The sequence below is a fragment of the Pseudophryne corroboree genome, unplaced genomic scaffold, assembly GCF_028390025.1.
Source record: "Pseudophryne corroboree isolate aPseCor3 unplaced genomic scaffold, aPseCor3.hap2 scaffold_1445, whole genome shotgun sequence".
Classification (NCBI taxonomy): Eukaryota; Metazoa; Chordata; class Amphibia; order Anura; family Myobatrachidae; genus Pseudophryne; species Pseudophryne corroboree.
In genome coordinates this window covers 9,006-77,722 of record NW_026968074.1, presented here as the reverse complement: position 1 = coordinate 77,722, position 68,717 = coordinate 9,006, and the positions used below count along the sequence as shown (strand labels likewise).

At 45.3% G+C, this 68,717-nt stretch overlaps 29 non-coding genes and 3 pseudogenes across 29 annotated transcripts; 16 read left to right on the top strand and 16 right to left on the bottom strand.

Annotated features, from left to right (window-relative positions):
* Positions 1-1,536: 1,536 nt before the first annotated feature.
* On the bottom strand, positions 1,537-1,678 carry LOC134997580 (U1 spliceosomal RNA; annotated as a pseudogene).
* A 152-nt stretch (positions 1,679-1,830) lies between these two features.
* Positions 1,831-1,994, bottom strand: LOC134997584 (U1 spliceosomal RNA). The gene has a single exon (XR_010200055.1). It is a non-coding gene; the product is annotated as a U1 spliceosomal RNA (small nuclear RNA).
* A 662-nt stretch (positions 1,995-2,656) lies between these two features.
* Positions 2,657-2,819, bottom strand: LOC134997573 (U1 spliceosomal RNA). The gene has a single exon (XR_010200047.1). It is a non-coding gene; the product is annotated as a U1 spliceosomal RNA (small nuclear RNA).
* Positions 2,820-2,971: 152 nt separating this feature from the next.
* Positions 2,972-3,135, bottom strand: LOC134997559 (U1 spliceosomal RNA). The gene has a single exon (XR_010200033.1). It is a non-coding gene; the product is annotated as a U1 spliceosomal RNA (small nuclear RNA).
* Positions 3,136-3,806: 671 nt separating this feature from the next.
* On the bottom strand, positions 3,807-3,969 carry LOC134997571 (U1 spliceosomal RNA). Its single transcript, XR_010200045.1, has one exon. It is a non-coding gene; the product is annotated as a U1 spliceosomal RNA (small nuclear RNA).
* Positions 3,970-4,121: 152 nt separating this feature from the next.
* On the bottom strand, positions 4,122-4,285 carry LOC134997565 (U1 spliceosomal RNA). Its single transcript, XR_010200039.1, has one exon. It is a non-coding gene; the product is annotated as a U1 spliceosomal RNA (small nuclear RNA).
* A 671-nt stretch (positions 4,286-4,956) lies between these two features.
* Positions 4,957-5,119, bottom strand: LOC134997577 (U1 spliceosomal RNA). Its single transcript, XR_010200051.1, has one exon. It is a non-coding gene; the product is annotated as a U1 spliceosomal RNA (small nuclear RNA).
* A 152-nt stretch (positions 5,120-5,271) lies between these two features.
* Positions 5,272-5,435, bottom strand: LOC134997557 (U1 spliceosomal RNA). The gene has a single exon (XR_010200031.1). It is a non-coding gene; the product is annotated as a U1 spliceosomal RNA (small nuclear RNA).
* A 671-nt stretch (positions 5,436-6,106) lies between these two features.
* Positions 6,107-6,269, bottom strand: LOC134997569 (U1 spliceosomal RNA). The gene has a single exon (XR_010200043.1). It is a non-coding gene; the product is annotated as a U1 spliceosomal RNA (small nuclear RNA).
* A 152-nt stretch (positions 6,270-6,421) lies between these two features.
* LOC134997561 (U1 spliceosomal RNA) lies at positions 6,422-6,585 on the bottom strand. The gene has a single exon (XR_010200035.1). It is a non-coding gene; the product is annotated as a U1 spliceosomal RNA (small nuclear RNA).
* A 671-nt stretch (positions 6,586-7,256) lies between these two features.
* LOC134997583 (U1 spliceosomal RNA) lies at positions 7,257-7,419 on the bottom strand. Its single transcript, XR_010200054.1, has one exon. It is a non-coding gene; the product is annotated as a U1 spliceosomal RNA (small nuclear RNA).
* A 152-nt stretch (positions 7,420-7,571) lies between these two features.
* On the bottom strand, positions 7,572-7,735 carry LOC134997563 (U1 spliceosomal RNA). The gene has a single exon (XR_010200037.1). It is a non-coding gene; the product is annotated as a U1 spliceosomal RNA (small nuclear RNA).
* Positions 7,736-8,407: 672 nt separating this feature from the next.
* On the bottom strand, positions 8,408-8,570 carry LOC134997575 (U1 spliceosomal RNA). The gene has a single exon (XR_010200049.1). It is a non-coding gene; the product is annotated as a U1 spliceosomal RNA (small nuclear RNA).
* Positions 8,571-8,722: 152 nt separating this feature from the next.
* Positions 8,723-8,886, bottom strand: LOC134997567 (U1 spliceosomal RNA). Its single transcript, XR_010200041.1, has one exon. It is a non-coding gene; the product is annotated as a U1 spliceosomal RNA (small nuclear RNA).
* Positions 8,887-38,586: 29,700 nt separating this feature from the next.
* LOC134997556 (U1 spliceosomal RNA) lies at positions 38,587-38,750 on the top strand. Its single transcript, XR_010200030.1, has one exon. It is a non-coding gene; the product is annotated as a U1 spliceosomal RNA (small nuclear RNA).
* Positions 38,751-38,902: 152 nt separating this feature from the next.
* Positions 38,903-39,065, top strand: LOC134997574 (U1 spliceosomal RNA). Its single transcript, XR_010200048.1, has one exon. It is a non-coding gene; the product is annotated as a U1 spliceosomal RNA (small nuclear RNA).
* Positions 39,066-39,737: 672 nt separating this feature from the next.
* Positions 39,738-39,901, top strand: LOC134997562 (U1 spliceosomal RNA). The gene has a single exon (XR_010200036.1). It is a non-coding gene; the product is annotated as a U1 spliceosomal RNA (small nuclear RNA).
* A 152-nt stretch (positions 39,902-40,053) lies between these two features.
* LOC134997582 (U1 spliceosomal RNA) lies at positions 40,054-40,216 on the top strand. The gene has a single exon (XR_010200053.1). It is a non-coding gene; the product is annotated as a U1 spliceosomal RNA (small nuclear RNA).
* Positions 40,217-40,887: 671 nt separating this feature from the next.
* LOC134997560 (U1 spliceosomal RNA) lies at positions 40,888-41,051 on the top strand. Its single transcript, XR_010200034.1, has one exon. It is a non-coding gene; the product is annotated as a U1 spliceosomal RNA (small nuclear RNA).
* A 152-nt stretch (positions 41,052-41,203) lies between these two features.
* On the top strand, positions 41,204-41,366 carry LOC134997568 (U1 spliceosomal RNA). The gene has a single exon (XR_010200042.1). It is a non-coding gene; the product is annotated as a U1 spliceosomal RNA (small nuclear RNA).
* Positions 41,367-42,037: 671 nt separating this feature from the next.
* On the top strand, positions 42,038-42,201 carry LOC134997585 (U1 spliceosomal RNA). Its single transcript, XR_010200056.1, has one exon. It is a non-coding gene; the product is annotated as a U1 spliceosomal RNA (small nuclear RNA).
* A 152-nt stretch (positions 42,202-42,353) lies between these two features.
* On the top strand, positions 42,354-42,516 carry LOC134997576 (U1 spliceosomal RNA). Its single transcript, XR_010200050.1, has one exon. It is a non-coding gene; the product is annotated as a U1 spliceosomal RNA (small nuclear RNA).
* Positions 42,517-43,187: 671 nt separating this feature from the next.
* On the top strand, positions 43,188-43,351 carry LOC134997564 (U1 spliceosomal RNA). The gene has a single exon (XR_010200038.1). It is a non-coding gene; the product is annotated as a U1 spliceosomal RNA (small nuclear RNA).
* A 152-nt stretch (positions 43,352-43,503) lies between these two features.
* Positions 43,504-43,666, top strand: LOC134997570 (U1 spliceosomal RNA). Its single transcript, XR_010200044.1, has one exon. It is a non-coding gene; the product is annotated as a U1 spliceosomal RNA (small nuclear RNA).
* A 671-nt stretch (positions 43,667-44,337) lies between these two features.
* Positions 44,338-44,501, top strand: LOC134997558 (U1 spliceosomal RNA). The gene has a single exon (XR_010200032.1). It is a non-coding gene; the product is annotated as a U1 spliceosomal RNA (small nuclear RNA).
* Positions 44,502-44,653: 152 nt separating this feature from the next.
* LOC134997572 (U1 spliceosomal RNA) lies at positions 44,654-44,816 on the top strand. Its single transcript, XR_010200046.1, has one exon. It is a non-coding gene; the product is annotated as a U1 spliceosomal RNA (small nuclear RNA).
* Positions 44,817-45,478: 662 nt separating this feature from the next.
* LOC134997578 (U1 spliceosomal RNA) lies at positions 45,479-45,642 on the top strand. Its single transcript, XR_010200052.1, has one exon. It is a non-coding gene; the product is annotated as a U1 spliceosomal RNA (small nuclear RNA).
* A 152-nt stretch (positions 45,643-45,794) lies between these two features.
* Positions 45,795-45,936, top strand: LOC134997579 (U1 spliceosomal RNA; annotated as a pseudogene).
* A 2,612-nt stretch (positions 45,937-48,548) lies between these two features.
* Positions 48,549-48,690, bottom strand: LOC134997581 (U1 spliceosomal RNA; annotated as a pseudogene).
* A 152-nt stretch (positions 48,691-48,842) lies between these two features.
* On the bottom strand, positions 48,843-49,006 carry LOC134997566 (U1 spliceosomal RNA). Its single transcript, XR_010200040.1, has one exon. It is a non-coding gene; the product is annotated as a U1 spliceosomal RNA (small nuclear RNA).
* A 5,259-nt stretch (positions 49,007-54,265) lies between these two features.
* Positions 54,266-54,339, top strand: TRNAN-AUU (transfer RNA asparagine (anticodon AUU)). The gene has a single exon. It is a non-coding gene; the product is annotated as a tRNA-Asn (tRNA).
* A 3,413-nt stretch (positions 54,340-57,752) lies between these two features.
* Positions 57,753-57,826, top strand: TRNAN-AUU (transfer RNA asparagine (anticodon AUU)). The gene has a single exon. It is a non-coding gene; the product is annotated as a tRNA-Asn (tRNA).
* Positions 57,827-68,717: the final 10,891 nt, after the last annotated feature.

Genomic DNA, 68,717 nt, shown 5'->3' with positions numbered 1-68,717 from the left:
AGGTATTTGTCCATGCCGCTACAGCACTACACACCCAGTCCGACGCAATTGCCGGTCTGAGTAAGGTACCTGAAAGTGTATAAATGGACTTCAGGGTAACATAATTCAGAGACCCAGCACTAAGGATCCCCATTTACTTATATAAAACCTTTTAGGGTAACATAAATCCAACACACTACTAAAGCAGCTCTTGTGGCGCAGGGGAAACATCACCTGCACTCTATGCAGCGAGTCCCATGTTCGAATCCAACCCGCTCAGCTTAACATCCATATTATTTATTTACTTTTAATGGGATCATTCTATCAATTCATTTTTACCTTTAATTTTTGTTAATATTATTTCTATATTTCATTATTTTAACCCCTGGAATAATTACATTGCTGCTTAAACAACAAAAAGAATTGAAGAAAGAATAATTATTAAACAGACAATTTAAGGATTCGAAGATTTAAAGATTTAAAGATGTAAAAATTTAAAACAGGGAGGGGGGGGGGGGGAGGGAGGGGGGCCTTTTGGGAGAAGGAGGGAAAAAAAATAAAAAAATAAAAAATATATATATATATAGAACCAAGAGAAAGTGTAAAAAGAGGATGGAGGAAGAAATCTGATGTTCATCATTACTAGTGGATTTTACTAAAGAACTTTAAAGGAACACACACAACAGGATTATACAGTTTCATACTAAGAGGAATGCTGTTCCCAAAATAGCTACTTCTAATAATTTTGTTTATTTATTAAACATACAATAAATGGATATTCAATAAATAATATATTAGGTAAATCAATAGATAAAATCTTCAGAGACTGCCAATGTTGTTCAGTTCGATGCTCTCAATCAGACCATCAGGTGTAGGGGTACCCAAAGAAAAAATCCAAAATGCCTCCCTTGTCAAGTAAAGGAGATTCAACTGAGGCAGCACAAGGGAACTCTCATCTGGGGACAACAACTGCAGGGAGAACACATATTTTCAGATGAACATGGGAGGGCAGAAGGCTGCCTAATACTGAAGCACCCCCAAACAACAAACCAAATGCAACAACTAGTACAAGCATTCCTTGGGGAAGGTCTGCAGAAGATGGAATTGCATACGGTGATGTCATCCAAGCAGTGGGCCAAAGTTGGCTGGAACCCTTATCTGCATATGAAAAGAGAAAAGGGGTATGCAGGGCATGGCGGCCTTTTGCTGCGCTTGGATGACCCCTAGTTCGCATTAAACACCCCCACCCTCCTTCGGTGTGGGGCTCATGTTGGCCATGCCCCAGCCCCTGAAGCATTCAAGCTGATTTCTTGCAGCAGCTGGGCACTGTAACAGCTCCAGAGCTGCTCTGTAAGGCAACTAAAAGGGTGTGGGCCCTGCAGCACTACCTGTAGTTCGCATTGTGCGTTGGAAGGCACAAAGTAAGCAGACGGGAGAAGTCAGGGTAGTGCGCAAGGGCATAGAAGGGAGCGGCTCAAGAAAAGAGAAGTGGAAACAGTCAGCAAACTAGGCAGGAGAGAGACCTGAGACAAAGAGATCTGAATTATATGAGAGCCGACCAGGGGAAACACAAATTATGCAGTCAAGTTTCCCACATTTGGGGAATTCAAAGGGGCAGCACACCCAGAGTGCAATGGGTGAGCCTTGCCCTGGGAGAAGCACCTACATGATCATAGTATCTCACCTGGCAGGTAAGTAGGAGTTGGGCTAGAGCTGGGGAGGGTCGCTGCTCGGGCACCCCCCTGTCAAGTGAAGGAGATCCAACTGAGGCAGCACAAGGGAACTCTCGAAAGAAGAACAAGGCTAGAGGAAGATCTGAGACAAAGAAATCTGACTTTTACCAGAGCTGACCAGAGGAAAGCACAAACACAGTCCCCCACTACCACAAATAATGCAGTCGAGTTTCCCACATTTGGGGAAATCACAGGGGTCAGCATACCCAGAATGCAATGAATGAACCTCACCCTGGGAGAACAATCTTCATGACCATGGTATCTCCTATGCAAAATAAGTATGATTTGGGATAGGGCTGGGGAGGGCCGCTGCTCAGGCATATCTCTGTCAAGTAAAGGAGATTCAACTGAGGCAGCACAAGGGAACTCTCATCTGGGGACAACAACTGCAGGGAGAATACATATTTTCAAATGAACATGGGAGGGCAGAAGGCTGCCTAATACTGAAGCACCCCCAAACAACAAACCAAATGCAACAACTAGTACAAGCATTCCTGGGGGAAGGTCTGCAGAAGACGGATTTGCATACAGTGATGTCATCCAAGCAGTGGGCCAAAGTTGGCTGGAACCCTCATCTGCATATGAAAAGAGAAAAGGGGTATGCAGGGCATGGCGGCCTTTTGCGGCGCTTGGATGACCCTTAGTTCGCATTAAACACCCCCACCCTCCTTCGGTGTGGGGCTCATGTTGGCAATGCCCCAGCATTCAAGCTGATTTCTTGCAGCAGCTTGGCACTGTAACAGCTCCAGAGCTGCTCTGTAAGGCAAGTAACAGGTTGTGGGCCATGCAGCACTACCTGTAGTTTGCATTGTGCATTGGAAGGCACAAAGTAAGCAGACAGGAGAAGTCAGGATAGTGCACAAGGGTATAGAAGGGAGGGGCTCAAAAAAAAAGAAGTGGAAACAGACAGCAAACTAGGCTGGAGAGAGACCTTAGACAAAGAGATCTGAATTATATGAAAGCCGACCAGTGGAAACACAAATTATGCAGTCAAGTTTCCCACATTTGGGGAAATCACAGGGGCAGCACACCCAGAGTGCAATGGGTGAGCCTTGCCCTGGGAGAAGCACCTTCATGATCATAGTATCTCACCTGGCAGGTAAGTAGGAGTTGGGCTAGAGCTGGGGAGGGTCGCTGCTCGGGCACCCCCCTGTCAAGTGAAGGAGATCCAACTGAGGCAGCACAAGGGAACTCTCGAAAGAAGAACAAGGCTAGAGGAAGATCTGAGACAAAGAAATCTGACTTTTACCAGAGCTGACCAGAGGAAAGCACAAACACAGTCCCCCACTACCACAAATAATGCAGTCGAGTTTCCCACATTTGGGGAAATCACAGGGGTCAGCATACCCAGAATGCAATGAATGAACCTCACCCTGGGAGAACAATTTTCATGACCATGGTATCTCCTATGCAAAATAAGTATGATTTGGGATAGGGCTGGGGAGGGCCGCTGCTCAGGCACATCTCTGTCAAGTAAAGGAGATTCAACTGAGGCAACACAAGGGAACTCTCATCTGGGGACAACAACTGCAGGGAGAACACATATTTTCAAATGAACATGGGAGGGCAGAAGGCTGCCTAATACTGAAGCACCCCCAAACAACAAACCAAATGCAACAACTAGTACAAGCATTCCTGGGGGAAGGTCTGCAGAAGACGGATTTGCATACAGTGATGTCATCCAAGCAGTGGGCCAAAGTTGGCTGGAACCCTCATCTGCATATGAAAAGAGAAAAGGGGTATGCAGGGCATGGCGGCCTTTTGCGGCGCTTGGATGACCCTTAGTTCGCATTAAACACCCCCACCCTCCTTCGGTGTGGGGCTCATGTTGGCAATGCCCCAGCCCCTGAAGCATTCAAGCTGATTTCTTGCAGCATCTGGGCACTGTAACAGCTCCATAGCTGCTCTGTAAGGCAAGTTAAAGGGTGTGGGTCCTGCAGCACTACCTGTAGTTCGCATTGTGCATTGGAAGGCACAAAGTAAGCAGACGGGAGAAGTCAGGATAGTGCGCAAGGGCATAGAAGGGAGCGGCTCAAGAAAAGAGAAGTGGAAACAGACAGCAAACTAGGCTGGAGAGAGACCTGAGACAAAGAGATCTGAATTATACGAGAGCCGACCAGGGGAAACACAAATTATGCAGTCAAGTGTCCCACATTTGGGGAAATCGCAGGAGCAGCACACCCAGAGTGCAATGGGTGAGCCTTGCCCTGGGAGAAGCACCTTCATGATCATAGTATCTCACCTGGCAGGTAAGTAGGAGTTGGGCTATAGCTGGGGAGGGTCGCTGCTCAAGCACCCCTCTGTCAAGTGAAGGAGATCCAACTGAGGCAGCACAAGGGAACTCTCAAAAGAAGAATAAGGCTAGAGGAAGAAATGAGACAAAGAAATCTGACTTTTACCAGAGCTGACCAGAGGAAAGCACAAACACAGTCCCCCACTACTACAAATAATGCAGTCAAGTTTCCCACATTTGGGGAAATCACAGGGGTCAGCATACCCAGAATGCAATGAATGACCCTCACCCTGGGGGAACAATCTTCTTGACCATGGTATCTCCTATGCAAAATAAGTATGATTTGAGATAGGGCTAGGGAGGTCCGCTGCTCAGGCACATCTCTGTCAAGTAAAGGAGATTCAACTGAGGCAGCACAAGGGAACTCTCATCTGGGGACAACAACTGCAGGGAGAACACATATTTTCAGATGAACATGGGAGGGCAGAAGGCTGCCTAATACTGAAGCACCCCCAAACAACAAACCAAATGCAACAACTAGTGCAAGCATTCCTGGGGGAAGGCCTGCAGCAGATTGATTTGCATATGGTAATGCCATCCAAGCAGTGGGTCAAAGTTGGCTTCAACCCTCGTCTGCATATGAAAAGAGAAAAGGTGCGTGCAGGGCATGGCGGCCTTTTGCGGCGCTTGGATGACCCCTAGTTCGCATTAAACACCTCCACCCTCCTTCGGTGTGGGGCTCATGTTGGCTATGCCCCAGCCCCTGAAGCATTCAAGCTGATTTCTTGCAGCAGCTGGGCACTGTAACATCCCCAGAGCTGCTCTGTAAGGCAAGTAAAAGGGTGTGGGCCCTGCAGCACTACCTGTAGTTTGCATTGTGCATTGGAAAGCACAAAGTAAGCAGACGGGAGAAGTCAGGATAGTGCGCAAGGGCATAGAAGGGAGCGGCTCAAGAAAAGAGAAGTGGAAACAGACAGCAAACTAGGCTGGAGAGAGACCTGAGACAAAGAGATCTGAATTATACGAGAGCCGACCAGGGGAAACACAAATTATGCAGTCAAGTTTCCCACATTTGGGGAAATCGCAGGAGCAGCACACCCAGAGTGCAATGGGTGAGCCTTGCACTGGGAGTAGCAACTTCCTGATCATAGTATCTCACCTGGCAGGTAAGTAGGAGTTGGGCTAGAGCTGGGGAGGGTCGCTGCTCGGGCACCCCCCAGTCAAGTGAAGGAGATCCAACTGAGGCAGCACAAGGGAACTCTCGAAAGAAGAACAAGGCTAGAGGAAGATCTGAGACAAAGAAATCTGACTTTTACCAGAGCTGACCAGAGGAAAGCACAAACACAGTCCCCCACTATCACAAATAATGCAGTCGAGTTTCCCACATTTGGGGAAATCACAGGGGTCAGCATACCCAGAATGCAATGAATGAACCTCACCCTGGGAGAACAATCTTCATGACCATGGTATCTCCTATGCAAAATAAGTATGATTTGGGATAGGGCTGGGGAGGGCCGCTGCTCAGGCATATATCTGTCAAGTAAAGAAGATTCAACTGAGGCAGCACAAGGGAACTCTCATCTGGGGACAACAACTGCAGGGAGAACACATATTTTCAAATGAACATGGGAGGGCAGAAGGCTGCCTAATACTGAAGCACCCCCAAACAACAAACCAAATGCAACAACTAGTACAAGCATTCCTGGGGGAAGGTCTGCAGAAGACGGATTTGCATACAGTGATGTCATCCAAGCAGTGGGCCAAAGTTGGCTGGAACCCTCATCTGCATATGAAAAGAGAAAAGGGGTATGCAGGGCATGGCGGCCTTTTGCTGCGCTTGGATGACCCTTAGTTCGCATTAAACACCCCCACCCTCCTTCGGTGTGGGGCTCATGTTGGCAATGCCCCAGCCCCTGAAGCATTCCAGCTGATTTCTTGCAGCAGCTGGGCACTGTAACAGCTCCAGAGCTGCTCTGTAAGGCAACTAAAAGGGTGTGGGCCCTGCAGCACTACCTGTAGTTCGCATTGTGCGTTGGAAGGCACAAAGTAAGCAGACGGGAGAAGTCAGGATAGTGCGCAAGGGCATAGAAGGGAGCGGCTCAAGAAAAGAGAAGTGGAAACAGACAGCAAACTAGGCTGGAGAGAGACCTGAGACAAAGAGATCTGAATTATACGAGAGCCGACCAGAGGAAACACAAATTATGCAGTCAAGTGTCCCACATTTGGGGAAATCGCAGGAGCAGCACACCCAGAGTGCAATGGGTGAGCCTTGCCCTGGGAGAAGCACCTTCCTGATCATAGTATCTCACCTGGCAGGTAAGTAGGAGTTGGGCTAGAGCTGGGGAGGGTCGCTGCTCGGGCACCCCCCTGTCAAGTGAAGGAGATCCAACTGAGGCAGCACAAGGGAACTCTCGAAAGAAGAACAAGGCTAGAGGAAGATCTGAGACAAAGAAATCTGACTTTTACCAGAGCTGACCAGAGGAAAGCACAAACACAGTCCCCCACTACCACAAATAATGCAGTCGAGTTTCCCACATTTGGGGAAATCACAGGGGTCAGCATACCCAGAATGCAATGAATGAACCTCACCCTGGGAGAACAATCTTCATGACCATGGTAACTCCTATGCAAAATAAGTATGATTTGGGATAGGGCTGGGGAGGGCCGCTGCTCAGGCATATCTCTGTCAAGTAAAGGAGATTCAACTGAGGCAGCACAAGGGAACTCTCATCTGGGGACAACAACTGCAGGGAGAACACATATTTTCAAATGAACATGGGAGGGCAGAAGGCTGCCTAATACTGAAGCACCCCCAAACAACAAACCAAATGCAACAACTAGTACAAGCATTCCTGGGGGAAGGTCTGCAGAAGACGGATTTGCATACAGTGATGTCATCCAAGCAGTGGGCCAAAGTTGGCTGGAACCCTCATCTGCATATGAAAAGAGAAAAGGGGTATGCAGGGCATGGCGGCCTTTTGTGGCGCTTGGATGACCCTTAGTTCGCATTAAACACCCCCACCCTCCTTCGGTGTGGGGCTCATGTTGGCAATGCCCCAGCCCCTGAAGCATTCAAGCTGATTTCTTGCAGCAGCTGGGCACTGTAACAGCTCCAGAGCTGCTCTGTAAGGCAAGTAAAAGGGTGTGGGTCCTGCAGCACTACCTGTAGTTCGCATTGTGCATTGGAAGGCACAAAGTAAGCAGACGGGAGAAGTCAGGATAGTGCGCAAGGGCATAGAAGGGAGCGGCTCAAGAAAAGAGAAGTGGAAACAGACAGCAAACTAGGCTGGAGAGAGACCTGAGACAAAGAGATCTGAATTATACGAGAGCCGACCAGGGGAAACACAAATTATGCAGTCAAGTGTCCCACATTTGGGGAAATCGCAGGAGCAGCACACCCAGAGTGCAATGGGTGAGCCTTGCCCTGGGAGAAGCAGCTTCATGATCATAGTATCTAACCTGGCAGGTAAGTAGGAGTTGGGCTATAGCTGGGGAGGGTCGCTGCTCAAGCACCCTTCTGTCAAGTGAAGGAGATCCAACTGAGGCAGCACAAGGGAACTCTCAAAAGAAGAATAAGGCTAGAGGAAGAAATGAGACAAAAAAATCTGACTTTTACCAGAGCTGACCAGAGGAAAGCACAAACACAGTCCCCCACTACTACAAATAATGCAGCCAAGTTTCCCACATTTGGGGAAATCACAGGGGTCAGCATACCCAGAATGCAATGAATGACCCTCACCCTGGGAGAACAATCTTCTTGACCATGGTATCTCCTATGCAAAATAAGTATGATTTGAGATAGGGCTGGGGAGGGCCGCTGCTCAGGCACATCTCTGTCAAGTAAAGGAGATTCAACTGAGGCAGCACAAGGGAACTCTCATCTGGGGACAACAACTGCAGGGAGAACACATATTTTCAGATGAACATGGGAGGGCAGAAGGCTGCCTAATACTGAAGCACCCCCAAACAACAAACCAAATGCAACAACTAGTGCAAGCATTCCTGGGGGAAGGCCTACAGCAGATGGATTTGCATATGGTGATGTCATCCAAGCAGTGGGCCAAAGTTGGCTGGAACCCTCATCTGCATATGAAAAGAGAAAAGGGGTATGCAGGGCATGGCGGCCTTTTGCAGCGCTTGGATGACCCTTAGTTCGCATTAAACACCCCCACCCTCCTTCGGTGTGGGGCTCATGTTGGCAATGCCCCAGCCCCTGAAGCATTCAAGCTGATTTCTCTGCAGCAGCTGGGCACTGTAACAGCTCCAGAGCTGCTCTGTGAGGCAGTTAAAAGGGTGAGGGCCCTGCAGCACTACCTGAAGTTTGCATTGTGTGTTGGAAGGCACAAAGTAAGCAGACGGGAGAAGTTAGGATAGTGCGCAAGGGCATAGAAGGGAGCGGCTCAAGAAAAGAGAAGTGGAAACAGACAGCAAACTAGGCTGGAGAGAGACCTGAGACAAAGAGATCTGAATTATACGAGAGCCGACCAGGGGAAACACAAATTATGCAGTCAAGTTTCCAACATTTGGGGAAATCACAGGGGCAGCACACCCAGAGTGCAATGGGTGAGCCTTGCCCTGGGAGAAGCACCTACATGATCATAGTATCTCACCTGGCAGGTAAGTAGGAGTTGGGCTAGAGCTGGGGAGGGTCGCTGCTCGGGTACCCCCCTGTCAAGTGAAGGAGATCCAACTGAGGCAGCACAAGGGAACTCTCGAAAGAGGAACAAGGCTAGAGGAAGATCTGAGACAAAGAAATCTGATTTTTACCAGAGTTGACCAGAAGAAAGCACAAACACTGTCCCCCACTACCACAAATAATGCAATTGAGTTTCCCACATTTGGGGAAATCACAGGGGTCAGCATACCCAGAATGCAATGAATGAACCTCACCCTGGGAGAACAATCTTCATGACCATGGTATCTCCTATGCAAAATAAGTATGATTTGGGATAGGGCTGGGGAGGGCCGCTGCTCAGGCACATCTCTGTCAAGTAAAGGAGATTCAACTGAGGCAGCACAAGGGAGGACATCTTGCCTCTGTAGAGCCAGTTTGTGCAAGGAGAGATTGATTGATTCTTTTTTGGTGGGGGCCCAAACCAACCAGTCATTTCAGTCAGTCGTGTGGCAGACCCTGTCGCTGAAATGATGGGTTCGTCAATGTTTTTCTTTTCAATCTAAGCACCAGCAGTTTTCTGTAAGCATCTGCTTCGCTATGATGATCAACACGTCACAAGGGAAAACACTCAGGGCTGGAGGCGTAGATCTTAGGACCAGCTGCTACAAGCATGGCAGAGGTGTCACTATCACTGGTGACACCCAGAGAGGCGGCGAGGGAGATTGTAATGCAGTGCGCGCAGATAAGCAGGGCAATGGTAAAAAGGAGGCATGGTCTCATAGGTAGGGGCGTGGCCTGAATCACCATTTTGTTGCTGCGGGTATCCCGGGGGTTGGGGGCTGCACCCGGGGACTAGTGTGTGAGTAGTGCTGGCTCCTGCACAGTGACAGAAACTGGGTGTTGCACGTAATGTCACAGTGAAACACCCATATTCTGTCACTGAAGAAGAGCCGGCACTTTGGTGTCACCCCCCTTGGCGGGTGACACTCGGGTGTGTGCCGCAACCCCGTTGTGATGCCACTGACCCATGGGAAGCTTTACGTGGCTTACCCATGTGTTAGTAGCCCCAAGCATCTTTTGTGTTAGTCCCTGAAGAAAAACTTCAAATATTGTTTATAATTTTGTAATCAATGGGCCTAATTCAGTAAGGATTGCACATTCTGCTAAGTAACAGAATTTGCAATCCTTTGGTTCGCATGCTGGGGCCACCCATCACAGGGCATGGCCACCCAGTATGCCGCCTCCCTTCTTGACCACGCTGAAATTGCAGTCTCAGTGCAGTTCAGCGTGATCATAAAAAATGGTTTAGCCTCCTGTTGGTGCAGACTGTACGTGTGCGCAGGAAGCCGCCACCATTTTTGTGATCGCAGCGGCTGCATGTGATGTCATGCAGCCGCTCTGACCACGCCTCCTGTTTCTCCGTTGAAGCCCTGCCCCCGCACCGCTCCATCTCCGACTTTGAAATGGAGTGTTGCTGACCCCCCCCCCCCGCACCGATTGAAAGTCAGAGGCGATCGCATTATCTGCGGGGTGCCACAGAAAATGCAGGCGCATGCGTATGCTCTTAGCAATTTTTGCAGTTGGATTGCTTATTGCAGGCGGGTGGGCTCGGAATTCTTAGCCTTTTCCTCGCACCCCCAGTTGCGGGAGAATGTGAAGGAGGAGCTGTTGACGGGTCACGTTCCGCTTGACTTGACAATTTTCTCACCAGCAGGTCTTTGAACCTCTGCAGACTTGTGTCTGCCGGAAAGAGAGATACAATGTAGGTTTTAAATCTAGGATCGAGCACGGTGGCCAAAATGTAGTGCTCTGATTTCAACAGATTGAATCCTGGTTAAGCGAATTAAGGGCTCCATCCACAAGTTCCACATGCCTAGTGGAATCGCTCTGTTTTAGCTCCTCCTTCAATGTCTCCAGCTTCTTCTGCAAAAGCCTGATGAGGGGAATGACCTGACTAGGGCTGGCAGTGTCTGAACTGACTTCACGTGTGGCAAGTTCAAAGGGTTGCAGAACCTTGCACAACGTTGAAATCATTCTCCACTGCGCTTGAGTCAGGTGCATTCCCCCTCCTTTGCCTATATCGTGGGCAGATGTATAGGCTTGAATGGCCTTTTGCTGCTCCTCCATCCTCTGAAGCATATAGAGGGTTGAATTCCACCTCGTTACCACCTCTTGCTTCAGATGATGGCAGGGCAGGTTCAGGAATGTTTGGTGGTGCTCCAGTCTTCGGCATGCGGTGGCTGAATGCAGAAAGTGGCCCGCAATTCTTCGGGCCACCGACAGCATCTCTTGCACGCCCCTGTCGTTTTTTAAATAATTCTGCACCACAAAGTTCAATGTATGTGCAAAACATGGGACGTGCTGGAATTTGCCCAGATGTAATGCACGCACAATATTGGTGGCGTTGTCCGATGTCACAAATCCCCAGGAGAGTTCAATTGGGGTAAGCCATTTTGCGATGATGTTCCTCAGTTTCCGTAAGAGGTTGTCAGCTGTGTGCCTCTTATGGAAAGCGGTGATACAAAGCGTAGCCTGCCTAGGAACGAGTTGGCAATTGCGAGATGCTGCTACTGGTGCCGCCGCTGCTGTTCTTGCTGCGGGAGGCAATACATCTACCCAGTGGGCTGTCACAGTCATATAGTCCTGAGTCTGCCCTGCTCCACTTAACCACAGACAAGTGGACATTGGGTACAACTGCATTTTTTAGGACACTGGTGACTCTTTTTCTGAGGTCTGTGTACATTTTCGGTATCGCCTGCCTAGAGAAATGGAACCTAGAGGGTATTTGGTACCGGGGACACAGTACCTCAATCAAGTCTCTAGTTGCCTCTAAATTAACGATGGATACCGGAACCACGTTTCTCACCACCCAGACCTGAGTTATCCGCTTTGCAGCAGGATGACTGCTGTGATATTTCATCTTCCTCGCAAAGGACTGTTGGACAGTCAATTGCTTACTGGAAGTAGTACAAGTGGTCTTCCGACTTCCCCTCTGGGATGACGATCGACTCCCAGCAGCAACAACAGCAGCGCCAGCAGCAGTAGGCGTTACACTCAAGGATGCATCGGAGGAATCCCAGGCAGGAGAGGACTCGTCAGACTTGCCAGTGACATGGCCTGCAGGACTATTGGCTCTCCTGTCTAAGGAGGAAATTGACACTGAGGGAGTTGGTGGTGTGGTTTGCAGGAGCTTGGTTACAAGAGGAAGGTGGTCAGTGGACTGCTTCCGCTGTCATCCAAAGTTTTTGAACTTGTCACTGACTTATGATTAATGCGCTGCAGGTGACGTATAAGGGAGGATGTTCCGAGGTGGTTAACGTCCTTATCCCTACTTATTACAGCTTGACAAAGGCAACACACGGCTTGACACCTGTTGTCCGCATTTGTGTACAGGATGCATACCTTCATGTCCCCATTTATCCACCTCATCAGGCGTACCTCAGATTTGCGGTACAGGACTGTCATTGCCAATTTCAGACGTTGCTGTTTGGTCTCTCCATGGCCCTGAGAATTTTCACCAAGGTAATGACGGAAATGATGGTGCTCCTGTGCAAGCAAGGTGTCACAATTATCCCGTACTTGGGCGATCTCATAAAAGCGAGATCAAGAGAGCAGTTGCTGAACAGCGTATCACTTTCACTGAAAGTGTTACAGCAACACGGCTGGATTCTCAATATCCCGAAGTCGCAGTTGATTCCTACTACTCGTCTGTCTTTCTTGGGCATGATTCTGGACACGGACGAGAAGAGGGTTTATCTCCTGATAGAAAAGGCCCAGGAACACATGACTCTTGTCAGGAACCTATTGAAACCAAAACAGGTGTCAGTGCATCACTGCACTCGAGTCCTGGGAAAGATGGTGGCATCATACAAGGCCATTCCATTCGGCAGGATCCATGCGAGGACTTTCCAATGGGGGGTGGGATTGTATCTGCACACACACAATTGTATTATATCAGATTTGGAACTATATACAGCTCCAAAATAACCCCTATTGCATTCAAGTATTCACAATTATTTGTGGGGGTGCTATCGACTACAGCTAAGGTTAGTCAGCAAAAAGAAAAAGAGAAAAGGACTGTATTTGTCGATGCACAGGAAGAAGGGTGACCTGATTATCACAATCTTCTGGAGAATTATTAAAATTTAACTTTTATTAGTGTCAAATTAAAATAGTGTGAGATATTATAATACTCCAGATATTATAAATACTGACAAATGGTCATGTGAACATATGAAGACCAATTGCTGACAACTATTATCAGACTGAGTAAATATTGTGAGCAATATTATATAATTGGATATAAGAACAGACACGCGGACACATATTTTAATCTTTAATCACACTTATTATTTCATTGCACTTGTGGTATATGTTGTATACGTCTTGATTTTAACCTTTATGTTTCGTCTATACTCGTAGTTTGTTGTCAGTTATCATCACACTATTTTAATTTGACACTAATAAAAGTTAAATTTTAATAATTCTCCAGAAGATTGTGATAATCAGGTCACCCTTCTTCCTGTGCATCGACAAATACAGTCCTTTTCTCTTTTTCTTTTTGCTGACTTTCCAATGGGACCTACTGGACAAGTGGTCCGGGTCACATTTACAGATGCATTGGTTGATCACCCTGTCCCCCAGGGTCAGGGTATCACTCCTGTGGTGGCTGCAGAGTGCTCACCTTCTCGAGGGACGCAGATTCAGCATTCAGGGCTGGATCCTGGTGACCACAGACGCAAGCCTCCAAGGTTGGGGAGCAGTCACACAGGGAAGAAATTTCCAAGGTATTTGGTCAAGTCAAGAGACTTGTCTTCACATCAACATCCTGGATCTAAGGGCCATATACAATGCCCTACGTCAAGCGGAGACCTTACTTTGCGACCAACCGGTTCTGATCCAGTCAGACAACGTCACCGCAGTGGCTCATGTAAACCGCCAAGGCGGCACAAGGAGCAGAGTGGCGATGGCACAAGCCACCAGAATTCTTCGCTGGGTGGAGAATCACGCAAGCGCACTGTCAGCAGTGTTCATTCCGGGAGTGGACAACTGGGAAGCAGACTTCCTCAGCAGACACGACCTACATCCGGGAGAGTGGGGACTTCATCAGGAAGTCTTTGCACAGATTACAAGTCAGTGGGAACTGCCACAGATAGACATGATGTTGTCCCGGCTCAATAAAAAGCTACAGAGGTATTGCGCAAGGTCAAGAGACCCTCAGGCAGTAGCTGTAGACGCCCTAGTGACACCGTGGGTGTTCCGGTCGGTCTATGTATTTCCTCCTCTTCCTCTCATACCCAAGGTGTTGAGGATAATAAGACAAAGAGGAGTGAGAACAATCCTCATTGTTCCAGATTGGCCACGGAGTATCCGGAGTATTGGCCATCTGGTATCCGGATCTGCAGGAAATGCTCACAGAAGATCTGTGGCCTCTCCCTCTAAGACAGGACCTGTTGCATCAGGGGCCCTGTCTGTTCCAAGACTTACCGCGGCTGCGTTTGACGGCATGGCGGTTGAATGCCGGATCCTAGCATTCCGGTTGAGGTCATCCCTACGCTGATAAAGGCTAGGAAGGATGTAACGTTAAAACATTACACCGTATATGGCGAAATTATGTTTCTTGGTGTGAGGCCAGGAATGCTCCTACGGAAGAATTCCATCTGGGCCGTTTCCTTCACTTCCTACAAACTGGAGTGAATTTGGGCCTAAAATTAGGCTCTATTAAGGTCCAGATTTCGGCCTTATCCATTTTCTTTCAAAAAGAATTGGCTTCTCTTCCAGAAGTTCAGACTTTTGTAAAAGGAGTGCTGCATATTCAGCCTCCTTTTGTGCCTCCGGTGGCACCTTGGGACCTTAACGTGGTGTTAAGTTTTCTAAAATCACACTGGTTTGAACCACTTAAAACAGTGGAGTTAAAATATCTCACATGGAAGGTGGTCATGTTATTAGCCTTGGCTTCGGCTAGGCGAGTGTCGGAATTAGCGGCTTTGTCACATAAAAGCCCATATTTGGTATTCCATGTGGATAGAGCGGAATTGCGGACCCGTCCTCAATTCCTACCAAAAGTGGTCTCATCTTTTCATATGAACCAACCTATTGTGGTGCCTGTGGCTACGCGTGACTTGGAGGATTCCGAGTTACTTGATGTGGTCAGGGCTTTGAAAATTTACATGGCCAGGACGGCTAGAGTCAGGAAAACTGAAGCGCTGTTTGTCCTGTATGCAACCAACAAGATTGGTGCCCCTGCTTCAAAACAGGCTATTGCTCGCCGGATTTGTAACACGATTCAGCAAGCGCATTCTATGGCTGGATTGCAGTTACTGAAATCGGTCAAGGCCCATTCCACGAGGAAAGTGGGCTCTTCTTGGGCGGCTGCCCGAGGGGTCTCGGCACTACAGCTTTGTCAAGCTGCTACTTGGTCGGGTTCAAACACCTTTGCAAAATACTATAAGTTTGATACCCTGGCTGAGGAGGAACTCATGTTTGCTCAATCGGTGCTGCAGAGTCATCCGCACTCTCCCGCCCGTTTTGGAGCATTGGTATAATCCCCATGGTCCTTACGGAGTCCCCAGCATCCTCTAGGACGTTAGAGAAAATAAGATTTTAAACCTACCGGTAAATCTTTTTCTCGTAGTCCGTAGAGGATGCTGGGCGCCCATCCCAAGTGCGGACTACTTCTGCAATACTTGTATATAGTTATTGCTTCAATAAGGGTTATGTTATAGTTGCATCGGTCCTGCACTGATGCTATGTTGTTTTTTCATACTGATAACTGGGTAGTTTATCACAAGTTATATGGTGTGATTGGTGTGGCTGGTATGAATCTTGCCCTGGATTAACAAAATCCTTTCCTCATACTGTCCGTCTCCTCTGGGCACAGTTTCTCTAACTGTGGCATAGAGGGAGGAGCCAGTGCACACCCAGAACTAAAGTCTTTCTTAAAGTGCCCGTGTCTCCTGTGGAGCCTGTCTATCCCCATGGTCCTTACGGAGTCCCCAGCATCCTCTACGGACTACGAGAAAAAGATTTACCGGTAGGTTTAAAATCTTATTTTCTACTTTATTCTTTTCTATCCTAGTTTATTACGACCAACTCTCATCCAAGGAGTTTGATATTCTACTACCTGCATGTAATTTAAATTGCTTAAATTGTTTATATGGTTGATTTGTCCTTCACAATCCATAATCTGCAACTTGTATGTACTTGTGTCATTGAAAATCTTATAATAAAAATGTATATATATTTAAAAAAAAAAGTTATAAGACATATGCATTCAATATTTGAAGAAACAAAATAAAATAAAGCTATCTATTGGGTTTCACTAACAAGCACATTGGAAGACTTGACTACTGTTAAAAGACATGCATTACATGGTATAGAGCCACAAACCACAATGTAGTAAAATAAAAACAAACTTACATGTGTATCAAACCTATGTGAGGCTTACATTGATAGTGCAAGATCAACACTCTATCAACTGTGCAAACTAGACTGCACATAAATGCCATAAAATTTATCTGAGATTTTAGTAAATAAGGCCCGTTGCTGTCCGGGTCACGCAGCCGTCACGGCCCGCCCCCATACGGTCCGGTCATGTCTGCGTTGTCCTGACTGTGCCCCCAAAATGGCGGCACAACGCCGCTGGCCCGACTCCTCCTGCCCAGTGACCGCCTCTGCCTGTCAATCAGGCAGAGGCGCTCACTGGGCAGAGATGCTGATCGCATCTCTGGCATGTGCCGGTGCACTGCGGCACCAGCACACACGCACTTCAGACCTGATCTCCTGTTGTGTGAATATGCACAGCAGGGATCAGGTCTGAATTAGGCCCTATATACAGCTGTCAGTAAGGCAGGGATGTGCTGCTGCCAGTGAGGCAGGGATGTGCTGCTGGTAGTGAAGCAGTGATGTGCTGCTGTCAGCGAAGCAGTGCTGTGCTGCTGTCAGCGAGGCAGGGATGTGCTGCTGTCAGCGAGGCAGGGATGTGCTGCTGTCAGCGAAGCAGGGATGTGCTGCTGTCAGCGAAGCAGGGATGTGCTGCTGTCAGCGAGGCAGGGATGTGCTGCTGTCAGCGAGGCAGGGATGTGCTGCTGTCAGCGAGGCAGGGATGTGCTGCTATAAGTGAGGCAGGGATGTGCTGCTGTCATTGAAGCAGGAATGTGCTGCTGCAGTGACGCAGAGATATGCTGCCCACTATCTCCCTATCACCCCTGCCTGAGTCACACACTTTCCCTGTCACCCCTGCCTCAGTTACCCACTATCTCCCAGTCACCGCTGCCTCAGTCAACCACTATACCTGCGATCCCTGCCTCAGTCACCCACTATACCAGTCACCCCTGCTTGAGTCACCCACTGTCACCCTATCACCCCTGCTTCAGTCACCCACTATCCCTGTCAACCCTGCCTCAGTCACCCACTATCTCCCAGTCACCCCTGCCTCAGTCAGCCACTATCCCTGTCACCCCTGCCTCAGTCTCTTACTGTCCCTGTCACCCCTGCCACAGTCATCCACTATCTCCCTATCACCCCTGCCTTAGTCATTTATTATCCCTGTCACCCACTTTCTTCCCATACTTACCCAACCCCTTCCTATCACGCCTCCCTCAGTAACCCACTATCTCCCTGTCACTCACTATCTCCCAGTCACCCCGGCCTCAGTCACCCACTATCTCCCACTCATACATGCTTCAGTCACCCACTATCTCCCAGTCATCCCTGCCTCAGTCACCTACTGACACCAGTGCAGACATTTCTGCTGCGGCCTCTCCACTCGTGCTGTGTCCCTCTGACAGATTTACTGACGGTCTGTCCCCCATAAGCCGGTGTGTCTGTGGGTACTTGGTACATGTGTGTCAACATGTCAGTGGCTGAATGTTTTTCCCAAGAGGAAACTATATTAGGAATGCAGACATATGATGGTGGCCCTGTTGGCACCACCAATAACTGACTGGGTAAATGTTTCAGTAATATCAGAGTAAGGTTGGATAAATCTGTGTCCCAGACACAGACGTAGAGAATAGATGTGATGTTCATGGCTATGTTTCTTTTCCCTCAGGCCCCGCGGGGTCGCAAAAATGTTATTTTGCCCAGTTACTACACACTGATACTGACACGGATACTGATTCCTATGTCGACCATAATGTTTCCTGATTAGATCCAATATTGGCAAGGAGCATTCAGTACATGATTGTGGATATTAAGGACATATTAAAATCACTGAAGACCCTGCTGTTACTGACAAAGGGGTCTATATGTATGTATATATAGATATATAATGAAAGCTGATGTAACGTTCCTCCATCTCTGTTTGAGAAAGTCTGGGCCAGCTCGACAAGATGGTTTCAAATCCCCAAAAGGATTCTGGTTGTTTATTCATTTCCCGCCGCGGACAGAATAAAGTGGGAGTCACCCCCTGTTCTGCACGGGGCCCTCTAACAAATCCAGCGGATCGTATGCAGGAAGCTACATTATTTCTAGTTATGTAACCACGGGTACATTACTTAGACCTGCCATTACATGTGCATGGGTGAGTAGTAGTATTCAAGAATTGGTCGAATACCTTGTCATCCGATATAGATACCCTGGAGAGATGGGATACTCCTTACGTTGTATCATATCAAGGACACTGCAGCATACTTACGTGAGACTGCAAGGGATATAGGACTCTTGAGTTCACGGGCCAATTTCATGGCAGTCTCGGATAGGAGGGCATTGTGGATTCACCAGGAGAATGCTGATGCTGACTCCAAGAAGAAAGGGAGTCTCTTCCCTATGAAGGTGAAGCCTTGTTTGGTGACTGCCTAGTTAATTTGATCTCGGCAGCTCCCGCAGGTAAGTCAACCTTCTTGCCCTATGTTCCCTCCCAACGGATGAAGACGCATCATTATCTGATGCAGTCATTTCGGCCCAATAGATATGCAAGAAGTTAAGATTCCCCTTTCTTTGCAGGTAGAGGAGGGAGAAGAGAGAAGAGGTCTGCAACCTCTTCAAGATCGCAGGAGCAGAGATCATCCTCTGCTTCTGCCAAATCCACTGCATGACGCTGGGGCTCTCTTGCAGGAGCCCGCACCAGTGGGGGCACGTCTAAAACTCTTCAGTCAGTTCTGGATTCATTCGGACATGGACTCGTGTGTTTTACAAATAGTGTCCCAAGGGTACAAACTGGGGTTTCAAGATGTTCCCCCTCAACGATTGTTCAAATCGGCCTTAGTCAGCAGGGAGAAGGTTTTTATTCAAGCCTCTTCGTGGTCCCTAAGCCGGACGGCTCAGTCAGACCAATCTGAAATCTGAAATCCCTCAATTTCTACCTAAGGAAATTCAATTTCAAGATGGAATCTCTCAGTGCAGTGATCTCCAGTCCGGAGGAAGGAGATTTCATGGTTTTAGTAGACATAAAGGATGCCTACTTACATGTTCCCATTTAGCCTCTGCATCAAGCTACCTGAGGTTTGCAATTCAGTATTGTCATTACCAATTTCAGACATTGCCGTTTGGTCTGTCCACGGCTCTGAGGATTTTCACCAGGGTGATCGCAAGCAAGGAGTAACAATTATCCCGTACTTGGATGATCTCTTGATAAAGGCGAGATCCAGGGACCAGTTAGTGCAAAACATTGCACTCTCCCTGACAGTTCTTCAACAACATGGTTGGCTCCTAAACTTGCCAAAATCGCAGTTGGTCCCAATGACGCGGTTGTTGTTTTTGGGAGTGATACTGGACACAGAAGAGGTTTTCTTCCAGTGGAAAGGCTCTGGAGATCCAGAGTCTGGTCAAACAAATTCTGAAACCAGCAAGAGTGTTAATCCATCAATGCATTTGGTTGCTGGGGAAGATGGTTGCGGCCTACGAGCCCATTCAGTTTGGCAGGTTCCATGCCAGAGTGTTCCAGTGGGACCTGTTGGACAAGTGGTCCGGATCCCACCTACACACGCACCGGAGGATAATCCTGTCTTCCAAGACCAGAATCTCACTCCATTGGTGGCTGCACACTCAGTTCTCACCTCCTAGAGGGGCGAAGGTTCGGGATCCAGGACTGGATCCTAGGGACCATGGATGCAACCCTCCGAGGCTGGGGAGCAGTCACACAGGGGGAAAACGTCCAAGGAAGATGGTCAAGTCGGGAAAGTTGTCTCCACATAAATGTTCTGGAGTTAAGGGCCATTTAATAACTGCAGACACAGTACGCACTGGGACGGGTGCCCAGCATCCTCTACGGACTAAGAGAAAAGGATTTACCGGTAGGTATTAAAATCCTATTTTCTCTAACGTCCTAGAGGATGCTGGGGACTCCGTAAGGACCATGGGGATAGACGGGCTCCGCAGGAGACATGGGCACTTTAAGAAAGACTTTAGTTCTGGGTGTGCACTGGCTTCTCCCTCTATGCCCCTCCTCCATACCTCAGTTTGATACTGTGCCCAGTGGAGACTGGGTGCTTTTCAGGAGCTCTCCTGAGCTTTCTGACAGAAAGTATTTTGTTAGGTTTTTAATTTTCAGGGAGCACTGCTGGCAACAGACTCCCTGCATCGAGGGACTGAGGGGAGAGAAGCAGCCCTACTCTCCGAGTTGCAAGGTCCTGCTTCTTAAGCTACTGTACACCATTAGCTCCAAAGGGATTAGCTCCAAAGGGATTGGTACGCAGGATCTCACCCTCGCCGTCCGTCCCCCTCGCAGAGCCGGAAGATAGAAGCCGGGTGAGTATGAGAAGAAAAGAAGACTTCAGAGGCGGCAGAGGACTTCATGATCTTCACTGAGGTAGCGCACAGCACTGCAGCTGTGCGCCATTGCTCCCATACACCTCACATACTCCGGTCACTGTAAGGGTGCAGGGCGCAGGGGGGGCACCCTGGGCAGCAATATAAACCTCTTTTTGGCAAAAATATAACATAAATACAGCTGGGCACTGTATATATGTATGAGCCCCCACCAATTTTACAGTTTAAGCGGGACAGAAGTCCGCCGCCGAGGGGGCGGGGCTTCTCCCTCAGCACTCACCAGCGCCATTTTTTCTCAACAGCACCGCTGAGAGGAAGCTCCCCGGACTCTCCCCTGCTTATACCACGGTAGAGAAGAGGGTTGAAAAGAGAGGGGGGGGGAACATAATTCGGCGCAAATTACATACAGCAGCGCTACTGGACAAACATTAAGTTACTGTGTTATTCCTGGGTTATATAGCGCTGGTGAGTGTGCTGGCATACTCTCTCTCTGTCTCTCCAAAGGGCCTTGTGGGGAAACTGTCTTCAGAAAAAGTATTCCCTGTGTGTGTGGTGTGTCGGTACACGTGTGTCGACATGTCTGAGGAAGAAGGCTATATTAGAGAGGAGCGGGAGCAAATGAATGTGGTGTCTCCGCTGACACCTGATTGGATGGATATGTGGAATGTTTTAAATGCTAGTGTAAACTCATTGTACAAAAGATTAGACAAGGCTGAAGCTTTGGGACAGTCAGGGACTCAACCCATGCCTGATCCTATGTTGCAGGGACTGTCAGGGTCTCATAAGCGCCCACTATCCCAGATTGTTGACACAGATACCGACACGGATTCTGACTCCAGTGTCGATTACGATGATGCAAAGTTACAGGCAAAATTGGCAAAATCCATTCGATATATGATTATGGCAATAAAAGATGTTTTGCACATCACAGAGGAACCCCCTGTCCCTGACAAGAGGGTACATATGTACAAGGGAAAGAAGCCTGAGGTAACCTTTGAGGGGGTCACACGAGCTGAACGAGTTATGTGAAAAAGCTTGGGAATCTCCAGATAAAAGACTGCAGATTTCCAAAAGGATTCTTATGGCGTATCCTTTTCCATCAACGGATAGGTTACGATGGAAATCCTCCCGTAGGATGGACAAAGCATTAACACGCACAGCTACAGTTGGAAAATCAAATTTTTTACCTTATGTTCCCTCACAGCATAAGAAAGCTCCGCATTATCAAATGCAGTCCTTTCGGTCACAAAGAAACAAGAAAGTGCGAGGTGCGTCCTTTCTTGCCAGAGGTAGGGGCAGAGGAATAAAGCTGCACAACACAGCTAGTTCCCAGGAACAGAAGTCCTCCCCGGCCTCTACAAAATCTACCTCATGACGCTGGGGCTCCACTGGCAGAGTCCGGCCCATGTGATGTCATGCAGCTGCTCTGACCACGCCTCCTGTTTCTCCGTTGCCGACCCCATTTTGAAACCGTGCCCCCGCACCGCTCCATCTCCGACTTGGAAATGGAGTGTTGTTGACCCCCCTCCCCCCCCCCCCTTCACTGATTCACAGTCAGAGGTGATCGCATTATCTGCGGGGTGCCGCAGAAAATGCAGGCGGATGCGTATGCTCTTAGCAGTTTTTGCAGTTGGATTGCGATCCAACCTGAATCAGGCCCCATTACCTATCACAATGCACTGCGGGTAGTACAAAATGGGGTTAATATAGGAGAAAAAACCCCAGAGCTGTGCTCCTTAACTGTCCCTGGTGGCTAGTGGAGCGGCTGCCCAGTAATCAGTGTCCACGCCAGTGCGCACACGGCCCGCCCCCATCAGCGGCCTCGTGATCCCGGAGGGCGGTGTGTGTGTGACTGACCTTAGGAAGAAACCGGAGCCTCCGCTGCAGTGACCCAGCAACCGGGGCACGGGAGTATACTGCGCCACTGGGAGTGATGGAGCTGCAGTAAAGAGGTCTATTAGACCTAGCCTGCTGCAGCCCTTGTAGATTCTTATAAAAAAAGTTCTTCTTTTCATGCCAAAATTAATAGCTAAGAATAGGCTGCCTGAGGCAGCCCCCTGTTAAGTGGCCTGCTACTGAAGGCACCAACTACAAACTGAGCTCCCTGTTCATGGAAGCGAGGTTATAGAGGAGGGGGCGCTGAGCATCTTGGGAACAGTCAAAAGCTTTGAGCCTGTTGGTGCCTCAGATCAAGATCCTACTCTGGTGTACATATACAATGTGAATCCTTGTGGAGTCCAGTGTACCCCACAGAAGAAATGAATGCGTCACACCCATTGGCAGCAACATTAGAATAGCTGCTGATGGGCACAATTGAGAAAGGAAAGGGGGAAAACATTTGAATCCAGCACATATATGTAATTTGAATATGTAATTTGTACCTTCCTACTTTAAAATGTAATGGATGAACCTCACCCTGTGAGAACTATCTTCATGATCAAGAGATCTCATATGCAAGATAAGTATGTGTTGGGATAGGGCTGTGGAGGGCGGCTGCTCGGGCACACCCCTGTCAAGTTAAGGAGATTCAACTGAGGAAGCACAAGGGAACTCTCATCTGGGAACAACAACTGCAGGGAGAACACATTTTCAGACGAATGTGGGAGGGCAGAAGGCTGCCTAATACTGAAGCACCCCCAAACAACAAACCAAATGCAACAACTACTGCAAGCATTCCTGGGGGAAGGCCTGCAGCAGATGGATTTGCATATAGTGATGTCATCCAAGCAGTGGGCATAGTTGGCTGCAACCCTCGTCTGCATATGAAAAGAGAAAAGGGTCACGCAGGGCATGGTGGCCTTTGTGGGGTTGCGCTTGGATGACCCCTAAATCGCTTTATACACCCCCACCCCCCATCAGTGTGGGCTCATGTTGGCCATGCCCCAGCCCCTGAAGCATTCAAGCTGATTTCTTGCAGCAGCTGGACCCAGAAACAGCTGCAAAAGAGAGATATTGGCAAGGAAAAGCTGTCTTGTACCTTTGCATTTTTCTCCCAAACGAAGGACACTAGAAAGAAAATTTTAAAGCCTCCTGTTAGGCCATCATCAGAAAAAGCATTCCCTGTGTGTGTGGTGTGTCGGTACACGTGTGTCGACATGTCTGAGGAAGAAGGCTATATTAGAGAGGAGCAGGAGCAAATGAATGTGGTGTCTCCGCCGACAGCTGATTGGATGGATATGTGGAATGTTTTAAATGCTAGTGTAAACTCATTGCACAAAAGATTAGACAAGGCTGACGCTTTGGGACAGTCAGGGTCTCAACCCATGCCTGATCCTATGTTGCAGGGACTGTCAGGGTCTCATAAGCGCCCACTATCCCAGATTGTTGACACAGATACAGACACAGATTCTGACTCCAGTGTCGATTACGATGATGCAAAGTTACAGCCAAAATTGGCAAAATCCATTCGATATATGATTATGGCAATAAAAGATGTTTTGCACATCAGAGAGGAACCCCCTGTCCCTGACAAGAGGGTACATATGTACAAGGTGAAAAAGCCTGAGGTAACCTTTGAGGGGGTCACACGAGCTGAACGAGTTATGTGAAAAAGCTTGGGAATCTCCAGATAAAAGACTGCAGATTTCCAAAAGGATTCTTATGGCGTATCCTTTCCCATCAATGGATAGGTTACGATGGGAATCCTCCCCTAGGGTGGACAAAGCATTAACACGCTTATCCAAGAAGGTAGCCCTCCCGTCCCAGTATACGGCTACCCTCAAAGAGTCTGCTGACCGCAAACAGGAGATTACCCTGAAGTCCATTTATACACATTCAGGTACCTTACTCAGACCGGCAATTGCGTCGGCCTGGGTGTGTAGTGCTGTAGCGGCATGGACGGATACCTTATCTGAGGGGATGGATACCCTAGATAAGGATACTATTTTATTGACCCTGGGGCATATAAGAGATGCTGTCCTATATATGTGTGTATGCAAACTACAGGTGGTGCTGCAGGGCTCACACCCTTTTACTTGTCTTGTAGAGCAACTCTGGAGCTGTTTCTGGGTCCAGCTGCTGCAAGAAATCAGCTTGAATGCTTCAGGGGCTGGGGCATGGCCAACATGAGCCCACACTGATGGGGGGTGGGGGTGTATAAAGCGATTTAGGGGTCATCCAAGCGCAACCCCACAAAGGCCACCATGCCCTGCGTGACCCTTTTCTCTTTTCATATGCAGACGAGGGTTGCAGCCAACTATGCCCACTGCTTGGATGACATCACTATATGCAAATCCATCTGCTGCAGGCCTTCCCCCAGGAATGCTTGCAGTAGTTGTTGCATTTGGTTTGTTGTTTGGGGGTGCTTCAGTATTAGGCAGCCTTCTGCCCTCCCACATTCGTCTGAAAATGTGTTCTCCCTGCAGTTGTTGTTCCCAGATGAGAGTTCCCTTGTGCTTCCTCAGTTGAATCTCCTTAACTTGACAGGGGTGTGCCCGAGCAGCCGCCCTCCACAGCCCTATCCCAACACATACTTATCTTGCATATGAGATCTCTTGATCATGAAGATAGTTCTCACAGGGTGAGGTTCATCCATTACATTTTAAAGTAGGAAGGTACAAATTACATATTCAAATTACATATATGTGCTGGATTCAAATGTTTTCCCCCTTTCCTTTCTCAATTGTGCCCATCAGCAGCTATTCTAATGTTGCTGCCAATGGGTGTGACGCATTCATTTCTTCTGTGGGGTACACTGGACTCCACAAGGATTCACATTGTATATGTACACCAGAGTAGGATCTTGATCTGAGGCACCAACAGGCTCAAAGCTTTTGACTGTTCCCAAGATGCTCAGCGCCCCCTCCTCTATAACCTCGCTTCCATGAACAGGGAGCTCAGTTTGTAGTTGGTGCCTTCAGTAGCAGGCCACTTAACAGGGGGCTGCCTCAGGCAGCCTATTCTTAGCTATTAATTTTGGCATGAAAAGAAGAACTTTTTTTATAAGAATCTACAAGGGCTGCAGCAGGCTAGGTCTAATAGACCTCTTTACTGCAGCTCCATCACTCCCAGTGGCGCAGTATACTCCCGTGCCCCGGTTGCTGGGTCACTGCAGCGGAGGCTCCGGTTTCTTCCTAAGGTCAGTCACACACACACCGCCCTCCGGGATCACGAGGCCGCTGATGGGGGCGGGCCGTGTGCGCACTGGCGTGGACACTGATTACTGGGCAGCCGCTCCACTAGCCACCAGGGACAGTTAAGGAGCACAGCTCTGGGGTTTTTTCTCCTATATTAACCCCATTTTGTACTACCCGCAGTGCATTGTGATAGGTAATGGGGCCTGATTCAGGTTGGATCGCAATCCAACTGCAAAAACTGCTAAGAGCATACGCATCCGCCTGCATTTTCTGCGGCACCCCGCAGATAATGCGATCACCTCTGACTGTGAATCAGTGAAGGGGGGGGGGGGAGGGGGGTCAACAACACTCCATTTCCAAGTCGGAGATGGAGCGGTGCGGGGGCACGGTTTCAAAATGGGGTCGGCAACGGAGAAACAGGAGGCGTGGTCAGAGCAGCTGCATGACATCACATGGGCCGGACTCTGCCAGTGGAGCCCCAGCGTCATGAGGTAGATTTTGTAGAGGCCGGGGAGGACTTCTGTTCCTGGGAACTAGCTGTGTTGTGCAGCTTTATTCCTCTGCCCCTACCTCTGGCAAGAAAGGACGCACCTCGCACTTTCTTGTTTCTTTGTGACCGAAAGGACTGCATTTGATAATGCGGAGCTTTCTTATGCTGTGAGGGAACATAAGGTAAAAAATTTGATTTTCCAACTGTAGCTGTGCGTGTTAATGCTTTGTCCATCCTACGGGAGGATTTCCATCGTAACCTATCCGTTGATGGAAAAGGATACGCCATAAGAATCCTTTTGGAAATCTGCAGTCTTTTATCTGGAGATTCCCAAGCTTTTTCACATAACTCGTTCAGCTCGTGTGACCCCCTCAAAGGTTACCTCAGGCTTCTTTCCCTTGTACATATGTACCCTCTTGTCAGGGACAGGGGGTTCCTCTGTGATGTGCAAAACATCTTTTATTGCCATAATCATATATCGAATGGATTTTGCCAATTTTGCCTGTAACTTTGCATCATCGTAATCGACACTGGAGTCAGAATCCGTGTCGGTATCTGTGTCAACAATCTGGGATAGTGGGCGCTTATGAGACCCTGACAGTCCCTGCAACATAGGATCAGGCATGGGTTGAGTCCCTGACTGTCCCAAAGCTTCAGCCTTGTCTAATCTTTTGTACAATGAGTTTACACTAGCATTTAAAACATTCCACATATCCATCCAATCAGGTGTCAGCGGAGACACCACATTCATTTGCTCCCGCTCCTCTCTAATATAGCCTTCTTCCTCAGACATGTCGACACACGTGTACCGACACACCACACACACAGGGAATACTTTTTCTGAAGACAGTTTCCCCACAAGGCCCTTTGGAGAGACAGAGAGAGAGTATGCCAGCACACTCACCAGCGCTATATAACCCAGGAATAACACAGTAACTTAATGTTTGTCCAGTAGCGCTGCTGTATGTAATTTGCGCCGAATTATGTTCCCCCCCCCTCTCTTTTCAACCCTCTTCTCTACCGTGGTATAAGCAGGGGAGAGTCCGGGGAGCTTCCTCTCAGCGGTGCTGTTGAGAAAAAATGGCGCTGGTGAGTGCTGAGGGAGAAGCCCCGCCCCCTCGGCGGCGGACTTCTGTCCCGCTTAAACTGTAAAATTGGTGGGGGCTCATACATATATACAGTGCCCAGCTGTATATATGTTATATTTTTGCCAAAAAGAGGTTTATATTGCTGCCCAGGGTGCCCCCCCTGCGCCCTGCACCCTTACAGTGACCGGAGTATGTGAGGTGTATGGGAGCAATGGCGCACAGCTGCAGTGCTGTGCGCTACCTCAGTGAAGATCATGAAGTCCTCTGCCGCCTCTGAAGTCTTCTTTTCTTCTCATACTCACCCGGCTTCTATCTTCCGGCTCTGCGAGGGGGACGGACGGCGAGGGTGAGATCCTGCGTACCAATCCCTTTGGAGCTAATCCCTTTGGAGCTAATGGTGTACAGTAGCTTAAGAAGCAGGACCTTGCAACTCGGAGAGTAGGGCTGCTTCTCTCCCCTCAGTCCCTCGATGCAGGGAGTCTGTTGCCAGCAGTGCTCCCTGAAAATTAAAAACCTAACAAAATACTTTCTGTCAGAAAGCTCAGGAGAGCTCCTGAAAAGCACCCAGTCTCCACTGGGCACAGTATCAAACTGAGGTATGGAGGAGGGGCATAGAGGGAGAAGCCAGTGCACACCCAGAACTAAAGTCTTTCTTAAAGTGCCCATGTCTCCTGCGGAGCCCGTCTATCCCCATGGTCCTTACGGAGTCCCCAGCATCCTCTAGGACGTTAGAGAAAATAGGATTTTAATACCTACCGGTAAATCCTTTTCTCTTAGTCCGTAGAGGATGCTGGGCACCCGTCCCAGTGCGTACTGTGTCTGCAGTTATTAAATGGCCCTTAACTCCAGAACATTTATGTGGAGACAACTTTCCCGACTTGACCATCTTCCTTGGACGTTTTCCCCCTGTGTGACTGCTCCCCAGCCTCGGAGGGTTGCATCCATGGTCCCTAGGATCCAGTCCTGGATCCCGAACCTTCGCCCCTCTAGGAGGTGAGAACTGAGTGTGCAGCCACCAATGGAGTGAGATTCTGGTCTTGGAAGACAGGATTATCCTCCGGTGCGTGTGTAGGTGGGATCCGGACCACTTGTCCAACAGGTCCCACTGGAACACTCTGGCATGGAACCTGCCAAACTGAATGGGCTCGTAGGCCGCAACCATCTTCCCCAGCAACCAAATGCATTGATGGATTAACACTCTTGCTGGTTTCAGAATTTGTTTGACCAGACTCTGGATCTCCAGAGCCTTTCCACTGGAAGAAAACCTCTTCTGTGTCCAGTATCACTCCCAAAAACAACAACCGCGTCATTGGGACCAACTGCGATTTTGGCAAGTTTAGGAGCCAACCATGTTGTTGAAGAACTGTCAGGGAGAGTGCAATGTTTTGCACTAACTGGTCCCTGGATCTCGCCTTTATCAAGAGATCATCCAAGTACGGGATAATTGTTACTCCTTGCTTGCGATCACCCTGGTGAAAATCCTCAGAGCCGTGGACAGACCAAACGGCAATGTCTGAAATTGGTAATGACAATACTGAATTGCAAACCTCAGGTAGCTTGATGCAGAGGCTAAATGGGAACATGTAAGTAGGCATCCTTTATGTCTACTAAAACCATGAAATCTCCTTCCTCCGGACTGGAGATCACTGCACTGAGAGATTCCATCTTGAAATTGAATTTCCTTAGGTAGAAATTGAGGGATTTCAGATTTCAGATTGGTCTGACTGAGCCGTCCGGCTTAGGGACCACGAAGAGGCTTGAATAAAAACCTTCTCCCTGCTGACTAAGGCCGATTTGAACAATCGTTGAGGGGGAACATCTTGAAACCCCAGTTTGTACCCTTGGGACACTATTTGTAAAACACACGAGTCCATGTCCGAATGAATCCAGAACTGACTGAAGAGTTTTAGACGTGCCCCCACTGGTGCGGGCTCCTGCAAGAGAGCCCCAGCGTCATGCAGTGGATTTGGCAGAAGCAGAGGATGATCTCTGCTCCTGCGATCTTGAAGAGGTTGCAGACCTCTTCTCTCTTCTCCCTCCTCTACCTGCAAAGAAAGGGGAATCTTAACTTCTTGCATATCTATTGGGCCGAAATGACTGCATCAGATAATGATGCGTCTTCATCCGTTGGGAGGGAACATAGGGCAAGAAGGTTGACTTACCTGCGGGAGCTGCCGAGATCAAATTAACTAGGCAGTCACCAAACAAGGCTTCACCTTCATAGGGAAGAGACTCCCTTTCTTCTTGGAGTCAGCATCAGCATTCTCCTGGTGAATCCACAATGCCCTCCTATCCGAGACTGCCATGAAATTGGCCCGTGAACTCAAGAGTCCTATATCCCTTGCAGTCTCACGTAAGTATGCTGCAGTGTCCTTGATATGATACAACGTAAGGAGTATCCCATCTCTCCAGGGTATCTATATCGGATGACAAGGTATTCGACCAATTCTTGAATACTACTACTCACCCATGCACATGTAATGGCAGGTCTAAGTAATGTACCCGTGGTTACATAACTAGAAATAATGTAGCTTCCTGCATACGATCCGCTGGATTTGTTAGAGGGCCCCGTGCAGAACAGGGGGTGACTCCCACTTTATTCTGTCCGCGGCGGGAAATGAATAAACAACCAGAATCCTTTTGGGGATTTGAAACCATCTTGTCGAGCTGGCCCAGACTTTCTCAAACAGAGATGGAGGAACGTTACATCAGCTTTCATTATATATCTATATATACATACATATAGACCCCTTTGTCAGTAACAGCAGGGTCTTCAGTGATTTTAATATGTCCTTAATATCCACAATCATGTACTGAATGCTCCTTGCCAATATTGGATCTAATCAGGAAACATTATGGTCGACATAGGAATCAGTATCCGTGTCAGTATCAGTGTGTAGTAACTGGGCAAAATAACATTTTTGCGACCCCGCGGGGCCTGAGGGAAAAGAAACATAGCCATGAACATCACATCTATTCTCTACGTCTGTGTCTGGGACACAGATTTATCCAACCTTACTCTGATATTACTGAAACATTTACCCAGTCAGTTATTGGTGGTGCCAACAGGGCCACCATCATATGTCTGCATTCCTAATATAGTTTCCTCTTGGGAAAAACATTCAGCCACTGACATGTTGACACACATGTACCAAGTACCCACAGACACACCGGCTTATGGGGGACAGACCGTCAGTAAATCTGTCAGAGGGACACAGCACGAGTGGAGAGGCCGCAGCAGAAATGTCTGCACTGGTGTCAGTAGGTGACTGAGGCAGGGATGACTGGGAGATAGTGGGTGACTGAAGCATGTATGAGTGGGAGATAGTGGGTGACTGAGGCCGGGGTGACTGGGAGATAGTGAGTGACAGGGAGATAGTGGGTTACTGAGGGAGGCGTGATAGGAAGGGGTTGGGTAAGTATGGGAAGAAAGTGGGTGACAGGGATAATAAATGACTAAGGCAGGGGTGATAGGGAGATAGTGGATGACTGTGGCAGGGGTGACAGGGACAGTAAGAGACTGAGGCAGGGGTGACAGGGATAGTGGCTGACTGAGGCAGGGGTGACTGGGAGATAGTGGGTGACTGAGGCAGGGTTGACAGGGATAGTGGGTGACTGAAGCAGGGGTGATAGGGTGACAGTGGGTGACTCAAGCAGGGGTGACTGGTATAGTGGGTGACTGAGGCAGGGATCGCAGGTATAGTGGTTGACTGAGGCAGCGGTGACTGGGAGATTGTGGGTAACTGAGGCAGGGGTGACAGGGAAAGTGTGTGACTCAGGCAGGGGTGATAGGGAGATAGTGGGCAGCATATCTCTGCGTCACTGCAGCAGCACATTCCTGCTTCAATGACAGCAGCACATCCCTGCCTCACTTATAGCAGCACATCCCTGCCTCGCTGACAGCAGCACATCCCTGCCTCGCTGACAGCAGCACATCCCTGCCTCGCTGACAGCAGCACATCCCTGCTTCGCTGACAGCAGCACATCCCTGCTTCGCTGACAGCAGCACATCCCTGCCTCGCTGACAGCAGCACATCCCTGCCTCGCTGACAGCAGCACAGCACTGCTTCGCTGACAGCAGCACATCACTGCTTCACTACCAGCAGCACATCCCTGCCTCACTGGCAGCAGCACATCCCTGCCTTACTGACAGCTGTATATAGGGCCTAATTCAGACCTGATCCCTGCTGTGCATATTCACACAACAGGAGATCAGGTCTGAAGTGCGTGTGTGCTGGTGCCGCAGTGCACCGGCACATGCCAGAGATGCGATCAGCATCTCTGCCCAGTGAGCGCCTCTGCCTGATTGACAGGCAGAGGCGGTCACTGGGCAGGAGGAGTCGGGCCAGCGGCGTTGTGCCGCCATTTTGGGGGCACAGTCAGGACAACGCAGACATGACCGGACCGTATGGGGGCGGGCCGTGACGGCTGCGTGACCCGGACAGCAACGGGCCTTATTTACTAAAATCTCAGATAAATTTTATGGCATTTATGTGCAGTCTAGTTTGCACAGTTGATAGAGTGTTGATCTTGCACTATCAATGTAAGCCTCACATAGGTTTGATACACATGTAAGTTTGTTTTTATTTTACTACATTGTGGTTTGTGGCTCTATACCATGTAATGCATGTCTTTTAACAGTAGTCAAGTCTTCCAATGTGCTTGTTAGTGAAACCCAATAGATAGCTTTATTTTATTTTGTTTCTTCAAATATTGAATGCATATGTCTTATAACTTTTTTTTTTAAATATATATACATTTTTATTATAAGATTTTCAATGACACAAGTACATACAAGTTGCAGATTATGGATTGTGAAGGACAAATCAACCATATAAACAATTTAAGCAATTTAAATTACATGCAGGTAGTAGAATATCAAACTCCTTGGATGAGAGTTGGTCGTAATAAACTAGGATAGAAAAGAATAAAGTAGAAAATAAGATTTTAAACCTACCGGTAAATCTTTTTCTCGTAGTCCGTAGAGGATGCTGGGGACTCCGTAAGGACCATGGGGATAGACAGGCTCCACAGGAGACACGGGCACTTTAAGAAAGACTTTAGTTCTGGGTGTGCACTGGCTCCTCCCTCTATGCCACAGTTAGAGAAACTGTGCCCAGAGGAGACGGACAGTATGAGGAAAGGATTTTGTTAATCCAGGGCAAGATTCATACCAGCCACACCAATCACACCATATAACTTGTGATAAACTACCCAGTTATCAGTATGAAAAAACAACATAGCATCAGTGCAGGACCGATGCAACTATAACATAACCCTTATTGAAGCAATAACTATATACAAGTATTGCAGAAGTAGTCCGCACTTGGGATGGGCGCCCAGCATCCTCTACGGACTACGAGAAAAAGATTTACCGGTAGGTTTAAAATCTTATTTTCTCTAACGTCCTAGAGGATGCTGGGGACTCCGTAAGGACCATGGGGATTATACCAATGCTCCAAAACGGGCGGGAGAGTGCGGATGACTCTGCAGCACCGATTGAGCAAACATGAGTTCCTCCTCAGCCAGGGTATCAAACTTATAGTATTTTGCAAAGGTGTTTGAACCCGACCAAGTAGCAGCTTGACAAAGCTGTAGTGCCGAGACCCCTCGGGCAGCCGCCCAAGAAGAGCCCACTTTCCTCGTGGAATGGGCCTTGACCGATTTCAGTAACTGCAATCCAGCCATAGAATGCGCTTGCTGAATCGTGTTACAAATCCGGCGAGCAATAGCCTGTTTTGAAGCAGGGGCACCAATCTTGTTGGTTGCATACAGGACAAACAGCGCTTCAGTTTTCCTGACTCTAGCCGTCCTGGCCATGTAAATTTTCAAAGCCCTGACCACATCAAGTAACTCGGAATCCTCCAAGTCACGCGTAGCCACAGGCACCACAATAGGTTGGTTCATATGAAAAGATGAGACCACTTTTGGTAGGAATTGAGGACGGGTCCGCAATTCCGCTCTATCCACATGGAATACCAAATATGGGCTTTTATGTGACAAAGCCGCTAATTCCGACACTCGCCTAGCCGAAGCCAAGGCTAATAACATGACCACCTTCCATGTGAGATATTTTAACTCCACTGTTTTAAGTGGTTCAAACCAGTGTGATTTTAGAAAACTTAACACCACGTTAAGGTCCCAAGGTGCCACCGGAGGCACAAAAGGAGGCTGAATATGCAGCACTCCTTTTACAAAAGTCTGAACTTCTGGAAGAGAAGCCAATTCTTTTTGAAAGAAAATGGATAAGGCCGAAATCTGGACCTTAATAGAGCCTAATTTTAGGCCCAAATTCACTCCAGTTTGTAGGAAGTGAAGGAAACGGCCCAGATGGAATTCTTCCGTAGGAGCATTCCTGGCCTCACACCAAGAAACATAATTTCGCCATATACGGTGTAATGTTTTAACGTTACATCCTTCCTAGCCTTTATCAGCGTAGGGATGACCTCAACCGGAATGCTAGGATCCGGCATTCAACCGCCATGCCGTCAAACGCAGCCGCGGTAAGTCTTGGAACAGACAGGGCCCCTGATGCAACAGGTCCTGTCTTAGAGGGAGAGGCCACAGATCTTCTGTGAGCATTTCCTGCAGATCCGGATACCAGATGGCCAATACTCCGGATACTCCGTGGCCAATCTGGAACAATGAGGATTGTTCTCACTCCTCTTTGTCTTATTATCCTCAACACCTTGGGTATGAGAGGAAGAGGAGGAAATACATAGACCGACCGGAACACCCACGGTGTCACTAGGGCGTCTACAGCTACTGCCTGAGGGTCTCTTGACCTTGCGCAATACCTCTGTAGCTTTTTATTGAGCCGGGACAACATCATGTCTATCTGTGGCAGTTCCCACTGACTTGTAATCTGTGCAAAGACTTCCTGATGAAGTCCCCACTCTCCCGGATGTAGGTCGTGTCTGCTGAGGAAGTCTGCTTCCCAGTTGTCCACTCCCGGAATGAACACTGCTGACAGTGCGCTTGCGTGATTCTCCACCCAGCGAATAATTCTGGTGGCTTGTGCCATCGCCACTCTGCTCCTTGTGCCGCCTTGGCGGTTTACATGAGCCACTGCGGTGACGTTGTCTGACTGGATCAGAACCGGTTGGTCGCAAAGTAAGGTCTCCGCTTGACGTAGGGCATTGTATATGGCCCTTAGATCCAGGATGTTGATGTGAAGACAAGTCTCTTGACTTGACCAAATACCTTGGAAATTTCTTCCCTGTGTGACTGCTCCCCAACCTTGGAGGCTTGCGTCTGTGGTCACCAGGATCCAGCCCTGAATGCTGAATCTGCGTCCCTCGAGAAGGTGAGCACTCTGCAGCCACCACAGGAGTGATACCCTGACCCTGGGGGACAGGGTGATCAACCAATGCATCTGTAAATGTGACCCGGACCACTTGTCCAGTAGGTCCCATTGGAAAGTCAGCAAAAAGAAAAAGAGAAAAGGACTGTATTTGTCGATGCACAGGAAGAAGGGTGACCTGATTATCACAATCTTCTGGAGAATTATTAAAATTTAACTTTTATTAGTGTCAAATTAAAATAGTGTGATGATAACTGACAACAAACTACGAGTATAGACGAAACATAAAGGTTAAAATCAAGACGTATACAACATATACCACAAGTGCAATGAAATAATAAGTGTGATTAAAGATTAAAATATGTGTCCGCGTGTCTGTTCTTATATCCAATTATATAATATTGCTCACAATATTTACTCAGTCTGATAATAGTTGTCAGCAATTGGTCTTCATATGTTCACATGACCATTTGTCAGTATTTATAATATCTGGAGTATTATAATATCTCACACTATTTTAATTTGACACTAATAAAAGTTAAATTTTAATAATTCTCCAGAAGATTGTGATAATCAGGTCACCCTTCTTCCTGTGCATCGACAAATACAGTCCTTTTCTCTTTTTCTTTTTGCTGACTAACCTTAGCTGTAGTCGATAGCACCCCCACAAATAATTGTGAATACTTGAATGCAATAGGGGTTATTTTGGAGCTGTATATAGTTCCAAATCTGATATAATACAATTGTGTGTGTGCAGATACAATCCCACCCCCCATTGGAAAGTCCTCGCATGGATCCTGCCGAATGGAATGGCCTTGTATGATGCCACCATCTTTCCCAGGACTCGAGTGCAGTGATGCACTGACACCTGTTTTGGTTTCAATAGGTTCCTGACAAGAGTCATGTGTTCCTGGGCCTTTTCTATCAGGAGATAAACCCTCTTCTCGTCCGTGTCCAGAATCATGCCCAAGAAAGACAGACGAGTAGTAGGAATCAACTGCGACTTCGGGATATTGAGAATCCAGCCGTGTTGCTGTAACACTTTCAGTGAAAGTGATACGCTGTTCAGCAACTGCTCTCTTGATCTCGCTTTTATGAGATCGCCCAAGTACGGGATAATTGTGACACCTTGCTTGCACAGGAGCACCATCATTTCCGTCATTACCTTGGTGAAAATTCTCAGGGCCATGGAGAGACCAAACAGCAACGTCTGAAATTGGCAATGACAGTCCTGTACCGCAAATCTGAGGTACGCCTGATGAGGTGGATAAATGGGGACATGAAGGTATGCATCCTGTACACAAATGCGGACAACAGGTGTCAAGCCGTGTGTTGCCTTTGTCAAGCTGTAATAAGTAGGGATAAGGACGTTAACCACCTCGGAACATCCTCCCTTATACGTCACCTGCAGCGCATTAATCATAAGTCAGTGACAAGTTCAAAAACTTTGGATGACAGCGGAAGCAGTCCACTGACCACCTTCCTCTTGTAACCAAGCTCCTGCAAACCACACCACCAACTCCCTCAGTGTCAATTTCCTCCTTAGACAGGAGAGCCAATAGTCCTGCAGGCCATGTCACTGGCAAGTCTGACGAGTCCTCTCCTGCCTGGGATTCCTCCGATGCATCCTTGAGTGTAACGCCTACTGCTGCTGGCGCTGCTGTTGTTGCTGCTGGGAGTCGATCGTCATCCCAGAGGGGAAGTCGGAAGACCACTTGTACTACTTCCAGTAAGCAATTGACTGTCCAACAGTCCTTTGCGAGGAAGATGAAATATCACAGCAGTCATCCTGCTGCAAAGCGGATAACTCAGGTCTGGGTGGTGAGAAACGTGGTTCCGGTATCCATCGTTAATTTAGAGGCAACTAGAGACTTGATTGAGGTACTGTGTCCCCGGTACCAAATACCCTCTAGGTTCCATTTCTCTAGGCAGGCGATACCGAAAATGTACACAGACCTCAGAAAAAGAGTCACCAGTGTCCTAAAAAATGCAGTTGTACCCAATGTCCACTTGTCTGTGGTTAAGTGGAGCAGGGCAGACTCAGGACTATATGACTGTGACAGCCCACTGGGTAGATGTATTGCCTCCCGCAGCAAGAACAGCAGCGGCGGCACCAGTAGCAGCATCTCGCAATTGCCAACTCGTTCCTAGGCAGGCTACGCTTTGTATCACCGCTTTCCATAAGAGGCACACAGCTGACAACCTCTTACGGAAACTGAGGAACATCATCGCAAAATGGCTTACCCCAATTGAACTCTCCTGGGGATTTGTGACATCGGACAACGCCACCAATATTGTGCGTGCATTACATCTGGGCAAATTCCAGCACGTCCCATGTTTTGCACATACATTGAACTTTGTGGTGCAGAATTATTTAAAAAACGACAGGGGCGTGCAAGAGATGCTGTCGGTGGCCCGAAGAATTGCGGGCCACTTTCTGCATTCAGCCACCGCATGCCGAAGACTGGAGCACCACCAAACATTCCTGAACCTGCCCTGCCATCATCTGAAGCAAGAGGTGGTAACGAGGTGGAATTCAACCCTCTATATGCTTCAGAGGATGGAGGAGCAGCAAAAGGCCATTCAAGCCTATACATCTGCCCACGATATAGGCAAAGGAGGGGGAATGCACCTGACTCAAGCGCAGTGGAGAATGATTTCAACGTTGTGCAAGGTTCTGCAACCCTTTGAACTTGCCACACGTGAAGTCAGTTCAGACACTGCCAGCCCTAGTCAGGTCATTCCCCTCATCAGGCTTTTGCAGAAGAAGCTGGAGACATTGAAGGAGGAGCTAAAACAGAGCGATTCCACTAGGCATGTGGAACTTGTGGATGGAGCCCTTAATTCGCTTAACCAGGATTCAATCTGTTGAAATCAGAGCACTACATTTTGGCCACCGTGCTCGATCCTAGATTTAAAACCTACATTGTATCTCTCTTTCCGGCAGACACAAGTCTGCAGAGGTTCAAAGACCTGCTGGTGAGAAAATTGTCAAGTCAAGCGGAACGTGACCCGTCAACAGCTCCTCCTTCACATTCTCCCGCAACTGGGGGTGCGAGGAAAAGGCTAAGAATTCCGAGCCCACCCGCCTGCAATAAGCAATCCAACTGCAAAAATTGCTAAGAGCATACGCATGCGCCTGCATTTTCTGTGGCACCCCGCAGATAATGCGATCGCCTCTGACTTTCAATCGGTGCGGGGGGGGGGGGTCAGCAACACTCCATTTCAAAGTCGGAGATGGAGCGGTGCGGGGGCAGGGCTTCAACGGAGAAACAGGAGGCGTGGTCAGAGCGGCTGCATGACATCACATGCAGCCGCTGCGATCACAAAAATGGTGGCGGCTTCCTGCGCACACGTACAGTCTGCACCAACAGGAGGCTAAACCATTTTTTATGATCACGCTGAACTGCACTGAGACTGCAATTTCAGCGTGGTCAAGAAGGGAGGCGGCATACTGGGTGGCCATGCCCTGTGATGGGTGGCCCCAGCATGCGAACCAAAGGATTGCAAATTCTGTTACTTAGCAGAATGTGCAATCCTTACTGAATTAGGCCCATTGATTACAAAATTATAAACAATATTTGAAGTTTTTCTTCAGGGACTAACACAAAAGATGCTTGGGGCTACTAACACATGGGTAAGCCACGTAAAGCTTCCCATGGGTCAGTGGCATCACAACGGGGTTGCGGCACACACCCGAGTGTCACCCGCCAAGGGGGGTGACACCAAAGTGCCGGCTCTTCTTCAGTGACAGAATATGGGTGTTTCACTGTGACATTACGTGCAACACCCAGTTTCTGTCACTGTGCAGGAGCCAGCACTACTCACACACTAGTCCCCGGGTGCAGCCCCCAACCCCCGGGATACCCGCAGCAACAAAATGGTGATTCAGGCCACGCCCCTACCTATGAGACCATGCCTCCTTTTTACCATTGCCCTGCTTATCTGCGCGCACTGCATTACAATCTCCCTCGCCGCCTCTCTGGGTGTCACCAGTGATAGTGACACCTCTGCCATGCTTGTAGCAGCTGGTCCTAAGATCTACGCCTCCAGCCCTGAGTGTTTTCCCTTGTGACGTGTTGATCATCATAGCGAAGCAGATGCTTACAGAAAACTGCTGGTGCTTAGATTGAAAAGAAAAACATTGACGAACCCATCATTTCAGCGACAGGGTCTGCCACACGACTGACTGAAATGACTGGTTGGTTTGGGCCCCCACCAAAAAAGAATCAATCAATCTCTCCTTGCACAAACTGGCTCTACAGAGGCAAGATGTCCTCCCTTGTGCTGCCTCAGTTGAATCTCCTTTACTTGACAGAGATGTGCCTGAGCAGCGGCCCTCCCCAGCCCTATCCCAAATCATACTTATTTTGCATAGGAGATACCATGGTCATGAAGATTGTTCTCCCAGGGTGAGGTTCATTCATTGCATTCTGGGTATGCTGACCCCTGTGATTTCCCCAAATGTGGGAAACTCAATTGCATTATTTGTGGTAGTGGGGGACAGTGTTTGTGCTTTCTTCTGGTCAACTCTGGTAAAAATCAGATTTCTTTGTCTCAGATCTTCCTCTAGCCTTGTTCCTCTTTCGAGAGTTCCCTTGTGCTGCCTCAGTTGGATCTCCTTCACTTGACAGGGGGGTACCCGAGCAGCGACCCTCCCCAGCTCTAGCCCAACTCCTACTTACCTGCCAGGTGAGATACTATGATCATGTAGGTGCTTCTCCCAGGGCAAGGCTCACCCATTGCACTCTGGGTGTGCTGCCCCTGTGATTTCCCCAAATGTTGGAAACTTGACTGCATAATTTGTGTTTCCCCTGGTCGGCTCTCGTATAATTCAGATCTCTTTGTCTCAGGTCTCTCTCCAGCCTAGTTTGCTGTCTGTTTCCACTTCTCTTTTCTTGAGCCGCTCCCTTCTATGCCCTTGCGCACTATCCTAACTTCTCCCGTCTGCTTACTTTGTGCCTTCCAACACACAATGCAAACTTCAGGTAGTGCTGCAGGGCCCTCACCCTTTTAACTGCCTCACAGAGCAGCTCTGGAGCTGTTACAGTGCCCAGCTGCTGCAGAGAAATCAGCTTGAATGCTTCAGGGGCTGGGGCATTGCCAACATGAGCCCCACACCGAAGGAGGGTGGGGGTGTTTAATGCGAACTAAGGGTCATCCAAGCGCTGCAAAAGGCCGCCATGCCCTGCATACCCCTTTTCTCTTTTCATATGCAGATGAGGGTTCCAGCCAACTTTGGCCCACTGCTTGGATGACATCACCATATGCAAATCCATCTGCTGTAGGCCTTCCCCCAGGAATGCTTGCACTAGTTGTTGCATTTGGTTTGTTGTTTGGGGGTGCTTCAGTATTAGGCAGCCTTCTGCCCTCCCATGTTCATCTGAAAATATGTGTTCTCCCTGCAGTTGTTGTCCCCAGATGAGAGTTCCCTTGTGCTGCCTCAGTTGAATCTCCTTTACTTGACAGAGATGTGCCTGAGCAGCGGCCCTCCCCAGCCCTATCTCAAATCATACTTATTTTGCATAGGAGATACCATGGTCAAGAAGATTGTTCTCCCAGGGTGAGGGTCATTCATTGCATTCTGGGTATGCTGACCCCTGTGATTTCCCCAAATGTGGGAAACTTGGCTGCATTATTTGTAGTAGTGGGGGACTGTGTTTGTGCTTTCCTCTGGTCAGCTCTGGTAAAAGTCAGATTTTTTTGTCTCATTTCTTCCTCTAGCCTTATTCTTCTTTTGAGAGTTCCCTTGTGCTGCCTCAGTTGGATCTCCTTCACTTGACAGAAGGGTGCTTGAGCAGCGACCCTCCCCAGCTATAGCCCAACTCCTACTTACCTGCCAGGTTAGATACTATGATCATGAAGCTGCTTCTCCCAGGGCAAGGCTCACCCATTGCACTCTGGGTGTGCTGCTCCTGCGATTTCCCCAAATGTGGGACACTTGACTGCATAATTTGTGTTTCCCCTGGTCGGCTCTCGTATAATTCAGATCTCTTTGTCTCAGGTCTCTCTCCAGCCTAGTTTGCTGTCTGTTTCCACTTCTCTTTTCTTGAGCCGCTCCCTTCTATGCCCTTGCGCACTATCCTGACTTCTCCCGTCTGCTTACTTTGTGCCTTCCAATGCACAATGCGAACTACAGGTAGTGCTGCAGGACCCACACCCTTTTACTTGCCTTACAGAGCAGCTCTGGAGCTGTTACAGTGCCCAGCTGCTGCAAGAAATCAGCTTGAATGCTTCAGGGGCTGGGGCATTGCCAACATGAGCCCCACACCGAAGGAGGGTGGGGGTGTTTAATGCGAACTAAGGGTCATCCAAGCGCCACAAAAGGCCGCCATGCCCTGCATACCCCTTTTCTCTTTTCATATGCAGATGAGGGTTCCAGCCAACTTTGGCCCACTGCTTGGATGACATCACTGTATGCAAATCCGTCTTCTGCAGACCTTCCCCCAGGAATGCTTGTACTAGTTGTTGCATTTGGTTTGTTGTTTGGGGGTGCTTCAGTATTAGGCAGCCTTCTGCCCTCCCATGTTCATTTGAAAATATGTGTTCTCCCTGCAGTTGTTGTCCCCAGATGAGAGTTCCCTTGTGCTGCCTCAGTTGAATCTCCTTTACTTGACAGAGATATGCCTGAGCAGCGGCCCTCCCCAGCCCTATCCCAAATCATACTTATTTTGCATAGGAGTTACCATGGTCATGAAGATTGTTCTCCCAGGGTGAGGTTCATTCATTGCATTCTGGGTATGCTGACCCCTGTGATTTCCCCAAATGTGGGAAACTCGACTGCATTATTTGTGGTAGTGGGGGACTGTGTTTGTGCTTTCCTCTGGTCAGCTCTGGTAAAAGTCAGATTTCTTTGTCTCAGATCTTCCTCTAGCCTTGTTCTTCTTTCGAGAGTTCCCTTGTGCTGCCTCAGTTGGATCTCCTTCACTTGACAGGGGGGTGCCCGAGCAGCGACCCTCCCCAGCTCTAGCCCAACTCCTACTTACCTGCCAGGTGAGATACTATGATCAGGAAGGTGCTTCTCCCAGGGCAAGGCTCACCCATTGCACTCTGGGTGTGCTGCTCCTGCGATTTCCCCAAATGTGGGACACTTGACTGCATAATTTGTGTTTCCTCTGGTCGGCTCTCGTATAATTCAGATCTCTTTGTCTCAGGTCTCTCTCCAGCCTAGTTTGCTGTCTGTTTCCACTTCTCTTTTCTTGAGCCGCTCCCTTCTATGCCCTTGCGCACTATCCTGACTTCTCCCGTCTGCTTACTTTGTGCCTTCCAACGCACAATGCGAACTACAGGTAGTGCTGCAGGGCCCACACCCTTTTAGTTGCCTTACAGAGCAGCTCTGGAGCTGTTACAGTGCCCAGCTGCTGCAAGAAATCAGCTGGAATGCTTCAGGGGCTGGGGCATTGCCAACATGAGCCCCACACCGAAGGAGGGTGGGGGTGTTTAATGCGAACTAAGGGTCATCCAAGCGCAGCAAAAGGCCGCCATGCCCTGCATACCCCTTTTCTCTTTTCATATGCAGATGAGGGTTCCAGCCAACTTTGGCCCACTGCTTGGATGACATCACTGTATGCAAATCCGTCTTCTGCAGACCTTCCCCCAGGAATGCTTGTACTAGTTGTTGCATTTGGTTTGTTGTTTGGGGGTGCTTCAGTATTAGGCAGCCTTCTGCCCTCCCATGTTCATTTGAAAATATGTGTTCTCCCTGCAGTTGTTGTCCCCAGATGAGAGTTCCCTTGTGCTGCCTCAGTTGAATCTTCTTTACTTGACAGATATATGCCTGAGGAGCGGCCCTCCCCAGCCCTATCCCAAATCATACTTATTTTGCATAGGAGATACCATGGTCATGAAGATTGTTCTCCCAGGGTGAGGTTCATTCATTGCATTCTGGGTATGCTGACCCCTGTGATTTCCCCAAATGTGGGAAACTCGACTGCATTATTTGTGATAGTGGGGGACTGTGTTTGTGCTTTCCTCTGGTCAGCTCTGGTAAAAGTCAGATTTCTTTGTCTCAGATCTTCCTCTAGCCTTGTTCTTCTTTCGAGAGTTCCCTTGTGCTGCCTCAGTTGGATCTCCTTCACTTGACTGGGGGGTGCCCGAGCAGCGACCCTCCCCAGCTCTAGCCCAACTCCTACTTACCTGCCAGGTGAGATACTATGATCAGGAAGTTGCTACTCCCAGTGCAAGGCTCACCCATTGCACTCTGGGTGTGCTGCTCCTGCGATTTCCCCAAATGTGGGAAACTTGACTGCATAATTTGTGTTTCCCCTGGTCGGCTCTCGTATAATTCAGATCTCTTTGTCTCAGGTCTCTCTCCAGCCTAGTTTGCTGTCTGTTTCCACTTCTCTTTTCTTGAGCCGCTCCCTTCTATGCCCTTGCGCACTATCCTGACTTCTCCCGTCTGCTTACTTTGTGCTTTCCAATGCACAATGCAAACTACAGGTAGTGCTGCAGGGCCCACACCCTTTTACTTGCCTTACAGAGCAGCTCTGGGGATGTTACAGTGCCCAGCTGCTGCAAGAAATCAGCTTGAATGCTTCAGGGGCTGGGGCATAGCCAACATGAGCCCCACACCGAAGGAGGGTGGAGGTGTTTAATGCGAACTAGGGGTCATCCAAGCGCCGCAAAAGGCCGCCATGCCCTGCACGCACCTTTTCTCTTTTCATATGCAGACGAGGGTTGAAGCCAACTTTGACCCACTGCTTGGATGGCATTACCATATGCAAATCAATCTGCTGCAGGCCTTCCCCCAGGAATGCTTGCACTAGTTGTTGCATTTGGTTTGTTGTTTGGGGGTGCTTCAGTATTAGGCAGCCTTCTGCCCTCCCATGTTCATCTGAAAATATGTGTTCTCCCTGCAGTTGTTGTCCCCAGATGAGAGTTCCCTTGTGCTGCCTCAGTTGAATCTCCTTTACTTGACAGAGATGTGCCTGAGCAGCGGACCTCCCTAGCCCTATCTCAAATCATACTTATTTTGCATAGGAGATACCATGGTCAAGAAGATTGTTCCCCCAGGGTGAGGGTCATTCATTGCATTCTGGGTATGCTGACCCCTGTGATTTCCCCAAATGTGGGAAACTTGACTGCATTATTTGTAGTAGTGGGGGACTGTGTTTGTGCTTTCCTCTGGTCAGCTCTGGTAAAAGTCAGATTTCTTTGTCTCATTTCTTCCTCTAGCCTTATTCTTCTTTTGAGAGTTCCCTTGTGCTGCCTCAGTTGGATCTCCTTCACTTGACAGAGGGGTGCTTGAGCAGCGACCCTCCCCAGCTATAGCCCAACTCCTACTTACCTGCCAGGTGAGATACTATGATCATGAAGGTGCTTCTCCCAGGGCAAGGCTCACCCATTGCACTCTGGGTGTGCTGCTCCTGCGATTTCCCCAAATGTGGGACACTTGACTGCATAATTTGTGTTTCCCCTGGTCGGCTCTCGTATAATTCAGATCTCTTTGTCTCAGGTCTCTCTCCAGCCTAGTTTGCTGTCTGTTTCCACTTCTCTTTTCTTGAGCCGCTCCCTTCTATGCCCTTGCGCACTATCCTGACTTCTCCCGTCTGCTTACTTTGTGCCTTCCAATGCACAATGCGAACTACAGGTAGTGCTGCAGGACCCACACCCTTTAACTTGCCTTACAGAGCAGCTATGGAGCTGTTACAGTGCCCAGATGCTGCAAGAAATCAGCTTGAATGCTTCAGGGGCTGGGGCATTGCCAACATGAGCCCCACACCGAAGGAGGGTGGGGGTGTTTAATGCGAACTAAGGGTCATCCAAGCGCCGCAAAAGGCCGCCATGCCCTGCATACCCCTTTTCTCTTTTCATATGCAGATGAGGGTTCCAGCCAACTTTGGCCCACTGCTTGGATGACATCACTGTATGCAAATCCGTCTTCTGCAGACCTTCCCCCAGGAATGCTTGTACTAGTTGTTGCATTTGGTTTGTTGTTTGGGGGTGCTTCAGTATTAGGCAGCCTTCTGCCCTCCCATGTTCATTTGAAAATATGTGTTCTCCCTGCAGTTGTTGTCCCCAGATGAGAGTTCCCTTGTGTTGCCTCAGTTGAATCTCCTTTACTTGACAGAGATGTGCCTGAGCAGCGGCCCTCCCCAGCCCTATCCCAAATCATACTTATTTTGCATAGGAGATACCATGGTCATGAAAATTGTTCTCCCAGGGTGAGGTTCATTCATTGCATTCTGGGTATGCTGACCCCTGTGATTTCCCCAAATGTGGGAAACTCGACTGCATTATTTGTGGTAGTGGGGGACTGTGTTTGTGCTTTCCTCTGGTCAGCTCTGGTAAAAGTCAGATTTCTTTGTCTCAGATCTTCCTCTAGCCTTGTTCTTCTTTCGAGAGTTCCCTTGTGCTGCCTCAGTTGGATCTCCTTCACTTGACAGGGGGGTGCCCGAGCAGCGACCCTCCCCAGCTCTAGCCCAACTCCTACTTACCTGCCAGGTGAGATACTATGATCATGAAGGTGCTTCTCCCAGGGCAAGGCTCACCCATTGCACTCTGGGTGTGCTGCCCCTGTGATTTCCCCAAATGTGGGAAACTTGACTGCATAATTTGTGTTTCCACTGGTCGGCTTTCATATAATTCAGATCTCTTTGTCTAAGGTCTCTCTCCAGCCTAGTTTGCTGTCTGTTTCCACTTCTTTTTTTTTGAGCCCCTCCCTTCTATACCCTTGTGCACTATCCTGACTTCTCCTGTCTGCTTACTTTGTGCCTTCCAATGCACAATGCAAACTACAGGTAGTGCTGCATGGCCCACAACCTGTTACTTGCCTTACAGAGCAGCTCTGGAGCTGTTACAGTGCCAAGCTGCTGCAAGAAATCAGCTTGAATGCTGGGGCATTGCCAACATGAGCCCCACACCGAAGGAGGGTGGGGGTGTTTAATGCGAACTAAGGGTCATCCAAGCGCCGCAAAAGGCCGCCATGCCCTGCATACCCCTTTTCTCTTTTCATATGCAGATGAGGGTTCCAGCCAACTTTGGCCCACTGCTTGGATGACATCACTGTATGCAAATCCGTCTTCTGCAGACCTTCCCCCAGGAATGCTTGTACTAGTTGTTGCATTTGGTTTGTTGTTTGGGGGTGCTTCAGTATTAGGCAGCCTTCTGCCCTCCCATGTTCATTTGAAAATATGTATTCTCCCTGCAGTTGTTGTCCCCAGATGAGAGTTCCCTTGTGCTGCCTCAGTTGAATCTCCTTTACTTGACAGAGATATGCCTGAGCAGCGGCCCTCCCTAGCCCTATCCCAAATCATACTTATTTTGCATAGGAGATACCATGGTCATGAAGATTGTTCTCCCAGGGTGAGGTTCATTCATTGCATTCTGGGTATGCTGACCCCTGTGATTTCCCCAAATGTGGGAAACTCGACTGCATTATTTGTGGTAGTGGGGGACTGTGTTTGTGCTTTCCTCTGGTCAGCTCTGGTAAAAGTCAGATTTCTTTGTCTCAGATCTTCCTCTAGCCTTGTTCTTCTTTCGAGAGTTCCCTTGTGCTGCCTCAGTTGGATCTCCTTCACTTGACAGGGGGGTGCCCGAGCAGCGACCCTCCCCAGCTCTAGCCCAACTCCTACTTACCTGCCAGGTGAGATACTATGATCATGTAGGTGCTTCTCCCAGGGCAAGGCTCACCCATTGCACTCTGGGTGTGCTGCCCCTTTGAATTCCCCAAATGTGGGAAACTTGACTGCATAATTTGTGTTTCCCCTGGTCGGCTCTCATATAATTCAGATCTCTTTGTCTCAGGTCTCTCTCCTGCCTAGTTTGCTGACTGTTTCCACTTCTCTTTTCTTGAGCCGCTCCCTTCTATGCCCTTGCGCACTACCCTGACTTCTCCCGTCTGCTTACTTTGTGCCTTCCAACGCACAATGCGAACTACAGGTAGTGCTGCAGGGCCCACACCCTTTTAGTTGCCTTACAGAGCAGCTCTGGAGCTGTTACAGTGCCCAGCTGCTGCAAGAAATCAGCTTGAATGCTTCAGGGGCTGGGGCATGGCCAACATGAGCCCCACACCGAAGGAGGGTGGGGGTGTTTAATGCGAACTAGGGGTCATCCAAGCGCAGCAAAAGGCCGCCATGCCCTGCATACCCCTTTTCTCTTTTCATATGCAGATAAGGGTTCCAGCCAACTTTGGCCCACTGCTTGGATGACATCACCGTATGCAATTCCATCTTCTGCAGACCTTCCCCAAGGAATGCTTGTACTAGTTGTTGCATTTGGTTTGTTGTTTGGGGGTGCTTCAGTATTAGGCAGCCTTCTGCCCTCCCATGTTCATCTGAAAATATGTGTTCTCCCTGCAGTTGTTGTCCCCAGATGAGAGTTCCCTTGTGCTGCCTCAGTTGAATCTCCTTTACTTGACAAGGGAGGCATTTTGGATTTTTTCTTTGGGTACCCCTACACCTGATGGTCTGATTGAGAGCATCGAACTGAACAACATTGGCAGTCTCTGAAGATTTTATCTATTGATTTACCTAATATATTATTTATTGAATATCCATTTATTGTATGTTTAATAAATAAACAAAATTATTAGAAGTAGCTATTTTGGGAACAGCATTCCTCTTAGTATGAAACTGTATAATCCTGTTGTGTGTGTTCCTTTAAAGTTCTTTAGTAAAATCCACTAGTAATGATGAACATCAGATTTCTTCCTCCATCCTCTTTTTACACTTTCTCTTGGTTCTATATATATATATATTTTTTATTTTTTTATTTTTTTTCCCTCCTTCTCCCAAAAGGCCCCCCTCCCTCCCCCCCCCCCCCTCCCTGTTTTAAATTTTTACATCTTTAAATCTTTAAATCTTCGAATCCTTAAATTGTCTGTTTAATAATTATTCTTTCTTCAATTCTTTTTGTTGTTTAAGCAGCAATGTAATTATTCCAGGGGTTAAAATAATGAAATATAGAAATAATATTAACAAAAATTAAAGGTAAAAATGAATTGATAGAATGATCCCATTAAAAGTAAATAAATAATATGGATGTTAAGCTGAGCGGGTTGGATTCGAACATGGGACTCGCTGCATAGAGTGCAGGTGATGTTTCCCCTGCGCCACAAGAGCTGCTTTAGTAGTGTGTTGGATTTATGTTACCCTAAAAGGTTTTATATAAGTAAATGGGGATCCTTAGTGCTGGGTCTCTGAATTATGTGTATGTGATTATAGAGATGAGGTATTGATTGAAAGATTAGAGGTTAATCTGTATATAGATTATATATTTTCTGTTATTTTTTAAACCACCTTGTTGCTTATTTTATTATTATTTTTAATCACCATGTTGCTTATTTTTATATTATGAAATGCCTTTATATGTGCAATTGCAATTAGAAAGTTGTTCCATATGTGAGTCATTACATGTATGCATCCAATTAGTACATGTATATATCCAATCAACTAATTAGTAATGCTATTGGTCCGGTGCATTTTAAAAAGAGCCTGCTAGGCTGCTGATGTATCCTCTGACGAAACCGCTCTTGGATAACAGCGGAGAAACGCGTAAGGAAGGTGACTACCAGACACTCTGATTGCTGAGATATAAGCCCATTCATTAACGAGCTACATCACGGCGGACGTCTGATGTAAAGACAGCGGTGAAGGGGAAAAAGCAATTTGAGACCGAGCAAAAGGAGGTCTCTACCCCACGGCAGGGAGGAATATCCCGACCGCGAGTGCCAATAAGATCCAGCCACGGTTAACGACTGAGGCAGCATAAGGAAACTCTCATCTGGGGACAACAACTGCAGGGAGAACACATATTTTCAGATGAACATGGGAGGGCAGAAGGCTGCCTAATACTGAAGCACCCCCAAACAACAAACCAAATGCAACAACTAGTGCAAGCATTCCTGGGGGAAGGCCTGCAGCAGATGGATTTGCATATGGTGATGTCATCCAAGCAGTGGGTCAAAGTTGGCGTCAACCCTCGTCTGCATATGAAAAGAGAAAAGGGGCGTGCAGGGCATGGCGGCCTTTTGCGGCGCTTGGATGACCCCTAGTTCACATTAAACACCTCCACCCTCCTTCGGTGTGGGGCTCATGTTGGCTATGCCCCAGCCCCTGAAGCATTCAAGCTGATTTCTTGCAGCAGCTGGGCACTGTAACAGCTCCAGAGCTGCTCTGTAAGGCAAGTAAAAGGGCGTGGGCCCTGCAGCACTACCTGTAGTTTGTATTGTGCGTTGGAAGGCACAAAGTAAGCAGACTGGAGAAGTCAGGATAGTGAGCAAGGGCATAGAAGGGAGTGGCTCAAGAAAAGAGAAGTGGAAACAGACAGCAAACTAGGCTGGAGAGAGACCTGAGACAAAGAGATCTATATTATACGAGAGCCGACCAGGGGAAACACAAATTATGCAGTCAAGTGTCCAACATTTGGGGAAACCGCAGGAGCAGCACACCCAGAGTGCAATGGGTGAGCCTTGCCCTGGGAGAAGCACCTTCATGATCATAGTATCTCACCTGGCAGGTAAGTAGGAGTTGGGCTAGAGCTGGGGAGGGTCGCTGCTCGGGCACCCCCCTGTCAAGTGAAGGAGATCCAACTGAGGCAGCACAAGGGAACTCTCGAAAGAAGAACAAGGCTAGAGGAAGATCTGAGATAAAGAAATCTGACTTTTACCAGAGCTGACCAGAGGAAAGCACAAACACAGTACCTCACTACCACAAATAATGCAGTCCAGTTTCCCACATTTGGGGAAATCACAGGGATCAGCATACCCAGAATGCAATGAATGAACCTCACCCTGGGAGAACAATCTTCATGACCATGGTATCTCCTATGCAAAATAAGTATGATTTGAGATAGGGCTGGGGAGGGCTGCTGCTCAGGCACATCTCTGTCAAGAATTTATAAAGTCTATACATATATATAACCAAATGTCAATATATATATATATATAGAACCCAGCGCTCCTATCAAAACTTATCTATTTCACCAATTTGTTGCTTATTTAATCTTTATACATCTATTAATTTTTACCATATATTATAAAATGCTGCTCCCATAGTTAGTACTGTTCTACCAATAATAAACCAAATTTTAAAGATAATCACACTTGTTATCAAGGGAGCGCAAAAAATAGAATATACAAGCTCTTTATTTTAAAAAAAATATATATAGACAGAAGAAACCCACATTCAACAAAATACAATGGAGTCAACATATATAGGCACCACTATCCATATCTAAATGTAATCAGTATCTATTTCATATTGCCCTTGATGACAACGGAATGTCTATTAAAGTGTCCAAAAAATCCTCCTGGATACAGCTGTTGTAATTAAATCGTTACTTTCCAATTGTAATTGATACATTAAATTCCTTCTTGTGGATGAACAGCAACAGTTGTAACCAACGCCTCTTATTTACTGCAGTTAAAGTTCATATGTAACTCACGTGAGTAATGAAAGAAAACAGGGGGAGAGCGCTGTGATGGTTGGTGAAACACAGCGGTATGCTACAACGTACCCACATTTGCATCCATGCATATATAGATGTAGGTGTGTGTACGTCGGTGTGCGTCCAGGTGTCAACGCGTGTATGTATAGATACAGGTGAGGGTACGTCTGTGTATGTCCAGGTGTCAGAATGTGTATGTATAGATGCAGGTGTGGGAACGTCAGTGTAGGTTCAGATGTCAGCGCGTGTATGTATAGATGCAGGTGCTTGTATGTCCAGATGTCAGTGCATGTATGTATAGATGCAAGTGTGGGTACGTCGGTGTATGTCCATTTGTCAGCGCGTGTATATATAGATGCAGGTGCTTGTATGTTGGTGTATGTCCAGGTGTCAGCGTGTGTATGTATAGATGCAGGTGTGGGAATGTTAGTGTATGTCCAGGTGTCAGGGTGTGTATGTATGGATATTAGGTGTGGGTACATCAGTGTATGTCCAGGTGTCAGCGCATGTATGTATAGATGCAGGATAATAATCACACAGCGTGCCCCCCACCAACCACAAACCTCCCCCACCCCCCTGTATGACATAAACACCGCTAATTACACTTACACACAATAATTTCAGTTTGCGACCAGGAGCCGGCAATGTATGTGCACCCAAATGAAGCCACTGTACATGCCCTGCAGGCTGCTATGTACTGCACAGGTGCAACAAATTTAAATGCCCTATCTTTAAAATGGGGCATATTTTACTAAATTAAAAAAACCTGTAACTTTCTGTAAAACCTTAACCCCAAAAGGCACTACACTAACATAGGGGTGTAGAGTTGGATCTTGATCCAAGGCACCAACAGGCTAAAGCTTTGACTGTTCCCAGGATGCCTTGCACCGCCTCCTCTATAACCCTGCCCAGTGACGTAACTAGACCTTTGTGGTCCCCATAGCAAAATTCTGAATGGGCCCACCAGCACTCAACAAGAATGAGTGGCGTTTGGGGTCAGAAAAGTAGAGGGGAAGGGGTCTGACAGAGTAGGGGGCAGGACATGAATGAATAGAAACTGAGGTGTCCATTATATAAAGAAATATAGGCCCTCATTCCGAGTTGATCGGTCGCAAGGCGAATTTAGCAGAGTTACACACGCTAAGCCGCCGCCTACTTCCGTGGCGCTCACCTGATTGGCTGTGCGCTGTCTGTGCTGTGACAGCGCATCGCACAGCTCGGTCCATTAGTTTCAATGGTGGGAACTTTGCCGTCAGCGGTGGGGTTACCCGCGGTCAGCCGCTGACCGGCGGGTGACCTCACCGCTAGCCGCTAAGTTCCCACCATTGAATATAATGGACGGAGCTGTGCGATGCGCTGTCACAGCACAGACAGCGCACAGCCAATCAGGTGAGCGCCACGGAAGTAGCGCTTCCTGATTGGCTGAAGGGACTTCAGTGACAGGAGTCACGTGGTGTCCCGGCATTCGGGGTAAGGGGTCTCATGTGTCAGCATGGGACCCCTTTCAGTCCGGTGGTCCGTGTGTCCGTTTTCTTTTTTTGCCAAGTACGTGGATGTATCTCTGGACGTGGATGTACCTCTGGACGCTGGAAGGTGAGTATAATTTTTTTCACAGGTACCCTCGGATCGTCGGAGACCGTGGCAGTCGGCGTGTCAACATAGGTAAGTATGAATGTGTCGGCAGTGTGTAATAAAGTTTTACTGTCACGGTGTCTGTGTCCTGTTTTTATTTGGGTATTTTTTCCCCAGTAGAACTACAGGTACCAGCGGGCCCGTTTTTCTCCCGCATGCTGGTACTTGTGGTTCTCCAAGTACCAGTATGCGGGGGAGGCTTGCTGGGACTTGTAGTTCTTCTGGAAAAAACAATATTCTTGTCATTTTACTCTAGGCTATCAGCCTCCCATCCGCAGCCATTGGATGGGGGGGACAGCCTCGGGCTTCACCCCTTGCCCTTGGGTGGCTGGGGACCCCTTGATTGAAGGGGTCCCCACTCCCCCAGGGTACCCCGGCCAGGGGTGACTAGTTGGATATTTAATGCCACGGCCGCAGGGCACTGCATAAAAGTGACCCCCGGCTGTGGCATTATCTGTCCAGCTAGTGGAGCCCGATGCTGGTGTAAAAAATACGGGGGACCCCTACTCTTTTTGTCCCCCGTATTTTTTGCACCAGCACCAGGCGCAGAGCCCGGTGCTGGTTTTAAAAATACGGGGGATCCCTGCCCAATTTTCCCCCCGCATTTTTGGAACCAGGACCAGCTCGAAGAGCCCGAGGCTGGTTATGCTTTGGAGGGGGGACCCCACGCCATTTTTTTTTCCGTGTTTTTTCCGTTTTTTCCCGTTTTTTTAATTCGCGGCAAAATACGTCAAATTGTCCGTTTTTCGCCCGCGGGACTGTCGAATCCGTTTTTCATTGAATATGGTGAATTCCGGCAGCCACCTGCCGGAATTCACATGTCGAATTGTGTCGAATTTAAAAACGGCCATAATTTGCCGCGATTCGCCGTGAATTGCATATACCCCAAAGTAGCTTTTATGTAACCTTTTTAAACCTATTAGCATAGACCGAATCTCATCGTGTGTATAGGCCTTTAGTTCAACAACAGCATGGGACCAGTTAGTGTGTTTTGACCACTGCACAGCACCTGGTGTTATATAGTAAGCACCACTATGGCATAGTATACAGCATTATGGGCCTGATATGAGTGTGACCAGCGGTGATGTGGAATGCAGTAGGAGGTGCTGTTTAGCAAGCACCACTTCTATATTCACCATGCAGTATATTGTGTGAATATAGAAGTGTTGGTTGTGTTATGTATTAGAGTAATTATTGCAGCTCCCAGCTAAAATTGCCACAATGTAATTTAGTGACAAGCTGCAGAGATTAACCCTTTCTGTGGCTGCTGCACAACCTCTATTCATATCGCTGAATTAAATTAGGGAGATGTTCTCACCCCGCGAGCAAGCGCAGGTATATGCCACACTTATGGTAACATTGGATTTGCAGATATTTTCTTGCAGGGGTGTTTCTAAACAATTTGGCTTCAAATGCGAGATTTAAAAATGCGTGCCCCCCGCCACCATTGGCATTAAAAATTGTGCCCCTCCCCCATATATATATATAAAAAAAACTATATTTGCATGAGCGCTCCGGACGGGATGGGGGGGCGTGACCTCGCAAAAATGGGTATGGTCTCCATAAAATGGGCGTAGCCTTTCAGGCAAAGACTACCTTACACCCCAGTTCTTGACCCTGCACCAACAGACCTCGGCCACCACAGGGAAAAAAGTACAGTCATTTCCACCATGTTAAGCCCCACACATTAATGCCCTTTGGAACATATTATGTCACTCACCACAATATCTGTGATACACTATGCCCTACAGTAAAGCTTCTAATTACTTTTACAAAAACTGCTCAATGCCAAGAGTTTCACGTGCTGGGTGTCATGCTCATTGCCAGGGGTTTCACTCTCTGGGTGTCATGCTCATTGCCAGGGGGAACGCAGTAGGAGGTGTTATATAGTAAGCACCACTATGGCATAGTATATAGCATTATATATATTGTGAGCACTGGTGATGTTGAGTGCAGTAGAGCTGCTGCTGGGTAATTACAATTGACTACAACCACCAATATATTCTGCTGCACTATATATATGCAAAGCTAATTCTGCTGGGTAATTACAATTGAATACAACCACCAATATATTCTGCTGCACTATATCTATATATGCAAGCTAATTCTGCTGGGTAATTACAATTGACTACAACCACCAATATATTCTGCTGCACTATATCTATATATGCAAAGCTAATTCTGCTGAGTAATTACAATTGACTACAACCACCATTATATTCTGCTGCACTATATCTATATATGCAATGCTAATTCTGCTGGGTAATGCAAATTGAAACATTATTGCATAGTATGTGATTTTGAAGTACTTTTTTAAAGTTTTGAATGATATAGACCCAGTTTAATCTTTGTGGAATGCCTGGTTGTTGTTTTTAAGGTAATTTATTGCCTGGCATTTGAGGGGGTGGGGGGTGGTTACAGATTTCAATTATTGGTTTCACTTGTAATAGTCTTCTACTTAAGTCCAATGGTGTAGGCTGTGCAAAGCCATTTGGCTGTGCATTTATTGATCTAAGCGTGCATTTTTATCAAAGCGTGATAAAATTGACACATAACAGCAGCGTTCAATCAGTATCAATTTATCTTCAGCTGATGTCGATTGTGAATTTACGTTTCTTCTCTTCTTGTCACCTACAGGTAATTACAATTGACTACAACCACCAATATATTCTGCTGCACTATATCTATATATGCAAAGCTAATTCTGCTGGGTAATGCAAATTGAAACATTATTGCATAGTATGCAATAATATAGTATGCATATAGCAGAGGATAGTTTCAATCTGCCTACCTCTGGGTTATGGGCCCAGAATGCTTTCATTGCAGTACTCTGCTGCACATGTAAGTGCAAGAAATCCTGAAGCACTCACTCATCATGGGAAAGTACCAATGTGTTTCTTCGTTGATTGATGGAAGAAACATCTTACAAAAACTCTCCAGATTATTGACTTTTAAAGTTTTTCTAGGAAACGTTCTAGATGAATGCTTATTAGCGTTTGTCAGAACATACGTTTGCAAAGTGTCTCTGTGGCGCAATCAGTTAGCGTGTTTGGTTATTAACCAAAAGGTTGGTGGTTCAATCCCACCCAGGGACGTAATTTACCTTGTTATCAGATTTTGGTGATCTTTAAGTAGACAAGTCAAAATTTCAAACCCCCTCTTATGGTGTAGGGTACCTGGCCTTCTCTGATGTAATCAGAGTTAGATTTGATTAAGTGATTTTATAAAAAAAAAACAGCTAGGAAGCACAATTTAGCAGTGGGTTGCAGAGAAAAAGAAATATGCTGGCAAAAAAATCCAATTGAGTGATTAAACAGCTCTTCATTTTCTGGCTTTATTTTTAAGCTAACAAATTTGTTCTCTGAAAAGTGTCCACAAAGCCAAGTATCTGATTAACACCTTTGTAGGGATGGTTTTTCACCTATTACTAAATTAAACTTGCTTCATTGGAAAGGCAGCAAGATGCATCGTCATTTCAATATCTACTGAAATAATACAGGTTGACACCAGGAAACATTAACGCCACTGCATCCTTGCTGCTTTCTCATGTGGAAGTCTGTTTAATGTGAAAATTAGCACACAGGTAAGGAATTAAGAAAATCTTTATTTAAGGGTGAAGATGTTTCTCACAAAATCGTTGCCCCAATGCATCATAGAAATTCAAGCTGGAAAGATGATTTTAATATATCACTTGTACATTTTGTATTGCTCTTCTGGTGACAATGTAGTTTGTTTTTGTCAATTACCATTTTAATAATAGGGTAAAGAAAATTAAGTGGATTTTTGAAAGAAAACAATACTGTCAATATACTATTAAACAAATTAAAATGGTAAAAGTTATTGTACTTTAAGTAAAAATAAAAGAGCTAAAATATCAATCCCAATTTTGGATTACTTTAATTAAAAAAAAATGCATATAGCAGAGGATAGTTTCAATCTGCCTACCTCTGGGTTATCGGCCCAGCATGCTTCCATTGCAGTACTCTGCTGCACATGTAAGTGCAAGAGATCCTGAAGCACTCACTCATCATGGGAAAGTACCAATGTGTTTCTTCGTTGGTTGATGAAAGAAACATCTTACAAAAACTCTCCAGATTATTGACTTTTTTAAGTTTTTCTAGGAAACGTTCTAGATGAATGCTTATTAGCCTTTGTCAGTATGTACTTTTTGCAAAGTGTCTCTGTGGCGCAATCGGTTAGTGTGTTCGGCTATTAACCAAAAGGTTGGTGTTTCAATCCCACCAAGGGACGTAATTGACCTTGTGATCAGATTTTGGTGATATTTAAGTCGACAAGTCAAAATTTCATACCCCCTGTTATGGTGTGGGTACCTGGCCTTCCCTGATGTAATCAGAGTTAGATTTGATTCAGTGATTTTATAAAAACAGCTAGGAAGCACAATTTAGCAGTGGGTTGCAGAGAAAAAAAATATGCTGGCAGAAAAATCCAATTGAGTGATTAAACAGCTCTTCATTTTCTGGCTTTATTTTTATGCTAACAAATTTGTTCTCTGAAAAGTGTCCACAAAGCCAAGTCTCTGATTAACACCTTTGTAAGGATGGTTTTTCACCTATTACTAAATTAAACTTGCTTCATTGGAAAGGCAGCAAGATGCATCCTCATTTCAATGTCTACTGAAATAATACAGGTTGACACCAGGAAACATTAACGCCACTGCATCCTTGCTGCTTTCTCATGTGGAAGTCTGTTTAATGTGAAAACAAGGTGATATCTAATTAGCACACAGGTAAGGAATTAAGAAAATCTTTATTTAAGGGTGAAGATGTTTCTCACAAAATCGTTGCCCCAATGCATCATTGAAATTCAACCTGGAAAGATGATTTTAATATATCACTTGTACATTTTGTATTGCTCTTCTGGTGACAATGTAGTTTGTTTTTGTCAATTACCATTTTAATAATAGGGTAAAGAAAATTAAGTGGATTTTTGAAATAAAACAATACTGTCAATATACTATTAAAACAAATTAAAATTGTAAAAGTTATTGTACTTTAAGTAAAAATAAAAGAGCAAAAATATCAATCCCAGTTTTGGATTACTTTAATTAACAAAAAAAATGCATATAGCAAAGGATAGTTTCAATCTACCTACCTCTGGGTTATGGGCCCAGCATGCTTCCATTGCAGTACTCTGCTGCACATGTAAGTGCAAGAGATCCTGAAGCACTCACTCATCATGGGAAAGTACCAATGTGTTTCTTCGTTGGTTGATGGAAGAAACATCTTACAAAAACTCTCCAGATTATTGACTTTTTAAAGTTTTTCTAGGAAACGTTCTAGATGAATGCTTATTAGCCTTTGTCAGTACGTACTTTTTGCAAAGTGTATCTGTGGCGCAATCGGTTAGTGTGTTCGGCTATTAACCAAAAGGTTGGTAGTTCAATCCCACCCAGGGACGTAATTGACCTTGTGATCAGATTTTGGTGATATTTAAGTCGACAAGTCAAAATTTCAAACCCCCTGTTATGGTGTGGGTAGCTGGCCTTCCCTGATGTAATCAGAGTTAGATCTGATTCCGTGATTTTATAAAAACAGCTAGGAAGCACAATTTAGCAGTGGGTTGCAGAGAAAAAAAATATGCTGGCAGAAAAATCCAATTGAGTGATTAAACAGCTCTTCATTTTCTGGCTTTATTTTTATGCTAACAAATTTGTTCTCTGAAAAGTGTCCACAAAGCCAAGTCTCTGATTAACACCTTTGTAAGGATGGTTTTTCACCTATTACTAAATTAAACTTGCTTCATTGGAAAGGCAGCAAGATGCATCCTCATTTCAATGTCTACTGAAATAATACAGGTTGACACCAGGAAACATTAACGCCACTGCATCCTTGCTGCTTTCTCATGTGGAAGTCTGTTTAATGTGAAAACAAGGTGATATCTAATTAGCACACAGGTAAGGAATTAAGAAAATCTTTATTTAAGGGTGAAGATGTTTCTCACAAAATCGTTGCCCCAATGCATCATTGAAATTCAACCTGGAAAGATGATTTTAATATATCACTTGTACATTTTGTATTGCTCTTCTGGTGACAATGTAGTTTGTTTTTGTCAATTACCATTTTAATAATAGGGTAAAGAAAATTAAGTGGATTTTTGAAAGAAAACAATACTGTCAATATACTATTAAACAAATTAAAATGGTAAAAGTTATTGTACTTTAAGTAAAAATAAAAGAGCTAAAATATCAATCCCAATTTTGGATTACTTTAATTAAAAAAAAATGCATATAGCAGAGGATAGTTTCTATCTGCCTACCTCTGGGTTATCGGCCCAGCATGCTTCCATTGCAGTACTCTGCTGCACATGTAAGTGCAAGAGATCCTGAAGCACTCACTCATCATGGGAAAGTACCAATGTGTTTCTTCGTTGGTTGATGGAAGAAACATTTTACAAAAACTCTCCAGATTATTGACTTTTTTAAGTTTTTCTAGGAAACGTTCTAGATGAATGCTTATTAGCCTTTGTCAGTATGTACTTTTTGCAAAGTGTCTCTGTGGCGCAATCGGTTAGTGTGTTTGGCTATTAACCAAAAGGTTGGTGGTTCAATCCCACCCAGGGACGTAATTGACCTTGTGATCAGATTTTGGTGATATTTAAGTCGACAAGTCAAAATTTCAAACCCCCTGTTATGGTGTGGGTACCTGGCCTTCCCTGATGTAATCAGAGTTAGATTTGATTCAGTGATTTTATAAAAACAGCTAGGAAGCACAATTTAGCAGTGGGTTGCAGAGAAAAAAAATATGCTGGCAGAAAAATCCAATTGAGTGATTAAACAGCTCTTCATTTTCTGGCTTTATTTTTATGCTAACAAATTTGTTCTCTGAAAAGTGTCCACAAAGCCAAGTCTCTGATTAACACCTTTGTAAGGATGGTTTTTCACCTATTACTAAATTAAACTTGTTTCATTGGAAAGGCAGCAAGATGCATCCTCATTTCAATGTCTACTGAAATAATACAGGTTGACACCAGGAAACATTAACGCCACTGCATCCTTGCTGCTTTCTCATGTTGAAGTCTGTTTAATGCGAAAACAAGGTGATATCTAATTAGCACACAGGTAAGGAATTAAGAAAATCTTTATTTAAGGGTGAAGATGTTTCTCACAAAATCGTTGCCCCAATGCATCATTGAAATTCAAGCTGGAAAGATGATTTTAATATATCACTTGTACATTTTGTATTGCTCTTCTGGTGACAATGTAGTTTGTTTTTGTCAATTACCATTTTAATAATAGGGTAAAGAAAATTAAGTGGATTTTTGAAAGAAAACAATACTGTCAATATACTATTAAAACAAATTAAAATGGTAAAAGTTATTGTACTTTAAGTAAAAATAAAAGAGCCAAAATATCAATCCCAGTTTTGAATTACTTTAATTAACAAAAAAAAATTGCATATAGCAGAGGATAGTTTCAATCTGCCTACCTCTGGGTTATGGGCCCAGCATGCTTCCGTTGCTGTACTCTGCTGCACATGTAAGTGCAAGAGATCCTGAAGCACTCACTCATCATGGGAAAGTACCAATGTGTTTCTTCGTTGGTTGATGGAAGAAACATTTTACAAAAACTCTCCAGATTATTGACTTTTTAAAGTTTTTCTAGGAAAAGTTCTAGATGAATGCTTATTAGCCTTTGTCAGTATGTACTTTTTGCAAAGTGTCTCTGTGGCGCAATCGGTTAGTGTGTTCGGCTATTAACCAAAAGGTTGGTGGTTCAATCCCACCCAGGGACGTAATTGACCTTGTGATCAGATTTTGGTGATATTTAAGTCGACAAGTCAAAATTTCAAACCCCCTGTTATGGTGTGGGTACCTGGCCTTCCCTGATGTAATCAGAGTTAGATTTGATTCAGTGATTTTATAAAAACAGCTAGGAAGCACAATTTAGCAGTGGGTTGCAGAGAAAAAAAATATGCTGGCAGAAAAATCCAATTGAGTGATTAAACAGCTCTTCATTTTCTGGCTTTATTTTTATGCTAACAAATTTGTTCTCTGAAAAGTGTCCACAAAGCCAAGTCTCTGATTAACACCTTTGTAAGGATGGTTTTTCACCTATTACTAAATTAAACTTGTTTCATTGGAAAGGCAGCAAGATGCATCCTCATTTCAATGTCTACTGAAATAATACAGGTTGACACCAGGAAACATTAACGCCACTGCATCCTTGCTGCTTTCTCATGTTGAAGTCTGTTTAATGCGAAAACAAGGTGATATCTAATTAGCACACAGGTAAGGAATTAAGAAAATCTTTATTTAAGGGTGAAGATGTTTCTCACAAAATCGTTGCCCCAATGCATCATTGAAATTCAAGCTGGAAAGATGATTTTAATATATCACTTGTACATTTTGTATTGCTCTTCTGGTGACAATGTAGTTTGTTTTTGTCAATTACCATTTTAATAATAGGGTAAAGAAAATTAAGTGGATTTTTGAAAGAAAACAATACTGTCAATATACTATTAAAACAAATTAAAATGGTAAAAGTTATTGTACTTTAAGTAAAAATAAAAGAGCCAAAATATCAATCCCAGTTTTGAATTACTTTAATTAACAAAAAAAATTGCATATAGCAGAGGATAGTTTCAATCTGCCTACCTCTGGGTTATGGGCCCAGCATGCTTCCGTTGCTGTACTCTGCTGCACATGTAAGTGCAAGAGATCCTGAAGCACTCACTCATCATGGGAAAGTACCAATGTGTTTCTTCGTTGGTTGATGGAAGAAACATCTTACAAAAACTCTCCAGATTATTGACTTTTTAAAGTTTTTCTAGGAAACGTTCTAGATGAATGCTTATTAGCCTTTGTCAGTATGTACTTTTTGCAAAGTGTCTCTGTGGCGCAATTGGTTAGTGTGTACGGCTATTAACCAAAAGGTTGGTGGTTAAATCCTACCCAGGGACGTAATTGACCTTGTGATCAGATTTTGGTGATATTTAAGTAGACAAGTCAAAATTTCAAGCCCCCTCTTATGGTGTAGGGTACCTGGCCTTCTCTGATGTAATCAGAGTTAGATTTGATTCAGTGATTTTATAAAAAACAGCTAGGAAGCACAATTTAGCAGTGGGTTGCAGAGAAAAAAAATATGCTGGCAGAAAAATCCAATTGAGTGATTAAACAGCTCTTCATTTTCTGGCTTTATTTTTATGCTAACAAATTTGTTCTCTGAAAAGTGTCCACAAAGCCAAGTCTCTGATTAACACCTTTGTAAGGATGGTTTTTCACCTATTACTAAATTAAACTTGCTTCATTGGAAAGGCAGCAAGATGCATCCTCATTTCAATGTCTACTGAAATAATACAAGTTGACACCAGGAAACATTAACGCCACTGCATCCTTGCTGCTTTCTCATGTGGAAGTCTGTTTAATATGAAAACAAGGTGATATCTAATTAGCACACAGGTAAGGAATTAAGAAAATCTTTATTTAAGGGTGAAGATGTTTCTCACAAAATCGTTGCCCCAATGCATCATTGAAATTCAAGCTGGAAATATGATTTTAATATATCACTTGTACATTTTGTATTGCTCTTCTGGTGACAATGTAGTTTGTTTTTGTCAATTACCATTTTAATAATAGGGTAAAGAAAATTAAGTGGATTTTTGAAAGAAAACAATACTGTCAATATACTATTAAAACAAATTAAAATGGTAAAAGTTATTGTACTTTAAGTAAAAATAAAAGAGCCAAAATATCAATCCCAGTTTTGGATTACTTTAATTAACAAACAAAAAAATGCATATAGCAGAGGATAGTTTCAATCTGCCTACCTCTGGGTTATGGGCCCAGCATGCTTCCTTTGCTGTACTCTGCTGCACATATAAGTGCAAGAGATCCTGAAGCACTCACTCATCATGGGAAAGTACCAATGTGTTTCTTCGTTGGTTGATAGAAGAAACATCTTACAAAAACTCTCTAGATTATTGACTTTTTTAAGTTTTTCTAGGAAACGTTTTAGATGAATGCTTATTAGCATTTGTCAGTATGTACTTTCAGAAAGTGTCTCTGTGGCGCAATCAGTTAGTATGTACGGCTACTAACCAAAAGGTTGGTGGTTCAATCCCACCCAGAGACCTAATTGACCTTGTTATCAGATTTTGGTGATCTTTAAGTAGACAAGTCAAAATTTCAAACCCCCTGTTATGGTGTAGGGTACCTGGCCTTCTCTGATGTAATCAGAGTTAGATTTGATTCAGTGATTTTATAAAAACAGCTAGGAAGCACAATTTAGCAGTGGGTTGCAGAGAAAAAAAATATGCTGGCAGAAAAATCCAATTGAGTGATTAAACAGCTCTTTATTTTCTGGCTTTATTTTTATGCTAACAAATTTGTTCTCTGAAAAGTGTCCACAAAGCCAAGTCTCTGATTAACACCTTTGTAAGGATGGTTTTTCACCTATTACTAAATTAAACTTGCTTCATTGGAAAGGCAGCAAGATGCATCCTCATTTCAATGTCTACTGAAATAATACAGGTTGACACCAGGAAACATTAACGCCACTGCATCCTTGCTGCTTTCTCATGTGGAAGTCTGTTTAATGTGAAAACAAGGTGATATCTAATTAGCACACAGGTAAGGAATTAAGAAAATCTTTATTTAAGGGTGAAGATGTTTCTCACAAAATCGTTGCCCCAATGCATCATTGAAATTCAAGCTGGAAAGATGATTTTAATATATCACTTGTACATTTTGTATTGCTCTTCTGGTGACAATGTAGTTTGTTTTTGTCAATTACCATTTTAATAATAGGGTAAAGAAAATTAAGTGGATTTTTGAAAGAAAACAATACTGTCAATATACTATTAAAACAAATTAAAATGGTAAAAGTTATTGTACTTTAAGTAAAAATAAAAGAGCCAAAATATCAATCCCAGTTTTGGATTACTTTAATTAACAAACAAAAAAATGCATATAGCAGAGGATAGTTTCAATCTGCCTACCTCTGGGTTATGGGCCCAGCATGCTTCCATTGCTGTACTCTGCTGCACATATAAGTGCAAGAGATCCTGAAGCACTCACTCATCATTGGAAAGTACCAATGTGTTTCTTCGTTGGTTGATAGAAGAAACATCTTACAAAAACTCTCCAGATTATTGACTTTTTTAAGTTTTTCTAGGAAACGTTTTAGATGAATGCTTATTAGTATTTGTCAGTATGTACTTTTGGAAAGTGTCTCTGTGGCGCAATCAGTTAGTGTGTACGGCTATTAACCAAAAGGTTGGTGGTTCAATCCCACCCAGGGACGTAATTGACCTTGTATTCAGATTTTGGTGATCTTTAAGTAGACAAGTCAAATTTCATACCCCTGTTATGGTGTAGGGTACCTGGCCTTCTCTGATGTAATCAGAGTTAGATTTGATTCAGTGATTTTATAAAAACAGCTAGGAAGCACAATTTAGCAGTGGGTTGCAGAGAAAAAGAAATATGCTGGCAAAAAAATCAAATTGCGTGATTAAACAGCTCTTCATTTTCTGGCTTTATTTTTATGCTAACAAATTTGTTCTCTGAAAAGTGTCCACAAAGCCAAGTCTCTGATTAACACCTTTGTAGGGATGGTTTTTCACCTATTACTAAATTAAACTTGCTTCATTGGAAAGGCAGCAAGATGCATCCTCATTTCAATGTCTACTGAAATAATACAGGTTGACACCAGGAAACATTAACGCCACTGCATCCTTGCTGCTTTCTCATGTGGAAGTCTGTTTAATGTGAAAACAAGGTGATATCTAATTAGCACACAGGTAAGGAATTAAGAAAATCTTTATTTAAGGGTGAAGATGTTTCTCACAAAATCGTTGCCCCAATGCATCATTGAAATTCAAGCTGGAAATATGATTTTAATATATCACTTGTACATTTTGTATTGCTCTTCTGGTGACAATGTAGTTTGTTTTTGTCAATTACCATTTTAATAATAGGGTAAAGAAAATTAAGTGGATTTTTGAAAGAAAACAATACTGTCAATATACTATTAAAACAAATTAAAATGGTAAAAGTTATTGTACTTTAAGTAAAAATAAAAGAGCCAAAATATCAATCCCAGTTTTGGATTACTTTAATTAACAAACAAAAAAATGCATATAGCAGAGGATAGTTTCAATCTGCCTACCTCTGGGTTATGGGCCCAGCATGCTTCCATTGCTGTACTCTGCTGCACATATAAGTGCAAGAGATCCTGAAGCACTCACTCATCATGGGAAAGTACCAATGTGTTTCTTCGTTGGTTGATAGAAGAAACATCTTACAAAAACTCTCTAGATTATTGACTTTTTTAAGTTTTTCTAGGAAACGTTTTAGATGAATGCTTATTAGCATTTGTCAGTATGTACTTTCAGAAAGTGTCTCTGTGGCGCAATCAGTTAGTATGTATGGCTACTAACCAAAAGGTTGGTGGTTCAATCCCACCCAGAGACCTAATTGACCTTGTTATCAGATTTTGGTGATCTTTAAGTAGACAAGTCAAAATTTCAAACACCCTGTTATGGTGTAGGGTACCTGGCCTTCTCTGATGTAATCAGAGTTAGATTTGATTCAGTGATTTTATAAAAACAGCTAGGAAGCACAATTTAGCAGTGGGTTGCAGAGAAAAGAAATATGCTGGCAGAAAAATCCAATTGAGTGATTAAACAGCTCTTTATTTTCTGGCTTTATTTTTATGCTAACAAATTTGTTCTCTGAAAAGTGTCCACAAAGCCAAGTCTCTGATTAACACCTTTGTAAGGATGGTTTTTCACCTATTACTAAATTAAACTTGCTTCATTGGAAAGGCAGCAAGATGCATCCTCATTTCAATGTCTACTGAAATAATACAGGTTGACACCAGGAAACATTAACGCCACTGCATCCTTGCTGCTTTCTCATGTGGAAGTCTGTTTAATGTGAAAACAAGGTGATATCTAATTAGCACACAGGTAAGGAATTAAGAAAATCTTTATTTAAGGGTGAAGATGTTTCTCACAAAATCGTTGCCCCAATGCATCATTGAAATTCAAGCTGGAAAGATGATTTTAATATATCACTTGTACATTTTGTATTGCTCTTCTGGTGACAATGTAGTTTGTTTTTGTCAATTACCATTTTAATAATAGGGTAAAGAAAATTAAGTGGATTTTTGAAAGAAAACAATACTGTCAATATACTATTAAAACAAATTAAAATGGTAAAAGTTATTGTACTTTAAGTAAAAATAAAAGAGCCAAAATATCAATCCCAGTTTTGGATTACTTTAATTAACAAACAAAAAAATGCATATAGCAGAGGATAGTTTCAATCTGCCTACCTCTGGGTTATGGGCCCAGCATGCTTCCATTGCTGTACTCTGCTGCACATATAAGTGCAAGAGATCCTGAAGCACTCACTCATCATTGGAAAGTACCAATGTGTTTCTTCGTTGGTTGATAGAAGAAACATCTTACAAAAACTCTCCAGATTATTGACTTTTTTAAGTTTTTCTAGGAAACGTTTTAGATGAATGCTTATTAGTATTTGTCAGTATGTACTTTTGGAAAGTGTCTCTGTGGCGCAATCAGTTAGTGTGTACGGCTATTAACCAAAAGGTTGGTGGTTCAATCCCACCCAGGGACGTAATTGACCTTGTATTCAGATTTTGGTGATCTTTAAGTAGACAAGTCAAATTTCATACCCCCTGTTATGGTGTAGGGTACCTGGCCTTCTCTGATGTAATCAGAGTTAGATTTGATTCAGTGATTTTATAAAAACAGCTAGGAAGCACAATTTAGCAGTGGGTTGCAGAGAAAAAGAAATATGCTGGCAAAAAAATCAAATTGCGTGATTAAACAGCTCTTCATTTTCTGGCTTTATTTTTATGCTAACAAATTTGTTCTCTGAAAAGTGTCCACAAAGCCAAGTCTCTGATTAACACCTTTGTAGGGATGGTTTTTCACCTATTACTAAATTAAACTTGCTTCATTGGAAAGGCAGCAAGATGCATCCTCATTTCAATGTCTACTGAAATAATACAGGTTGACACCAGGAAACATTAACGCCACTGCATCCTTGCTGCTTTCTCATGTGGAAGTCTGTTTAATGTGAAAACAAGGTGATATCTAATTAGCACACAGGTAAGGAATTAAGAAAATCTTTATTTAAGGGTGAAGATGTTTCTCACAAAATCGTTGCCCCAATGCATCATTGAAATTCAAGCTGGAAATATGATTTTAATATATCACTTGTACATTTTGTATTGCTCTTCTGGTGACAATGTAGTTTGTTTTTGTCAATTACCATTTTAATAATAGGGTAAAGAAAATTAAGTGGATTTTTGAAAGAAAACAATACTGTCAATATACTATTAAAACAAATTAAAATGGTAAAAGTTATTGTACTTTAAGTAAAAATAAAAGAGCCAAAATATCAATCCCAGTTTTGGATTACTTTAATTAACAAACAAAAAAATGCATATAGCAGAGGATAGTTTCAATCTGCCTACCTCTGGGTTATGGGCCCAGCATGCTTCCATTGCTGTACTCTGCTGCACATATAAGTGCAAGAGATCCTGAAGCACTCACTCATCATGGGAAAGTACCAATGTGTTTCTTCGTTGGTTGATAGAAGAAACATCTTACAAAAACTCTCCAGATTATTGACTTTTTTAAGTTTTTCTAGGAAACGTTTTAGATGAATGCTTATTAGCATTTGTCAGTATGTGCTTTTGGAAAGTGTCTCTGTGGCGCAATCAGTTAGTGTGTACGGCTATTAACCAAAAGGTTGGTGGTTCAATCCCACCCAGGGACGTAATTGACCTTGTATTCAGATTTTGGTGATCTTTAAGTAGACAAGTCAAATTTCATACCCCCTGTTATGGTGTAGGGTACCTGGCCTTCTCTGATGTAATCAGAGTTAGATTTGATTCAGTGATTTTATAAAAACAGCTAGGAAGCACAATTTAGCAGTGGGTTGCAGAGAAAAAGAAATATGCTGGCAAAAAAATCAAATTGCGTGATTAAACAGCTCTTCATTTTCTGGCTTTATTTTTATGCTAACAAATTTGTTCTCTGAAAAGTGTCCACAAAGCCAAGTCTCTGATTAACACCTTTGTAGGGATGGTTTTTCACCTATTACTAAAGTAAACTTGCTTCATTGGAAAGGCAGCAAGATGCATCCTCATTTCAATGTCTACTGAAATAATACAGGTTGACACCAGGAAACATTAACGCCACTGCATCCTTGCTGCTTTCTCATGTGGAAGTCTGTTTAATGTGAAAACAAGGTGATATCTAATTAGCACACAGGTAAGGAATTACGAAAATCTTTATTTAAGGGTGAAGATGTTTCTCACAAAATTGTTGCCCCAATGCATCATTGAAATTCAAGCTGGAAAGATGATTTTAATATATCACTTGTACATTTTGTATTGCTCTTCTGGTGACAATGTAGTTTGTTTTTGTCAATTACCATTTTAATAATAGGGTAAAGAAAATGAAGTGGATTTTTGAAAGAAAACAATACTGTCAATATACTATTCAAACAAATTAAAATGGTAAAAGTTATTGTACTTTAAGTAAAAATAAAAGAGACAAAATATCAATCCCAGTTTTGGATTACTTTAATTAACAAAAAAAAATGCATATAGCAGAGGATAGTTTCAATCTGCCTACCTCTGGGTTATGGGCCCAGCATGCTTCCATTGCAGTGCTCTGCTGCACATGTAAGTGCAAGAGATCCTGAAGCACTCACTCATCATGGGAATGTACCAATGTGTTTCTTCGTTGGTTGATGGAAGAAACATCTTACAAAAACTCTCCAGATTATTGACTTTTTTAAGTTTTTCTAGGAAACGTTTTAGATGAATGCTTATTAGCATTTGTCAGTATGTACTTTTGCAAAGTGTCTCTGTGGCGCAATCAGTTAGTATGTACGGCTATTAACCAAAAGGTTGGTGGTTCAATCCCACCCAGGGACGTAATTGACCTTGTTATCAGATTTTGGTGATCTTTAAGTAGACAAGTCAAAATTTCAAACCCCCTGTTATGGTGTAGGGTACCTGGCCTTCTCTGATGTAATCAGAGTTAGATTTGATTCAGTGATTTTATAAAAACAGCTAGGAAGCACAATTTAGCAGTGGGTTGCAGAGAAAAAAAATATGCTGGCAGAAAAATCCAATTGAGTGATTAAACAGCTCTTCATTTTCTGGCTTTATTTTTATGCTAACAAATTTGTTCTCTGAAAAGTGTCCACAAAGCCAAGTCTCTGATTAACACCTTTTTAAGGATGGTTTTTCACCTATTACTAAATTGCACCTCAATTATTTTCTTTACCCTATTATTAAAATGGTAATTGACAAAAACAAACTACATTGTCACCAGAAGAGCAATACAAAATGTACAAGTGATATATTAAAATCATATTTCCAGCTTGAATTTCAATGATGCATTGGGGCAACGATTTTGTGAGAAACATCTTCACCCTTAAATAAAGATTTTCTTAATTCCTTACCTGTGTGCTAATTAGATATCACCTTGTTTTCACATTAAACAGACTTCCACATGAGAAAGCAGCAAGGATGCAGTGGCATTAATGTTTCCTGGTGTCAACTTGCATTATTTCAGTAGACATTGAAATGAGGATGCATCTTGCTGCCTTTCCAATGAAGCAAGTTTAATTTAGTAATAGGTGAAAAACCATCCCTACAAAGGTGTTAATCAGAGACTTGGCTTTGTGGACACTTTTCAGAGAACAAATTTGTTAGCATAAAAATAAAGCCAGAAATGAAGAGCTGTTTAATCACTCAATTGGATTTTTAGAGCTACGCATTGGAAAATTCAGGGCTATACCGTGTAGATGAAGCACTAACAGGAGGTTTTAAAATTTTCATTCTAGTGTCCTTCGTTTGGGAGAAAAATGCAAAGGTACAAGACAGCTTTTCCTTGCCAATATCTCTCTTTTGCAAAGAGCTACGCATTGGAAAATTCAGGGCTATACCGTGTAGATGAAGAACTAACAGGAGGCTTTAAAATTTTCATTCTAGTGTCCTTCGTTTGGGAGAAAAATGCAACGGTACAAGACAGCTTTTCCTTGCCAATATCTCTCTTTTGCAAAGAGCTACGCATTGGAAAATTCAGGTCTATGTCGTGTAGATGATGGCCTAACAGGTGGCTTTAAAATTTTCTTTCTAGTGTCCTTCGTTTGGGAGAAAAATGCAAAGGTACAAGACAGCTTTTCCTTGCCAATATCTCTCTTTTGCAAAGAGCTACGCATTGGAACATTCAGGGCTATGTCGTGTAGATGATGGCCTAACAGGAGGCTTTAAAATTTTCTTTCTAGTGACCTTCGTTTGGGAGAAAAATGCAAAGGTACAAGACAGCTTTTCCTTGCCAATATCTCTCTTTTGCAAAGAGCTGCGCATTGGAAAATTCAGGACTATGTCGTGTAGATGATGACCTAACAGGATGCTTTAAAATTTTCTTTCTAGTGTCCTTCGTTTGGGAGAAAAATGCAA